This window comes from Bubalus bubalis, chromosome 5, assembly GCF_019923935.1.
Source record: "Bubalus bubalis isolate 160015118507 breed Murrah chromosome 5, NDDB_SH_1, whole genome shotgun sequence".
Lineage (NCBI taxonomy): Eukaryota > Metazoa > Chordata > Mammalia > Artiodactyla > Bovidae > Bubalus > Bubalus bubalis.
The window spans coordinates 131,701,744-131,770,599 of record NC_059161.1 but is presented as its reverse complement, the minus strand read 5'-3'; the positions used below and the strand labels follow the sequence as shown (position 1 = coordinate 131,770,599).

At 58.1% G+C, this 68,856-nt stretch overlaps 2 protein-coding genes and 1 long non-coding RNA gene across 5 annotated transcripts; 2 read left to right on the top strand and 1 right to left on the bottom strand.

The window, feature by feature from the left end:
* Positions 1-17,844: 17,844 nt before the first annotated feature.
* On the bottom strand, positions 17,845-20,243 carry LOC112585241. Its single transcript, XR_003109733.3, has 2 exons — positions 20,081-20,243; positions 17,845-18,263 (listed from the first exon to the last, which is right to left on the bottom strand). It is a non-coding gene; the product is annotated as an uncharacterized LOC112585241 (long non-coding RNA).
* An 8,223-nt stretch (positions 20,244-28,466) lies between these two features.
* On the top strand, positions 28,467-55,828 carry LOC102399715 (mucin-5AC). Of its 3 annotated transcripts, XM_045165880.1 has the most exons (51): positions 28,467-28,589; positions 29,621-29,695; positions 30,173-30,232; positions 30,410-30,671; positions 30,950-31,064; positions 31,558-31,648; positions 32,335-32,444; positions 32,550-32,763; positions 32,854-32,979; positions 33,180-33,297; positions 33,564-33,702; positions 33,820-33,930; positions 36,732-36,801; positions 36,881-37,018; positions 37,099-37,263; positions 37,426-37,520; positions 38,065-38,191; positions 38,350-38,605; positions 38,674-38,726; positions 38,839-38,939; positions 39,015-39,166; positions 39,276-39,414; positions 39,510-39,623; positions 39,761-39,934; positions 40,658-40,897; positions 41,082-41,238; positions 41,615-41,743; positions 41,961-42,123; positions 42,569-42,612; positions 42,701-42,889; positions 44,935-45,824; positions 45,899-47,454; positions 47,930-48,069; positions 48,319-48,527; positions 49,029-49,203; positions 49,558-49,808; positions 49,925-50,108; positions 50,555-50,783; positions 51,235-51,413; positions 51,724-51,811; positions 51,914-52,014; positions 52,197-52,228; positions 52,530-52,701; positions 52,938-53,039; positions 53,174-53,211; positions 53,543-53,665; positions 53,745-53,843; positions 54,121-54,240; positions 54,400-54,454; positions 54,543-54,657; positions 55,157-55,828. In XM_045165880.1, exons 1-51 carry the CDS (start codon positions 28,517-28,519, stop codon positions 55,419-55,421), a joined length of 9,123 nt encoding a protein of 3,040 aa, XP_045021815.1. In that variant the 5' UTR covers positions 28,467-28,516; the 3' UTR covers positions 55,422-55,828. The 3 variants fall into 3 exon arrangements, with proteins under 3 accessions (XP_045021815.1, XP_045021813.1, XP_045021814.1); XM_045165878.1 differs by having other exon boundaries at positions 44,935-48,069; XM_045165879.1 differs by lacking the exon at positions 29,621-29,695 and having other exon boundaries at positions 28,473-28,589; positions 44,935-48,069.
* Positions 42,905-44,926, top strand: LOC123465829. Its single transcript, XM_045165881.1, has one exon. It carries the CDS (start codon positions 43,469-43,471, stop codon positions 44,843-44,845), a length of 1,377 nt encoding a protein of 458 aa, XP_045021816.1. The 5' UTR covers positions 42,905-43,468; the 3' UTR covers positions 44,846-44,926.
* Positions 55,829-68,856: the final 13,028 nt, after the last annotated feature.

Genomic DNA, 68,856 nt, shown 5'->3' with positions numbered 1-68,856 from the left:
CCTCCTCTTGGCAACTGTAGGGCTGCTGTGAGCACAGGTGTGCAAGGGGCTGACGTTCTGTAACGAGTGGGCAGGTGAGATCTGAGGTCATGCAAAAAACATGGAGGCTCCCACACACCCCGCAGAGGTGTGGGCCCAAGCATGGGCCCAGCTGGAGCTGCATGGGGCTCAGTGTGCAGGGGCTGGACGGGTGTGGGAGCCCCCAGCCTCGCCATGTGCTCCATCTTGCTGGAAACCCCTCACCGGATGTCTTGTGGGTCTGGTGAGAAGCCCTGGGGACCCCGGCCCATGATGGCATTGCCAGTGGGCTCGGAGTGGGCAGCCAGGCAAGGCAGTCTCAACTTTAGAGTCCCTGAAAAGACCTAAGTCTGTTCTCAGGTCAAGGGTGGACCTCAGCCTGACCACGGGGCTGAAGGTGGCAGAGACCACCAGCCGGCCAACAGTCAAGGTCCGCCCGCAGCTGTCTATCCTCAGCGACACCCATGGCTGCCCCCGTGCCTGGCGGCGTTGAGCTGCTCTCTCTCCTACGAGGCCCAGTAGGCCCACCCCCACCCAGGAGCTCAGATTTCCCTCTAGACCTCTGCGACGATGTTCACATAAGAAGGCTTTCCTTGTTATTCTCTGGAACTCTGCATTCAGTTGGGCATATCTCTCCCTTTGGGCTTCCCCGATGGCTTAAATGGTAAGGAATCTTATCTGCAATGCAGGAGATGTGTGTTCGATTCCTGGGTCAGGAAGATCCCTTGGAGAAGGGAATGGCAACTCACTCCACTCTTCTGGCCTGGAGAATTCCATGGACGGAGGAGCCTGGCAGGCTACAGTCCATGGGGTCACAGAGAGTTGGACACAACTAAACGACTAACACTTTCATTTTCATCTTCCCCTTTCCCCTTTGCCTTTAGCTTCTCTTCTTTTCTCAACTATTTGTAAGGCCTCCTCAGACAATCACTTTGGCTTCTTGAATTTCTTTTTCTTTGGGATGATTTTGGTCTTGCCCCCTGTACAGTATTATGAATTTCTGTCCATAGTTCTTTAGGCACTCTGTCTACCAGACCTAATCCCTTGAATTTATTCACCATGTCCACTATATAATCATAAGGGATTTGACTTAAGTCATACCTGAATGGTGTAGTGGTTTTCCCTACTTTCTTCAATTTAAGCCTGAATTCTGCAATAAGGAGCTGATGATATGAGCTACTTCAACAGTACGTGAACCATGAACTTCCAGATGTTCAAGCTGGATTTAGAAAATGCAGAGGAACCAGAGATCAAGTTGCCAACATCCATTGGATCATACAAAAAGAAAGAGAGTTCTAGAAAAACACCTACTTCTGCTTTATTGACTATGCCAAAGCCTTTGACTGTGTGGATCACAATAAACTGTGGAAAATTCTTAAAGAGATGGGAATACCAGACCACCTGATCTACTTCTTGAGAAATCTGTATGCAGGTCAGGAAGCAACAGTTAGAACTGGACATGGAACAACAGACAGGTTCCAAATAGGAAAAGGTGTACGTCAAGGCTGTATATTGTCACCCTGTTTATTTAACTTATATGAAGAGTACATCATGAGAAATGCTGGGCTGGAAGAAGCACAAGCTGGAATCAAGATTGCCGGGAGAAATATCAATAACTTCAGATATGCAGATGACACCACCCTTATGGCAGAAAGTGAAGAGGAAGTAAAAAGCCCCTTGATGAAAGTGAAAGAGGAGAGTGAAAAAGTTGGCTTAAAGCTCAACATTCAGAAAACTAAGATCATGGCATCTGGTCCCATCACTTCATGGAAAATAGATGGGGAAACAGTGGAAACAGTAACAGATTTTATTTGGGGGCTCCAAAATCACTGCAAATGGTGACTGCAGCCATGAAATTAAAAGATGCTTGCTCCTTGGAAGGAAAGTTATGACCAACCTAGACAGCATATTAAAAAGCAAAGACGTTACTTTGCCAACAAAGATCCATCTAGTCAAAGCTATGGTTTTTCCAGTAGTCATGTATGGATGTGAGAGTTGGACTGTGAAGAAGGCTGAGCGCCAAAGAATTGATGCTTTTGAACTGTGGTGTTGGAGAAGACTCTTGAGAGTCCCTTGGCCTGCAAGGAGATCCAACCAGTCCATCCTAAAGGAAATCAGTTCTGAATATTCATTGGAAGGACTGATGCTGAAGCTGAAGCTCCAGTACTTTGGCCACATGACATGAAGAACTAACTCATTAGAAAAGACCCTGATGCTGGGAAAGATTGAAGACAGGAGGAAAAGGGGACGACAGAGGATGAGATGCTTGGATGGCATCACCGACTCAATGGATGTGAGTTTGAGTAAACCCCAGGAGTTAGTGATGGACAGGGAGGCTACAGTTCATGGGATTGCAGAGTCAGATAAGACTGAGCGATTGAACTGAACTGAACCAATCTGAGGCACAGTCAGCTTCAGGTCTTGTTTTTGCTGACTATATAGAGATTCTCCGTCTTCGTCTGCAAAGAAGAAGTCTATCTGATCTCAGTACTGACCACTGGTGATATCCACATGTGGAGGCATCTCTTGTGCTGTTGGAAGAGGGTGTTTTCTATGACCCGTGTGTTCTCTTGGTAAAACTCTGTTAGTTTTGCCCTGCTTCTCTTGGTAAAACTCTGTTAGTTTTGCCCTGCTTCATTTTGTACTCCAAGGCCAAACTTGCCTGTTACTCCAAGTATCTCTTGACTTCCTACTTTTGCATTCTAGTCCCCTATGATGAAAAGGACATCTTTTTTGATGTTAGTTCTAGAAGATCTTGTAGGTCATCATAGAACCATTCAAATTCAGCTTCTTTGGCATTAGTGGTTGGGGCATAGACTTGGATTACTGTGATACTGAATGATTTGCCCTGGAAACAAACAGAGATCATTCTGTCATTTTTGAGACTGTACCCAAGTACTGCATTTTGGGCCCTTTTGTTGACTATGAGGGCTACTCCATTTCTTTATAATAGAAATAGAAGAAAACAATAGAATGAGAAAGACTAGAGATCTCTTCAAGAAAATTAGAGATACCAAGGGAATGTTTTATGCAAAGATTGGCACAAGAGAGGAAAGAATCAGCAAGGGCCTAACAGATGCAAAATAGATTAAGAAAAGGAGGCAAGCATACACAGAAAAGCTATACAAAAAGGATCTTAATGACCCAGATAACCATGACGGTGTGATCACTCACCTAGAGCCAGACGTCCTGGAGTGTGAGGTCAAGTAGGTCTTAGGAAGCATTATTACGAACAAAGTTAGTGGAGCTGATAGGATTTCAGCTGAGCTATTTTAAAACCTAAAACTCCATACTGGTAAAGTGCTGCACTCAATATGCCAGCAAATTTGGAAAACTCAGCAGGGACCACAAGACTGGAAAAGTTGTTTTCATTCCAACCCCAGAGAAATGCAATGCCAAAGAATGTTCAAATTGTGCTCATTTCCCATGCGAGCAGGTTCATGCTCAAAATCTTTCAAGTTAGGCTTCAGTAGTACGTGAACCAAGAAAATCCAGATGTACAAGCTGGATTTAGAAAAGGCAGAGGAATCAGAGATCAAACTGCCAACATCCATTGGATCATAGAAAAAGCAAGGGAGTTCCAGAAAAATATCTACTTCTGCTTCATTGACTATGCTAGAGCCTTTGATTGTGTGGATCACAACAAACTGTGGAACATTCTTAAAGAGATGGAAATACCAGACCACTTGACCTGCCTCCTGAGAAACCTGTTTGCAGGTCAAGAAGCAACAGTTAGAACCAGACATGGGACAAATGGACTGGTTCAAAATTGGGAAAGGAGTTTGTCAAGACTGTACATTGTCACCCTGCTTAATTAACTTCTATGCATCATCCGAAATGCTGGGCGGGATGAAGCCCAAGCTGGAATCAAGATTGCCGGGAGAAATACCAATAACCTCAGACATGCAGATGTTACCACTCTAACGGCAGAAAGTGAAGAGGAACTGAGGAGCCTCTTGGTGAGGGTGAAAGAGGAGAGTGAAAAATCTGGCTTAAAACTCAACATTCAGAAAACGAAAATCATGGCATCTGGTCTCATTACGTCATGGCAAACTTGTTGCTGTTGTTGTTCAGTCGCTCAGTCGTGTCCGACCCTTTGTGACCCATGGACTGCAGCACGCCAGGCCTCCCTGTCCATCACCAACTCCTGGAGTTTACTCAGACTCATGTCCATTGAGTCAGTGATGCCATCCAACCATCTCATCCTCTGTCGTCCCCTTCTCCTCCTGCCCTCAATCTTTCCCAGCATCAGGGTCTTTTCTAAAGATTCAGCTCTTTGCATCAGGTGGCCAAAGTATTGGAGCTTCAGCATCAGCATCAGCCCTTCCAATGAATATTCAGGATTGAGTTCCTTTAGGATTGACTTGTTTGGTCTCCTTGCAGTCCAAGGGACTCTCAAGAATCTTCTCCGCACCACAGTTCAGAAGCATCAGCCCTTTGGCGCTCAGTCTTCTTTATGGTCTGACTCTAATATCCATACATGTCATGGCAAATAGATGGGGAAAAAATGGAAACAGTGACAGATTTTCTTTTCTTGGGCTTCAAAATCACTGTGGACTGTGACTGCAGCCATGAAATTAAGATGCTTTCCCCTTGGAAGGAAAGCTCTGACAAACCTAGATGGTGTATGGAAATGCAGAGACGTCACTTTGCCGACAAAGGTCTGAATAGTCAAAGCTACGGTCTTTCCAGTAGTCATGTATGGATGTGAGAGCTGGACCAGAATTTCTAAAATCGCTCAGCAGCAGCGCCCAGGGAGGGCAGAGGGGCCGACCCGGAGGCCCGCGGGGTCCCTGGTGCGGATGGTGATCTGGCCCCATTCCCTCCGGTTGCTGCGTCTGGCCGATCCTCACCGGGATGGGCTGGTGTTGTCCTCACAGCCTCCCAGAGGGCGGCAAGTACCCACCTGCCCCAGGGGCGGGAGACCCACTGCCCTGGCACAGGGGTGCAGTCACACCAGGACTCACCTACCCTGGGGGGTCCCAGCCTTGGAGGCCCAGATGCCGGTGTCCAAGTAGAGTCCCCTGCGCTCTGACCCAGTGGGGGTCTAGCACTTGGGATTGAGCCTCCCGCAGACTCTCTGGGGTCAGGGTCCCTGCTGCCCCCACATCTCCCCTCCCCCTGCTGCGTCGACACCCATGAACACTGTGTCCCCCAAACCTCAGGGGGGCTGAAGGGAGGGGCTCCATAAACAGTGGAATAAATGGGTCAGTGCAGGTGAGTCAGCTGCAGGCATGGCCCTGGCGTCCTGCAGAGCCTCCTGGATTGAGCTGGCCTGGCAGCCAAGGCAGGAGCATCTCCCAGCCGGATATGCCCACCCCATGTGCCCGCCTCCCCCCGCCCCCCGCCCTGGTGCTGACCTGTGGGGATGGGGGCAGTGGGCAGGGGGCCAGGGTCAACTGCCTTGCTGTGCAGCCACTCTGCCTGCGGCTGCTTAGCTCAGGGCCATGCCCTCCCAGCCTGAGCTCTTGGAGGTGCATGGTGATCTCAGCCACCACGACCAGCGACCCAGGCTGGAGAATATCACCCCAAGAACGTTGCTCCGACCAGGGGTCGGAGGTCAGGGAACTGGAGGCCTCGAGGATGTGGCTCTGGCCACTCGGTCAGCCCTGGGGGTGCCTGTGCGCTGGGCTCAGTGCAGCAGCCCTCCTGTGCCCACCCCGTCTCCAAGGCCGCGCCCCCTGTGGCTTGTGGCTCACCTCCCCCTCCCTGTCCACTCACCACGACCCTTGCCTTGGAGCTGGACCCAGCAGGGAACCAGGATGAAGGGCGCTCAAGGGCCTCCCCTTAGTTACAGCCGTGAAGACCTGTTTCCCAAATACACATACTCATAGCTTCTGGGGCTGGGGCGTGAATTGTGGGGGCCACCATTCACTAGCTTCACTTGCAGCCCAGACAGGGTGGTCCAGAGGGTGGGCAGGGCATCCCGCATGGCCGAGGGTCCGAGTCCCCGCAGGCCTGACTATGCCAGGCCCACATCTGCCCTGTGCTGTTCCCGCTTTCTGGAAATTCCCCAGGCCTCTCCCCTCGGGGACAAAGACCCTGGGCCTCAAGCTGACTGGTCACTAAGGTCCTTCAAGCGCTGGAGATGGAGCCATGTCACCTCCCCCGCCCCCGTACCCAAAGACTAAACCCACTGTGCCCCTTGCTCCCGAGAGAACAGCCACAGTCCCCAGAGACCCCAGAGCCTGTTCCTGGGCCCCACTGTTCGGCCCCCAGGCAGGCCCGGGGGCTGAGCATCCCTGGGACCCCTCACCATCTGGGGAGGACGCCGTCCAAGGCCCCCAGGCCCGCCGTCTCAGGCACAGCGGCACACAGCCGACCCGCCCACCCGGCCTGTGTCCTGGCCCTCACGCTGCCCGCCTGCCAGCCCTGCTGGGGGAGGGGCATCGGTGGGTACCAGCAGCCTGGCACCTGCCCTCAGAGCCCACATGCCTCCCAGAGGCCCTGTGTCCTCGCTTCTGAAACTACTGCCCTGCCCCGCACCCCCTGGCCAAGTTCTTCCTGGGGTTTATCGCTGGCCACCAGCATCAGAGCCACGACAGGGCGAGGGGGTGGTCTGTGCTGAGAGCAGCCCTCGGCTGGCGTCCCGACTGAAGGAAGCAGCAGCTCACTCACGTGCCGCCTCCCGCGTGCCCCCCCGGCTTCATCCTCGCAGCTGTTGCGGGGTGGAGAAGGGGAGGTCCTCACAATGCAGGAGGGTCCCCAGCCTGCAGCCCGAGCAGGGCTCCCTGGGGCAGCCCGAGATGGGAGTCAAGGCTGGCCTGGCGGCCGACCCGAGACCCGCGGCCCTGTGTCCTGCGGAAGCCTCAGTGGTGCTCCCGGCCTGGCCAACCAGAGCCCACGGAGCCCCCTTCTCGTGCGATGCAGGGGCTGCCTGCCGCCTCACTGCCTCTGCCAACCTCAGAAGCCTTCCTGGTGGAGGCGCCGCATTTCACGTCCATTGAAAACAAAAGCTGCCACCAAGCAGGGGCCCTGGGCTTTCTCACTCTTTGAGGCAGGACACGCTTGCTCCCTGAACCCCGGGACGTTGCCGTGAACGCACGTGAGGCTGGGATCCCGGAGGTGCGCCGGCACCTGAGGCCCTGCCCTGTGCTGCAGCTGGTCCCACTGCTGCTGGAGGGGCGCACGTGGGCTGGGGGGCTGCTGGGAGAGCCTGGGAGCCTGCTCTTCTCCAGCTGCCCTTTAGAGTCACTTCCTACCCACTGTCCTGCTGGGCCCCCTGGGGCATGCTGGCCCCCGGCCCCCCACCTCGTCCACAGGGCAGGCAGCTCTCACTCCCCTCCCCCAGGCGCCCAGCACCCACTCTGACCCCTGGCCCCAGGGAGAGGGGTGGCTCAGGGGCACCTGCCAGGCCGGGGCTCCCGGCGAGTGCCCCCCAGCTGGAGCTGCCCAGTGGGGACGGGCATAGGCCACGCTTGAGGACACCGTCCAGCGATGGGAGGGGGTTAGGACGGCCTGGGCCGAGGAGGCTCAGACACCACCGTGGAGCAGGTCCCTTCCCGGCCCAGGTGTCCTGCAGGTGGACATGGCTCCACGGTGACCCCTGCAGCCGTGGGGCACGGGGAAGCGGGCATGCCAGGTGCTCAGCTCCGGCCTTTGCTGACAAGCTAGCTGATCTGGGGCAGCAGGCATGCCTCCCTCCTATCAGGCCCGGGGGGGCTCCTCAGGGAGTGGCCTGGTGGGTCCCCACGTCAGCAGGTCAGGGCCATGAAATCAGCCTTATCGGCAGGGATGTTGTCTCAGGTGGAGCTGGGCTGCCAGGTCTGGAGGGCGTTCCCTGCCCCTCCCGCGGCCCAGGGGGAAAGGTGGCCGGTAGCCTGGGTCAGGGGCCTGGGAGGGCCAGGAGGGGCGGGCAGCAGGATGCCAACCGCTCGGCCTGGTCTCCAAGGGCTTGTCCTGCCCCTGGTCCTCCCAGAGCTTCTGCACTGGGGGCCGGGTGACGCTAGGGTATGGGGGGCCTGGCCTGCTCAGGGCCCCGCTGGGGAGGGGCTGCGGGCACCCTCCAGGCAGTGTCTGCAGTGACGTTGGGGGTGCCTGGGGTGCCTGAGAGCACCCACATGCCCTCTGCCTGGATTCTCAAGAGGGGACCCCCGCCCACAGTGAGGAAGAAGTCTCGGGGCCTTGTCTGCCTCGTGTGAAGTCACTGGCAGGTGGTTTGGACTGTCACGGTCAGAGCTCGCCTCATCCCGCAGGGCCGGGCACCTCGCAGAGACACGCAGCACAGGAAAATAAAGGCAGCTCCGTGGGAAAACAGGGAAAGCGAGGCGGCCCTAGACACGGGTAGGGCCAGGCCGGCAGCGGGCACTGCTCGGGTGGGCACTGCTCAGGTGGGCACTGCTCGGGCGGGCACTGCTCAGGCGGGCACTGTTCACTCATGGCGGGGGTGGCTCCAAGTCTTCCTGCCGCTGCTGCCTGGACACGGGAGGTGGGGCCACGGAGAGGGAGGGGGCCAGGGCTCCAGGGCCCTAGGGGCTTAGAGGAGGGAGGGGCAGAGGGCCCCTCTGAGGGGTGCAGACTCACAGCCGCTGGGGCCTCCGCATCCACCAGGCTGAGCCTCGTCTTCGGTCCCAGAACATCAGGTTCTGGGTCTGCCCCCAGGACCCCTGCCAGCTCCCAGCTCTGTGTCCACTTCGTGAAGGCCCAGCCCGCATCCGAGCCTCCCTGGACACCCCTGCACAATGCCCTTCCCTGCCCCCTGAGCCCGTCCTCACCCCACCTGCCCCTCAGCCACAGGTGGGCAGCAGGTCTGAGGTCAAGCTCCCGGGCTGGGCCCTCTGGCCGGCCCTGGACCTGCGTATGCATCCTGGGAGCTACAGCCCTGAGGCACTCTGGGCGGTGTCCTGGGCCCCCACTCTGGCCCAGAGCCAGGGGGCGTCTCCAGCTGGAGAGGAAGGCAAATACCCCTTTGTCTGCAGCTTTGGCCTCTGCTCGAGGGTCTCAGGGGACAAAAGCCAGGTGGGCCGAGGAGCCTGGAGGCTGTCTAGACTGCCCCGCCCGGAGGGGAGGACAGGGACGCACAGGTGTGGGGGACGGGAGCCTGCAGAGGGGCCGGAGCCTGCAGAGGGGCCGGAGCTGAGGCAGCCCTGGCCATGGTCCTGCCCTGCCGCCCTTCTCCCGCCCCCGCTTGACCCTCCGGGAAGTCACCTCCTCCAGGAAGCCAGCAGGATGTGGCTTCCCTCCTGTCTCCCCCCACTGGCCTCAGAGCCCCTCCAGTGGGCCTGTGATGGGGGAGCCGCCTTCGAGACTTGACCTAAGGGGCTGGCTGGGGGGTGGTGCCCTGCTGTGGTCCAGTGTTGCCTGGCCTCTGCCACTGGCCATCGAGACCCCCTGTCCTGGGAACTGGTGGGCTTCATGCCTGCTTCCGACCATTGCCCCTCACACCCCCCCACTTCCTCTCTGCATCCCAGCCCCTGGCAGCTCGTCACCAGCCTCCATCCTCAGCACGCAGCATCCTCCTGGCCCCACACAAGCGTTCCTCACCCAGGTGTGCGCGCCGTTGGAAATGCCCTGCGGCCTCCAGGCAGGCCCCCCTCCTTGGAGCACCGCTCCCCTGGCCTCCTGTCCGTCATCTCCAGACCTGCCGGAGACCCGGTCATCACCACCCCATTCTTACTCTATCGGCCCAGCCAGGATTTAACCCTTCAAGGCCATTTTCTCCTGGCACCCAGCCTTCTCATGTGCTCACAGCTCTCGCTTATTCAGGATTACTTTATTGCCCTGGGCAATAAAGATGCAGAAATAGGAACATCTCTAGCAATACTCTTGGCCCAGGGCTCTGTCCTCTGCCACAGCATGGGGCAATGCTCCAGGAGCCCAGGTCCTGCAGCAAGGGTGCCACACACGAGGCCCCAGCCAGTCCACAACGGATGTGCATGTTGCGTGGGTTAGAGCTTGGAGAGTTTGAACCTCAGACTTTTAACAAACTGATGGATACACTAACCAATCACTGAGCCCTGGCATGAGAAGAACGCACAATCCCCTCCACAAGAAAGTGCCACAGACCTGGAGAAATTACCTCATAGCAGGCAAACCACAAGCAAATAAAACCAACTGAAGCGGGGCCCTTGAAAAGAGGCATTTGCTAGTACGAAAGAAACATTTCTGCTGAGAGACAGAAGAGACATAATAGTTTTGCAAGAAAAAAAATTTAACAGGGAAGTAAAGTATACTTCAGAAAGTGTCTATTAATTCAAGGAACTATTGACTCTGAAACAAGAAGTGAAAGATGGAGAATGAAAGATGGCTGGTAAGTCCCCCCCAGGATCAAGTGGCCCACCAAAAAGTTAACTCCCTGCTGACCCAGACCAGAGCCTGCTCCTGAGGAAGAGAACAGGACCTAGAACCTGGGCATGCATCCTGCACAAAGTCCTGTGTGCAATAAAAGCCACTGGGGAGTAGAAAGGAGAAGGGGGCAGCCGAGGATGAGAAGGTTAGACAGCGCCGCCGACTCAATGGACCCGAATCTGAGCAAACTCCAGGAGGTAGTGGAGGACAGGGAAGCCTGGTGTGCTGCACTCCATGGGGTTAAAGAGGTGGACACGACTGAGCAACTAAGCTGCCGCCACCATCCCCACCGTAGGGCCACAGGGACCGTGAGAATAATGCCAGGCTATACAGCAAGTCTCAACAGACTTTTGAGAATTGATATCATCCAAGTATGTTCTCTCACTAAAATATAAATTCGCTAAAACCCAGTAACAATAGTTGGTAAGCACACCCTTAAGTGTTTGAAAGTCAAGCAGCATCATGAGTTCTAAATAACCTATGGATTGAAGGTGCCCCAATAAGAATGACAGCTAATTTCTCCTTGGAAATAACAGCGGCTAGAAGATGATAGAAGGGCATCCTTCTAGAGCAACAGCCATGTGCCAGTGGAGTTGAGATGGACAGGAGCAGAGCGCCAGAAGCAGCAATTAGAAAGGCAAACACAGATGAAAGAAATGTCGATTTTCTTAGTTTTTCTTAAGGAACTATTAACTGTTTAAAGCAAAAAAAGAAGGACTTGACTGGTGGTCCAATGGCTAAGAATCCTTCTGTCAAGGCCGAGGATGTGGGTCCCAGAAGATTCTACATGCTGTGGAGCAGCTAAGCCCGTGCACCCCAGCCGCAGAGCCCGTGCACCCCAGAGCCAGCGCTCTGCGACAAGAGGAGACAGTGCAGCGAGGAGCCCTCAGACCACGACGATGAGCGGCCCCTGCTCGCCACAACTAGAGCAAGCCTGTGCGGCGGTGAAGACCCAGAGCAGACAAAAGCAAGCAAATAAGGAAATAAAACAAAGCACCGACCATGAGAGCGAACGGCACATGTGGTAGTAACATATATAACACCAATAGCTCCAGCCATGGAGGAGAAATGAAATTAGAATGTTCTAAAGTCCTCACGCTTCAGTCATTTCCCAACAAAACCTTTGCTCAAGCCCTGAGAACCACAATATCAATTTCCAAAAGAAAATATTTGTTTCAACTGTAAGTTTCTAGGGCAGACACTGAAGCCAAAATTCACATTTTTTGTTTATGACACTCATCAGATCAATGTTCTCACACACAAAAGAAATAAAGTTCTTACACCTCACATTGAGCTATATGATGTTAATTCAAAACAGATTCTGATAAGTTAAGGATGCATACCATAATATTTTTAAAAGCCACGAGAAATGTAAAGGCAGACACACGAAAGACAACGTGTGCGCTCATTCGTGCCCAGCTCTGTGGCCCCACGGACTCCTGCCAGGCTCCTGCTATGGACCCCCTAGACTCCTGCCAGGCTCCTGCTATGGACCCCCTAGACTCCTGCCAGGCTCCTGCTATGGACCCCCTGGACTCCTGCCAGGCTCCTCTCTCCGTGGAATTTTCTAGGCATGAATTCTGGGCAGGGTTGACATTTTCTCCTCAAGGGGTTCTTCCCGACCCAGGGATTGAATCTGCGTCTTTTGCATCTCCTGCATTGGCAGGCAGATTCTTTACCACCACACCACCTGGGAAGCCCAAAAAGTCGATAGAGGTGTTCAAATTACATATTGAAAAATACTTAACCAACTATACCAATTGTTGGCAAGAATGTGGAATAAGTGTCCAACACTTTGCGACCCCATCTCCTCTGTTGATGGGATTCTCCAGACAGGAATTCCGGAGCGGGTTGCTCTGCCCTCCTCCAGGGGGTCTTCCCAACCCAGGGGCTGACTGCAGAGCGGCATAAACAACTCTTTCGGAGGTGGTGGAAATGTCATATCTCGATCGCAGTGGTGGTTTTGTGAGTGTAAACGTTTGTTAAAACTCATTGACTAAGAGCTTGAAACAAATTAATCTTACGGTGTGTGAATTATATCTCAATAAAGTTTACTTTAAAAGGAGAAAAAAAGATTAATTGAAAAGAAATCAGGAAAGAGGAACAAAGAACAGGTGCGTAAGACACAAAACAAACTGAGAAATAAGCCCGACTATGCCAACCACATAACAGAGCTGAAGATAAGGCAGGAGGAAACCTTTCAAGCTGAAGCAAGATGTGAGTTTTGCTCATTTATTTAGCTGTTTGAGAACCTGACCTGTCTTTTTTCATTGAGCAAAAGTCACAAGAACAGACAAAGTCTTTGCTCTCATGGGAAATAAAATACAGTGGGATCATCATTTTCTGGTTCTGCAGTCTCATTAATCAGTGTATAATTGGAAAAGAAACATAATTCTATGGGAACATTCTTCCCGGGAGGTGAGCCACCTGAAGCAGAGAACAGCCAGAGAAGGTGTCCCTAACCAGGTGATGGAGGCCCAGACACAGGTGTTCAGCTGGAGTGGGAGAGGACAGGGCCTCTGAACACTGCTCAGTCCAAGGATTATTATTTCTATTCTTTTTTTAAATGATTTTTTGATGTGGACCATTTTTAAAGTCTTCATTGAATTTTGCTACAATATTGTTTCTCTTTAATGTTTTAAAGGCATGAGGCATAGGGATCTCAGCTCCCTGACCAGGGGTTGAACCCATACCCCCTGCAACAGACGGCAACGTCTTAACCGCTTCAGGCTCTTAGACCACCAGGGAATCCCAAAGGATCAGAAAGAATAAATACTCCCCATGTACTGGAAACTAAAAGGACTCAAAGACATGCTTGGAGATGATACAGTCAAGAAACAATCTCTGTGGACGTCCCTGGAGGTCCATTGTTTGGGACTCTGCCCTCCCAGTGCCTGGGGCAAGGGTTCATCCCTTGGATGAGAAATAAGATCCTCAAGCCACATGGAGTGGCCTAAAACAAAATTCCTAATAAACTTTCAAATTCTGCTTAAAAAAAAAAATTGCAGCCTGAATAGGATGCTCAAGAATGAGGAAGCTGTGATCTAAGGAGGCCGGTGGGGGCCCTGGAGCACTCTGGCTTGGGCGTCACTCCAGGTGGCAACAGCTCTGAGAGCAAAGATGACAGATAGCTCTTGCAGCAGACACAAGGGGTGAAACTGTTATCACCATGCAGAATGAACATTCCAGAATAATGCCTGGGAGAACAGAAGGGTGGTGGTTTTTCTGCCATACACAGTGGTGAGTCAATATTGTTGGAAGTAAAAGATAGTCTCTATGGTGAGGTGAGGTTACACAGTGAGTGCCCACGGGGCAAAAAAGGCCAAGCAAACGTGAGCCGAGTGGCGAGAGAAGCACAGGCTGAAGAAAGAGGCAGAGATGCAGGCGACGCGGCCCGGAGCGCCCACTCTCACCTGTGATGCCAGAGGCGCGTCCAGCCTCTCCTGAGCACGAAGCTGCAAGTCAGGCTGAAAAGGCATGAAGTTCCCACAGGCTGACTGCACGCTCTGTGTAAGAGACACATCTAAAAGCCACACCACAGCACCCGGGTGTCCGCTGCAGCACTGTTGACAACATCCTTTTCGTGGAAACCACGTAAATGTCCATCAACAGAGAAATGGACAGAGAAGATGCGGTACATCTGCACGGTGGGATGTTACTGCACCATGAGACAGACTGAAACGATGCCATTTGCAGCAGGGTGGGTGAACCCAGGGATTATACTGATCGAAGCAACTCACACAGAGGAGAAACATCGTTTGCCACCCATTACATGTGAAATCTAAAAAGAAATGATGCAAATGAACTTAGAAAGCAAAAAAAGACTCACAGACTTAGAGAACCAACTTATGGTTGCTGGGGGTAAGGATGAGGGAACGGACAGTTAGGGAGTTTGGGATGGACATGTACACATGGCTGATTTAGAATGGATGATCGACAAGGACCTGCTGTCCAGCACTGGGAACTCTACTCAGTGCTATGTGGCAGCCTGGAGGCTAGGGGAGTTTGGGGGAGAATAGGTGCAAGTGTATGTGGGGCCGAGTCCCTGAGCTGTTCACCTAAACAGCCACAGCATTGTTAATCGGCTACACCCCAATATAAAAGACAAAGTTTAAATAAGTAAATAAAAACCCACGCCACAGAAAAGTCAAGAGGAGAAAGGCAACAAGAAGTTGACAGAGGCCAGAAGCAGAGTCAGCGACGGTATCAGTAAACCAAAGAGCAGGGTGAGAACAGGAAGTCCAATAGGACGAAGGGGAAGCTCTGGTTCAGCCGACTATCCTGAGTGTCCCTGATAGAACAGGAGACAGAGAGTCAACAGGATGCGGAAGAATCTAATACTGTCCACCAACAGGACTAATCGCCTTGTACAGAACGCTCCACCCAGCAGTAGCGGAACACGCGGTTTCAGGTGCCCACAGAAGATACACACCAAGACGGGCTGTATCCCGGGACACAAAACAAATTCAACAAACTTAATGTGACTGAAACCATGCAGAGTTTGTCCTCTGACCACATAGCCACAGAATCAGATTAGAAACCAGTAAGCGAAAGTTACTTACTGCAGATGGTGACTGCAGCCATGAAATTAAAAGACGCTTACTCCTTGGAAGGAAAGTTATGACCAACCTAGACAGCATATTCAAAAGCAGAGACATTACTTTGCCAACAAAGGTCCATCTAGTCAAGGCTATGGTTTTTCCAATGATCATGTATGGATGTGAGAGTTGGGCTGTGAAGAAAGCTGAGCACCGAAGAATTGATGCTTTTGAACTGTGGTGTTGGAGAAGACTCTTGAGAGTCCCTTGGACTGCAAGGAAATCCAACCAGTCCATTGTAAAGGAGAGCAGCCCTGGGTGTTCTTTGGAAGGACTGATGCTAAAGCTGAAACTCCAGTACTTTGGCCATCAGATGCGAAGAGTTGACTCATTGGAAAAGACTCTGATGCTGGGAGGGATTGGGGGCAGGAGGAGAAGGGGACGACAGAGGATGAGATGGCTGGATGGCATCATCAACTCAATGGACGTGAATCTGAATGAACTCCGGGAGTTGGTGATGGACAGGGAGGCCTGGCGTGCTGGGATTTGTGGGGTCACAAAGAGTCGGAGACGACTGAGCAACTGAACTGAACTGAACTGAAGTGAAAGTTAACAAGAAGACCTCCACATGCTCAGAACCGCATTTCTAAATAATTCATGGAGCAGCGAAGAAGTCTTGAGGGAAACACAAAGATGCATGCAACTGACTGAAATGAAAACTCAGCCCGTCAGAACTGATGGACAGAGATAAAGCAGCGCACATTCTAGGAAAGAGGGAGAGCCTCAGGTCAGGACACCGAGCTCCCACCTCAGAAGCTAGGAAGAGGAGAGAAAAAACAGACTCAGGTCAGAAGGGGGAATAAGCAAACACAACAGCAGATTTCAGTGAAATTGAAAATAGGAAAATGGGAACGAAATGAATTTTAATTCATTCAAATGAAAGAAAGAAAAGGAAAAATGTCAATAAAATTAACAAAACTCTAGAAAGTCTGCAAAGAAAAAAGAGAGAAGACCTAAGCTGCCAAAATCAGAAATTAAACAGAAGCTATCACTACAGACCCTACAGTCATAGAAAGGATAATGAGCAAGTGCTGGAAACATCACACAGAAATGACAACTTAGATGAAATATACCAGTTCTTCAAAAAGCAGAAGCTACACAACACAATTTAGACAGTTTGTGCAGCCTTACAACCATTAGGAAATTAGATTCATAATTTTAAACTCCAGAAAGGGAACCTGGGGTCAGACGGCTTCAGGGAAGAATTTTTTCAAAATTTTAAAGAATTAACACCAAGTCTGCACAATTTCTTCCAGAAAATAGAAGAGGAGGGACTTGTCCCAATTTATTTCACAAAGCTAGTGTTACCCAGATATGATAATCATAGAGACAGCACAAAGAAATTAAAAACCAACTTTCAAAAGTACAGATCAACATCTCTGATAAATATAGACACAAAAATGTTGAATAAAACAGCCGCACACAGAGTTCATTGGTTCATAAAGAGAATTATGCATTATGGCCAGGTGGGGGATGTAAGAGATGGAAGGCTGGTTCAACACCAAAAAATTAATGAAGTCAATTGTATTAACAGGCCAAAGAGGAAAAATCATGAGCTTATCAGTTGATGCAGAAAAAACTCTTGACAAAGTTCAACATCTGTTCATGATAAAAGCTCTCAGAGAAATAAGAATAAAGGGAGCTTCCTCAGCTGGATGGAGGCCATCTACAAAAAGCTGTATTTCTAACACTGAACTTTGCAGGGAGAGGTGAACACTGGGAACCAGAGAAGGACACCCATCTCATCACTCTTGTTCAACAGGCCTGGAAGTTCTGGTCCATGCAATAAGGTGAGGGAAGGAAGTGAGCATCCAGGTTGGGTGAAATGAAGCTGTCTGTATTTGCTAATAACACACACATCTACACATACATCTACTCCAAATAATCTATTAAAAGCCTGCAAGCACTAATAAGCCAATTCTGCAAGTTTCAAGGATACAAGATAAACATATAGCCATGAGTTGAGGTTCTCAGTTCAGTTCAGTCACTCAGTCGTGTCTGACTCTTCGAGACTCCATGAATCGCAGCACGCCAGGCCTCCCTGTCCAACACCAACTCCCGGAGTTCACTCAGACTCACGTCCATCGAGTCAGTGATGCCATCCAGCCATCTCATCCTCTGTTGTCCCCTTCTCCTTCTGCCCCCAATCCCTCCCAGCATCAGGGTCTTTTCCAATGAGTCAACTCTTCGCATGAGGTGGCCAAAGTACTGGAGTTTCAGCTTCAGCATCATTCCCTCCAAAGAAATCCCAGGGCTGATCTCCTTCCGAATGGACTGGTTGGATCTCCTTGCAGTCCAAGGGACTCTCAAGAGTCTTCTCCAACACCACAGTTCAAAAGCATCAATTCTTTGGCGCTCAGCCTTCTTCACAGTCCAACTCTCACATCCATACATGACCACATCTTAGCAATGGCCAGGTCGTCACTGACCACTGTATTAAGATCACAATATTGCGGGCTTCCCTGGTGGCTCAGTGGTGTAGAATCCACCTGCCAGTCAGGTTCAGTCCCTTATCCAGGAGGATCCCACATATTGTGGATCAGCTGAACTCATGCGCCACAACTATTGAATCTGTGTTCTAGAGCCTGGGAGCCTCCACTCCTGAGCCCACGGGCCCTGGAGCCTGCCCTCCACAACCAGAGAAGCCCCTGCAGTGAGAAGCCCATGCACCCACAACTAAAGAGAAACCTGTGCAGAAATGAAGACCCAGCACAGCCATAAATCAGTAAACAAAATGATAAAAAGAATGCAGCGCCATTTGCAATTGCTCAAATCGATTGAAAACGTTCGATGTAGATCTAACAAAGCATATGCAGGACTCGCGTGCTGAAACCTATAAACCACTGATGAAAGAAGTCAAAGAGGATCTGAGCAGCTGGGAATGTTCTTGAACTCAGCTGGCAGCTCACCAGCTGAAGGATCCAATGCCAAGAGACAGATGTTGGGTAAACGGAAAGGTAGCTTTACTGAGGAAGCGGGCAGCCCTGGAGAAAAGGGGAACTCATGTCCCAAAGAACCAGCTCCCCAGCTGCCAGTAAGAGGGCAGGCGATTTTCAGGGATTGTTCAGGATGCACAGGTAGGGCGAGGGGGCTGAAAGTGGAAGCAACTGAGTCAGTGCTGACCTCGTCGTGAAACTGGTCATGCAGTGGTCTCATGAGCGTCATCTTGATTGTTTTAATTTTAAGGTTAATCTTCAACTCCACGGTCATCTTTTTTTTCTTCCTGTTTCCTTGAGGCCAGTTCTCAGAATTGTGCAAGATGGAACAGCTTATGTAATGACTAACGTCTGATCATCATGCAGTTGGCTTTTTCCAGTTTCAGCATCTATGAAACAGCTCAGTGGATATTATCTACAGCCCCTGAGGAGGAACAAAAGATCCTTGACTTTGTTTTATGGCTAAACTATTATTTTGTCTTGCTTGACTGTTTCCCTTTGCTTTTGCATTTTCTCACTTCTCAGATTAAATCTGTCATTTGGAACTCAAGGAATGTCTAGGAGGCTAGTTTTTCTATAAACAAGAGGAAGATGAGGACGGGAGTGAGGTCTGTTCCGAGAAGGCCCCATAGCGTCCTGTTCTCTTAAAGACATCCCCTGTTCACACACTGGAGGACTTGGCATAGTAAAACTGTCAGTTCTATCCAAATTAACACACAAGTGCAATGCAATTCCTATCAAATCCCAGCAGGAATTTTTGTAGATATAGACAAGATTATTCTAAAATTCACGGGGAAAGATGAAGGAACGAGAGTAGTCAAAGCAACTTTGAAAAAGAACAATGAAGGAGGAATCACTGTACCTGATTCTAACATTTCCTATATAGTTGGATGACCAAAACTGCCTGATGGTGGTGGTTGTTCAGTCGCTCGGTCGTGTCTGACTCTCTGTGACCCCATAGACTGCAGCACGTCAGGCTTTCCTGTCTTTCACCATCTCCTGGAGCTTGCTCAAACTCATGTCCATTGAGTCGGTGATGCTGTCCAACCATCTCATTCTCTGTCATTCCCTTCTTCTCCTGCCTTCAATCTTTCCCAGCATCAGGGTCTTTTCCAATGATGGGCGTTTTGCATCAAATGGCCAAAGTATTGGAGCTTCAGCTTCAGCATCAGTCCTTCCAATGAATATTCAGGACTGATTTCCTTTAGGATGGACTGGTTTGATCTCCTTGCAGTCCAAGGGACTCTCAAGAGTCTTCTCCAATACCACAGTTCAAAAGCATCGATTCTTTGGCGCTCAATCTTCTTTATAGTTCAACTCTCACATCTATACGTGACTACTTGAAAAACCATAGCATTGACTATATGGACCTAGTCAGAAGAGTAATGTCTCTGCCTTTTAATACACTATCTAGGTTAGTCATAGCTTTTCTTCCAAGGAGCAAGCATCTTTTAATTTCATGGCTGCAGTCACCATCCACAGTGATTTTGGAGCCGAAGAAAATAAAGTCTCTCACTGTTTGCATGGTTTTCACATCTATTTGTCATGAAATGATGGGACCAGATGCCATGATCTTAGTTCTTGAAAGTGGTGATTCAAGCTTGAGCTTCATCCAACCCAGCATTTCACATGATATATTCTGCACAGAAGTTAAATAAGCAGAGTAACAATATACAGCCTTGACAAACTCCTTTCCCAAATTTGAACCAGTCCATCGTTCCATGTCTGGTTCTAACTGTTGCTTCTTGACCTGCATACAAGTTTCTCAGGAGGCAGGTAAGGTGGGCTGGTATTCCCACCTCTTGAAGAATTTTCCACAGTTTGCTGTGATCCGCAAAGTCAAAAGCTTTGGTGTAGTCAATGAAGCCGAAGTAGATGTTTTTCTGGAATTCCCTTGCTTTTTCTATGATCCAATGAATATTGGCAATTTGATCTGTGGTTCTGCTTTTTTTAAATCCAGCTTGAACATCTGGAAGTTTTTGGTTCATGTACTGTTGAAGCCTTGCATGGAGAATTTTGAGCATTACTTTGTTAGCATTTGAAATGAGTACAGTTGTGTGGTAGTTTGAACATTCTTTGTCATTGCCCTTCTTTGGGATTAGGATAAAAACTGACCTTTTCCAGTCCTGTGGCCTTTGCTGAGTTTTCCAAATTTACTGGCATATTGAGTGCTGCACGTTAACAGCATCATCTTTTAGGAGAAAGGAGCAGCGACCCCACAAAAGACTGAACCAAACTTACCTTTGAGTGTTTTGGAGTCTCCGGTGGAGGTGTGGGTCAGCGGCAGCCGGCAGTGGGCTCAGGGGCATTAACAGCAGCAGTCATGCCTAAGTTCTTTTGCAGAAGGTTGCCGTCGCCCCTACCCTAGTTTGGCCTCAAGCCAAACTACAGGGAGGGAACACAGCCCCACCTATCAGAAGAAAATCGGATTAAAGATTTAATGAGCATGACCTTGCCCACCAGAGCAAGACCCAGTCTTCCCAGCAGCCAGTCCCTCCCATCAGGAAGCTTGCACAAGCCTCTTATCCTCATCCACCAACGGGCGGACTGAATGAAAACTACGATCACAGAAACTAACCAAAATGATCACATGGATCACAGCCTTGTCTAACTCAATGAAACTATGAGCCATGCTGTCTGGGGCCACCCGAGACAGACGGGTCACGGTGGAGAGTTCTGACAAAACGTGGTCCCTGGAGAAGGGAATGGCAAACCACTTCAGCATTCTTGCCTTGAGAACCCCATGAACAGTATGACAAGGCACAAAGAAAGATCCTATACAAAGATACAAAGAGATATCCACTGGGAGGGCATATTTGCAAACCTCATATTCACCAAAGGATTAGTACCTCGAATATGGAACAAACACTCAAAATTCAACTTTAAAACCAAACAATCCAATCAGAAAATGGGGAAAAGATTTGAAGAACCACTTCTCTGAAGAGGACAAGAGGCAAATAAGCACATGAGACGATGCTCAGCATCATTAGCCTGGCTGCTGGTGCTCAGAGTCTCAGTCATGTCCGACTATGACCCCATGGACGGCAGACGCCAGGCTTCCCTGTCCTTCACTACACCCCAGAGTTTCCTCAAACTCATGTCCATTGAGTTGGTGATGCCGACCAACCATCTCATCCTCTGTTGCCCCCTTCTGCTCCTGCCTTTAGTCTTTCCCAGCATCAGGGTCTTTTCTAATGATGGGCTCTTGCCATCAAATGGCCAAAGTATTGGAGCTACAGCTTCAGCATCAGTCCTTCCAATGAATATTCAGGACTGATGTCCTTTAGGATTGACTGGTTTGATGTCCTTGCAGTCCAAGGGACTCTCGAGTCTTCTCCAACACCACAGTTCAAAAGCATCAATTGTTTGGTGCTCAGCTTTCTTTATGGTCAAAATTTCACATCCATACGTGACTACTGGAAACACCATAGCTTTGACTATTTGGATCTTTGTTGGCAAAGTGATGTCTCTGCTTTTTAATACACTGTGTAGGTTTGTCATAGCTTTTCTTCCAGAGGGAAATGCAAATTAAAACCATACTTGTCAGCCTGGCTAAGAAAACCATGACACCAGATGCTGGTGAAGATGTAGAGAAAGTGGCTCGCTCATTCATTGCTAGTGGGAATGAAAAATAATACAATTACTCTGATAAAACTTTGTTGCCAAGTTTTTAAAAATCTAAATATGTAACTGCTATTTAATGCAGAAATCGCACAGATATTTATTTATCCCAGAGAAATGAGAACAGATGTTCAAACCAAAGCCTATGTGCACGTCTTCACCACAGCTTCATTCTAACAGCCAAAACCTGGCCACGACCCAGATGTCCTTCAACAGGTGAATGGATGGACACGCTGTGGTCCAGCCACACCCCGGAATCTCACTCGGCACTGAAAATCAGGGAACACAGAACAGTCTGAGTGAATCTCCAGAGACTTACGCGGAGTGGAAAAAGCCAGTCCGCAAAGGCCGTGTGCCATCCTGGAAACAACAGGATTACAGAACTAGAGGACAGATTTGTGGTTGTCAGGGGTTAAGCAGGTGGTAAGCATGAGGGCAAGGGCAGGGGCAGGCTCCGGGAGGAGCTGGAGAGGCTGTGTGTCTCGGCCGAGTCCGCGGCGGACATGCTGTGAGACCTTACCCCTCAGGGAGCCTGGGAACAGTGCCTGGAATCTTCCTGGATTATTTCTTAGAGCTTTGTGAGAATCTACAGTTATCTCAAAATAAGAAGCTTAGTTGTAAACAAAAAACAATACCCCACAGGGCTTCCCTGGTAGCTCAGCGGTAAAGAATCTGCCCGCCAACGCAGGAGACACGGGTTTGATCCCTGATCCAGGAAGATCCCATGTGCTGTGGAGCAACTGAGCCTGTGCTCCACAGCTACTGAGCCTGTGTTCTGGAGTCCAGGACCCACAACTGCTGAGCTCACACACCTCAGCAACTGAAGCCCGTGCACCCTAGAGCCAGGGCTCTGCAGCGAGAGAAGCAGTGCAGGGAGAAGCCTTCTCACCACCACTAGAGAACAGCTCCTGCTGCAACTAGAGAGGCTTTATTTTCTCGGGCTCCAAAATCTTCCTTCAGGACTTGGAATAGCTCAGCTGGAATTCCATCACCTCCGCTAGCTTTGTTCGTAGCGATGCGAACACCATCCTGGTTTATCTGTGTCATTAAGATCTTTTTTTTTTTTTATATAGTTCTTCTGTGTATTCTTGCCACCTCTTCTGAATATCTTCTCTTCTGTTAGGTCCATACCATTTCTGTCCTTTATTGTGCCCATTTTTGAAAAGGCAAAAAGGTATGATACCAAATTATTTACCAGTATTTTCTCAAGGTGAGAGCGGTGACTTTTGCTCCATTTTCCCTCCCGGCTTGGCCTCTCCCTTGGGGTCGGCCCGCCCTCATGCCTTGCAGGTGAGAGCGGTGACTTTTGCTCCATTTTCTTTCCCGGCTTGGCCTCTCCCTTGGGGTCGGCCCGCCCTCATGCCTTGCAGGTGAGAGCGGTGACTTTTGCTCCATTTTCTTTCCCGGCTTGGCCTCTCCCTTGGGGTCGGCCGCCCTCACGCCTCAGGTGCCCTATTGTTTGTTTACGGAATAAAACTGTGAGCTGTTAGAAAAAAATTGTGTTACTATCTGTGTGACAAATGGCTTCCCAGGTGGTGCTAAAAAATCCACCTGCCAATGCAAGAGACATAAGAGACGCAAGTTTGATCCCCGGGTTGGGAAGATCTCCTGGAGGAGAGCATGGCAATCTACTCCAGCGCTCTTGCCTGGAGAATTCCATGGACAGAGGAGCCTGGTGGGCTGCAGTCCACGGGGTCAATAAGAGCCAGACATGACGGAAGCGACTTAGCACGCATGTGCACACATGTGTTTACCACGTTAACCACGTCTAAGTGTGCAGCTCAGACGCACAGAGCGCCAATGTGTGTCTTGCCCACCGTCCACCTGCAGAATCTCAACCTCCTGCTGAGCCCTCACTCCCCTCCCTCGCGGCCCCAGCCCCCGGCCCACTTCCTGTGTCTGTGGAGGCCACCCCTCCAGGGACCTCCCGTGGGGGAGTCAGACAGCATCCGTTCTCGGTGACTGGCTTATTTCCCCGAGCACCGTGTCCCGCAGGTTCCTCCTGTGCTGAATGCCCTTCCCGTCCGAGGCTGAGTGACAACGTCCACCGTGCAGATGGAGCCCTGTCTGCGTCCCCCTCATCCGTCCGTGGACCATGGACCCCTGGGCTGCCTCTCCCTCTGGGCGACTGTGAGGACCCGCTGTGAGCACGCGGCACGCGCATCTCGCTGAAATCCTGCTCTCACGTCTTCTGGGGACACGTCCAGAGGTGCCCTGGTTCACACTGTGAAAGACACCTTGAAAATGTGCTGAAGCATTCACCCCCACCCCCCGCTCCAATTGCTGACCCCTTCGTCCTGGGCTCAGCCGCTGAGCTGGACAGCTGACCCTCAGCAGGCCCCCGGGGTCATGGTCAGGGCCGTTTGGACGACCTTCACTTGGCCGTGTCCTCCTGTCTTCCTAGAGGCTGACGGGGCAGCGATGGGGACGCTTCTGTGTCCTGATGCAGGCAAGTGGCCTGGTAGCTCCCTGCCTGTGGATGGCGGTGCCCGGGGAGGGGCTGGCACAGAGCTCTGAGGGCAGAGGAGGGGCTTCTTCAAGGGTCAGCTGCTCCCTGGCCCCTGGCTGCTGAGGGAGGCAGGTGCTTCCTCGGAATGGTCTCAGCGGACCATCCCTCCCGGCCCTGGGAGGTGGGAGATGACTGCTGAGCGGGGCGGGGGCGCTGCAGAGGGAGGTGTCAGGAGGGGGCTGAGGTCTCTGGGCTTCCTGGGGCAGGTGGAGTGAGGAGGCGGCAGGGCTGAGAAGCTGGGCCCGGGGAGGTGAGCGACCCCAGGGCCGGCACTGCCCTACCAGGCCTGGACGGAGCGGGGCCCGGCCGCGGGGCGCGGAGGGGCAGGGGCAGCCTCGGGCAGTGCTGCCAGAGCTGCGGGTCGGGGCTCAGGGCTCCGGCTGCCCGGCCAGCTCTCGGGAGGAACTCTGTTTGCCCAGTGACTCAGGTGAACAAACACGTGCAGGAAGGTCCAAATCAGCGCAGCCCCGCCGCGAAACCAAATTTACTCTCCTCCCGCCCCGTGGGCATCTCTTGGTGTCTCTGCCTCCCGGGCCCCAGGGCCGGGCAGGAGGGTGAGGGCACCTTCCTCCTTATCAAGGAAGTCCCCGGGCTGGGAGAAACTTGGGGCCACCCTGCCCTTTCTGTCAACACTGAGATAATTCCTGTAAGCTATTGGATGTTCCCAGCGCCTCCTGCCAAGGTGGTGCCCACTTCCTCTTCGCGGGCTTGAGGGGTTCCGTCTGTCTTTGTCCTGGAGTCGTCCCCTGCCACACGGGAGAAGCGGCAACCTTTCCCCAGACTGCTGGTTCCCCACCTGTGACATCAGGGCCCAGAGCGGCCCGTCTGGTGCGTGGCTGGGGGGCCGCACCCTTGGCCCCACAGGGTCCCTGAGTCAGGCGCAGCCACGGGTCCCGGATGCTGAGAATCTGGGTCATGAACTCAGAGGCCGCAGGCGAGGAGGGCGTCGCCCTTTTCACTGTCAGAGCAGAATCGGGCCCGCGACGCTCCGGGACCCCAGACGTGTTAGAGCGCACACAAAGTCAGACGCCATGCAGCGTCAGGAAGTCTCCCGGGGGCCCATGATGGTGGTGGGGGCTCTTCTGGGGACCAGACGCAGCTCGGGAGACGCTCCCCTGAAGTCCATTCTGTCCTGGGGGCAGCCCATCCTGTGATCACTGATTTCCAGACGAGGCACAGAGAGGGTGATGTGCTTGCCAGGGACATACAGGTGATGGGTGTCGGGGCCAGGACAACACCTCCTCCCAGGGTCTGGAGCCCCTGGCCCTGGGTTCAGATCCTAGCCGGCCCCTCTGAGGCCAGGTGCTTCCCACCTGTGTCACCCAGAAGTGGGGACACCCACAGACCCTACTTCTCAGGAGTTGTTGGTGTCCTATGGACCGAATTACACGGTGAAGCCTCCGAGAAGCGCACCTGGCCCACCAGGGCCCCCGTGATCGTCGGAGCGGCTGGCCCTGCACTCAGGGCGTCCGAGATGGGGTTGGCAGAGTGTCTGCCGGGGAGACAGCCGTCCACTCCACCGTCTGGGCAGAAAACAGGAGCCGAAGCAGACTATCTGCTTTACCACCTGTGGCTGGTCCAGGCCTGTCCTTTTCCCCAAGGGACAGGGTTGGAGTGACCTGGCATTTGGGTGCAGGCGCCCACCTCCAGGTCAGAGGTGCGCCCCAGGTGTGAGGATGGAAGTCAGGTCTCCCCACTGCGGCCCCTTGAGGGCACCAGGCTTGCAGAGGGCGGCCTGGCTCCCAGCCGTCTGGCCACTCCGCTGTGCTCACCTCTTTGGCCTGGAGGGGCGGAGGCCAAACCCCGAGTCCCACACGGGAAGGGCCGTGAACTGCCCTCTTTTGCTTCCTCGAAGCTGTACCTGAGCCCCCAGACAGAGCACTCACCTTGGCAGGGAGTAGGGAGCGTCGGGCCTGAGGGCAGTGACAGGTCCCACAGCTACTGCAGAGCAAATCCCAGGTGCCTGTGCCGGGACCGCGGCCGCCCCCCAAATCTGGGAGGGGTCCCAGCGCTGGGCAGGTAGTGCTGAACCCGGTGTCCCCTGCCTTGGTCACTTTGGTCAGGAACAGCTGGGCTGGGCTGGGCCAGGCCAGGGTCGAGATCAGGGTCCGGGTCAGGCAGCCCTGGGTCCAGAGGGGTGGATGGGTGGGCTGCATGTCTGAGGAGAGAGCTGTGAGGACCGCGCTCCCCCCAGGTGCCCGGGGTGCCACCTGCCCCGGGAGGAAAGTGCTGGGCCGGCTCCCTGCCCCTGCTCCTGCTGGCTCCTTGCCCACCGTGGGGCCCAGTTCTCAGCGGATCCCGGCTGGCAGGCATTTCCCCATCATCTGGTCAGTCACTCGTACGCACAGGGGCTGTCTGACGCTCGCCTCCCGTCCCGAACTGGAGCTGCCAGAGCAAGTCTGGCCTGGCCTGCATCCTGCCCACGTCCCGCCACGGTCCTCTTGTCACCATGGCAACCCATGAGAGCTCCGGTCAGGGCCAGATCCCAGTCCTCTGTCCACACAGGCACTGCCCTGCTGGACCCCAGTCAACCCACAGTTCATCAGGTCCAGGTTGGGGCTGGCAACAGCCCAGGGGCAGCTGACCCTGAGGAAGCAAGGCCTCTGGGACCACCGCCCTGTGCCAGCCCCATCCCTGTACGTAGCACCCTACGTGAGCCCTGGACACGCGGCCCTGCTTCTGCCGTGGACTCCGTTTAGAGGGGGAAACTGAGGTGGCCAACACATCCCAGCTGGGCCCTTTCCCCCGTGCGGCCCCTCACTGAGCGTGCAGGCCCTGAGAGGAGGACGCTGGAGTTTAAGGGGTCCCTCTCCAGCCCTGACCCTTCCAGAGTCCCCACTGGGCGCGGGGGGAGGTCCCAGGGAATAAAGCCCCCGGTTCCCGGGCTGGGTCACTGGGCCACTCCAGCCCCAACGCCAGGCCCTCTCCCCGCGGGGTGCTTCTTACAGGGTTCCCCTGCAAGGCAGGCCCACCCTGGGTTGGGGCATACGCTGGTGGCTCAGATGGGGCAGGGGCGTGGGGGGCCCAGGCCCGTCCCCCCTGCCAGCGGCGTGGACGTCGGCTGCCCTGCTGCCTCCCTGCCTGCCTGGGGTCACGAGGAGGGTGGGCTCACGTCACCGCAGCCTTCAGCCTCCTCCCTCCCACTGACCCAAGCTCCGGCCCCCCGAGGCCGACCCTCAAACCTCCCCCAAGGCACGAGTTGCCCACATCCGATACCCCAACCACAAAAGCCACAGCGCTTTGGAGCCAGACGCGTCTCTTGGCCCGTCCTCTAGGGACCTCCCCTGCGCAGCACCAGGCTGCCTGTGGTCCAGCTCTAGAGCCGGGCAGCCACGCGGGGACGGTGGGGGCACGAGGTGGCAGCCGGTGTGCAGGCCTGCTCCCACTGCACCCCTCAGCCGGGCCTGTGCGAGCGGCCTCCAGCGCTCATCACTCACTCTCAGTCACTCATTCACACGCTCACTCATTCACTCACTCATTCATTCATTCACACACTCATTCATTCATTCACTTACTCATTCACTAATTCACACACTCATTCACTCACTCACTCACTCACTGACTCACTCACCATGCCCCACCCTCACACTCCTGTTCTGTGTGGGGTGTTCTTTCTACCAGATACCAGGGTAAATCGGGGGCATAAGGAGGGAAAGGCTCTGGGACGGAAAGCTAGGTGCCCAGAAGGAACTCAGGACAGGCCCAAAGCTCCGGTCAGCTCCACGGGGCCCCTGAGCCAGGCCTGCCTCGGCATCAGGGAGCCGGCCTGCTGCTCCGCCCCGGGGAGAGCCTCCTGGCCGGCCCCCTGTGGCGGTGGGGCCAGCAGCTGCGGCAGCTGCTGCGAGTGGCCCCCTGGACTGAAGTCCAGCCCCAGCGCCCAGCACCCTGACGGGCCCGGAGCCCACACACCCACGACCGGAGTGGGTGGCCATCACCAGCGTGCTTCCTCAGGCAGAGTCCATCATGGCCAAGACCACCAGGCCAGTTTCTGGGCTGGTTCACTCGGCATCGCCCCTGCCCCTCAAGGAAGACACAGGCCCACGTGGGATGAGCTAGCCTGGGGCTGCTCGCCGCCGCCGGGAGCACAGCCAGCCTCCCAGGCAGCACTGGTCCGGCGGCGGGGGGTGGTCCTGACGCCGGGAATGCCGCCCTTGAGCCCCTCTGCAGCAAGGGTGGGGCCGGCCCAGCAGCCCTGGCAGCAGGAAGGGTGGTGGTGGCCTCCAGGCACAGGAGCTCCAGGGTCGGCCTCGCAGAAGCCTGCCCAGCCGAGGTTCAGAGCTGGGGGCCCAGCGAGATGATGCCTGAGCCAGTGTTGAGGGGCCCCAGGAACCATGTCCCAGCTGCGGACACAGCCATGTCTGCTGTCTTCAGCCGCGGGCCATCCCAAAGCCAGTGGCCACTGTTTACCTGGGCGAGGGGACTCGCAGGCCTGGCCCCGCCCTCCCACGTGAGACTGGTGGGGCTGCAGTCAGCTCCAGGACTACAAAAGGCTCCTGCTGGCTCACAGCCGTCCTCAGAGGCTGCCCTGGGACTTTCTCCCACACGCCATGGGTGTTGGCCAAAGGAGGCTGGCCCCGCTCTGGGCCCTGGCCCTCACTCTGGCCTGTGCCCAGCACACAGGTAAGGTGCCCGCTGGCATCCCCAGGCCGGCCATGACCGGAGCCTGGAGCCCCTGCCACCCCTCAAGTCCTAGAGTGGCCCTGGTGCCAGGTGGGCAGCAAGCAGCTCAGAGGCCTTGCCCGGGGCCCTGAGAAGTTGAGGGTGTCTGTGGGCCGCTCTTCCTGCTCGGTCCCACTCCAGGAGATTGTGGGGTCGGGGAGGGGATTTTGGGGCTGCAGGGTCCAGGTGGGGGTCGGGGAGGGGTCAGCCAGGCATCTGTGAGCCCCTGGCTGCAGGGTGCTGTCCTCAGAGGCCTCTCCCACTGGGGCTGGCATCTCCCGCCTGCTTCCCAGGGCGCGGCCGGGCCCGGACTTGTGTAGGGGCTGCTCGGCCCCCAGCGCTTGGCAGCTCGGGGACCACGCCATGCGGCTGAGGTGCCCCTGCCCCAGGCGTCTCGCACGCCCTGGTGCCCAGCCTCCTGCGGCCAGCCGCCTGCAGTGCTGAGGCCGAGGCTGCCCCACCGGGGGCTCCCTGGACGTGCCTCAGAGGCAAGGCCAGGTTCTCGGGGCGGCCTCTGGGCCGACTCCACTGGTCCCCGGGTGCTGAGCCATGTGGCGGCGCTAAGCACCTCGTTTCAGGTGCAGCTCTGTCTGCGCTCTGGGTCCCAGATCCCCAGCTGGCTCTGGAGGGGCTGAGCCAGCTCATGGCCTCAGGGTCTGCCCCTCGGATGGGCTGCTGCCTGGCGGGTGCTCCCGCCTGTTCCCCTGCGTCCTGAGCAGGGAACCAGGGCCTGGTACCTGGTGGATGCTTGGTGGGCATGAATGAACTGTGTGTGAAGGAAGGGCCCCTGGAGAAGCTGGCTCAGGGCCGGGGGGCTCACCAGAGAGCATGGTTGAAGGAGCCGTGGCCCAGCGGAGGGCCTGGGGTGACTCAGAAGAGGCCCTCCCAGGCCCCCAGTCCGCGTGGAGAATCCCACCCTCCAGGCCTGCCCCCTTCCGTCTGTGCGTCCTTCGGGGCCAGCTCCAGCCCAGCGCCCACTCCCCTTCCTTCAGGCCAGGCCCGGAACAGCGCTGCAGAGCTCAGCTTTGAGCACCCAGACCTCCCTCCTGCCCCTCAGGGCCCTGGCGGTGAGTGGACCCCCCCACCTGTCGGAGCCCCTGCCCCGCTCCAGAGGCTCGGCTCAGGCTGCTCGCCGTCTCCTGGTCTCACAGCAAGGCCATCAGCCACAGAGCAAGGGCAGGCTTGGGGACAGGCCCCGCTGCCTCCGTCTGCTTGTCCCCTGACGGGGCTCCCTGGGAGGCACACCTGGGCCTGAGCTCAGCATGGAAGTGTGGTTCGCAGCCACGGGTGTTGATTCAGGCATTTTTGAGATTCCGGAGCCAGGAACTCCCAGATGCAAACAACATCAGGGCCACGTGGGCATGAGAGCTGACCTCTGCTGCTCGGCTGTGGGAATCTCTGCTCACGCAGCAGGGAGGTTCCACACATGGCAGAGTCCAGAACTCAGGAGCAGGCAGCCCTGCAGCTGCGGAAGCCTTCCTGGGGGTCAAGCTGGCGGTGGGCAGTGGGGGTGAGGGCTCTGAGCCACCTGCCCATTCCCTCAGGCACCGCCCTCCGTGGAGTGACCATCCACCCGCCTCTGAGGACCGCCCCCGTGGTGCGAGGTGAGACTGCGAGGCCAGGTGGGGGGCGGGCAGCTGTGTCCGTGGAGACCTGTCTCTCCAGAGCCGGAGGTGGCAGGAGGGTGCGCAGCTCCTTGCCGGGATGAGGGCCCGGCTTTCGGGAGCTCCGGGCCATGTCGTCGGTGTCCCTCGGAAACGCCCTGCTCTGTTTGACCGCAGCCCTGAACGCAGCCCACGGCGGGCGGGTGTGCAGCACGTGGGGCGACTTCCACTACAAGACCTTCGACGGTGATGTCTTCCGCTTCCCCGGGCTGTGCAACTACGTCTTCTCCGCGCACTGCGGCTCCGCCTACGAGGACTTCAACCTGCAGCTCCGCCGCGGCCCTGGGCCCAACAGCGCTGCACCCAGCAGGGTGACCATGAAGCTGGATGGCCTGGTCGTCAGGCTGACCAAGGGCTCCGTCCTGGTCAACGGCCGCCCGTGAGTCTGGGGCCCGGTGGCGCGTGTGCTCCCGGGACCACGCAGGGTGGCTACAGGCCCCAGGCCCCCACGCTCTGCCCCTGTCTCTCCTGGGGGCTCAGGCTCTGGCTCTGCCCCCAGACGCGGCCCCTCCCTTGTGCTGCTGATGCTCGAGCTCTGTGCTCTTGGGTCTTGGTGACCTCGTTGGGATGTGACCTGAGGGGCCTCCCCGCCTGTCCTGACCTCTGCTGCCTGGGCCCTTGGACCCCATGTGCCTCAGCCAGGCCCTCTCCCTGCAGAATTCAGCTGCCCTTCAGCCAGTCTGGGGTCCTCATTGAGCAGAGCAACAGCAATCTGAAGGTGGTGGCCAAGCTGGGCCTGGTCTTAATGTGGAACCAGGATGACAGCCTCCTGGTGAGGCCAGGGGCTGGAGGCCGGGAGTGGGGGCTGGGGGAGGGGGTGGGGAGCTGGGAGTGGGGGGCTGGGGGCTGGGGGTGAGGGGCTGGGGGCGGGGGTCCTGGCACATACCTCCAGCCCAAGAGCTCCTGGTGAGGCCGGGGCCAGGGAGCTGGGAGTGGGGAACGGGGGTGGGGGCTAAGGGCGGGGGGCCCAGCAGGTACCTCCAGCCGACAGCTCCCCCAGGAAGGGAAGAAAGTGCTCTGGGTGGAGGGTGGGAAGGCAGACCCCAGCCCACTGGGGGCCCAGGACCCACCCCGATGGGGACGCCATGTGTGGGGCAGGCATCTCCTCCAGGATGCACTCCTGCTCGGGGTCCCGGCTTGGAGGAATGAGTTGGGGGGGTCTCTGTGAGGAGCTGCAGCCCTGACCTCGTCGGGAGCCTGGTCCATCATTCTGGTCCTGGGGCATCCCTGGCACGGCTGGAGTCTGATGTGTCCCCTCCTTGCAGCTCGAGCTGGATGCCAAGTACACCAACCAGACTTGCGGACTTTGTGGAGACTTCAACGGTGTCCCCGTCTACAACGAGTTCTTCTCGCACAGTGAGTTCTCCCAGGCGCCTCCCCATTCCTCAACCCCCCGCCCGCTCCCGGCTCCTCAGTGCTCCCTGAAGCCTGCCTCCAGAATCCCAAGTCAGAGATCTCAGTCCGAACATGTGTGCACCGCCCACACGTGCACACAGACTCGTGCACTCGCACATGTCACACACGTGTGCAGATCCCGGCACGGCCCCGCACCGCCCCCACCGCAGAGCAGGCAGCCCCGCCACACCCTCCTGTGAAGCTGAAGACCTGCCTCTGTCCAGACCCTGTCTCTGCGTCTTAGTCCTGACCCTTTGCCACCAAGCCATGGCCTTTCATGTGACCCACGCCTGCCGCGGCCCTGAGCTTGGGGTCCCCTCTGCCAGGCCTGTGGAGCCCCACACAAAGCCCGTCCATGAGGGCTGCTTACCAGAGGCCAGCCTGGGGGGCCGGGGGCAGCCGGCAGGGGCTCGGGCTCACTTTCCAGCCCCCTGGGCTGTGAGCCGGCCCCAGGCCCACAGAGCATCAGGTAAAGGGCCGAGCTCACGGCCCTGTGGCCTCGAATACCCAGGGGTCCCTCACTTCATCTCCAAACGCCCTGAATGTCCTGCAGAGCTGCCACTTAACCACGCAGTGTGGGCAAGGGAGATAGGCATGGCCAGAGCACCCTGAGCGAGGGATGCGGGGGGTCCTTGTGCTTCCGGCAGATGTCAAACTGACCCCCACCGAGTTTGGGAACCTGCAGAAGATGGACGGCCCCATGGAGCAGTGTCAGGACCCTGTCCCTGAGGACGCTGGGACCTGCCAGAGCGACTCTGTAAGGCCCAGAGTGGACGGGGTGGGGGTCTTGCTCCCACAGCCCTGGGGCTGAGCCGGGGACACTCCAGACCCGACTAAGTGAGGGCTCCGGGCTCTGCCCCAGGGCATCTGCGAGGAGATGCTGAGCAGCGAGCCGTTCTCGGGCTGTGCCCGCCTGGTGAACACCAGCAGCTACCTGGAGGCCTGCCGGCATGACCTCTGCCACTGCAGCCTGGTCAACCTCACCAGCTGCCTCTGCCACACCCTCGCCGAGTACTCCCGCCAGTGTGCCCACGCCGGGGGGCTGCCCCTGGACTGGCGGGGCCCCCAGCTCTGCCGTGAGTGCCCGAGTGGCCCGGGCCCTGCTCGGCTGTCCCCCCAGGGCCGGGGGCAGGGCAGGGTGTGACACGGCCCGTCCTCCCCCGCAGCCCAGACGTGCCCCCTGAACATGCGGTACCACGAGTGCGGCTCACCCTGTGCGGGCACCTGCTCCAACCCCGAGCGCTCCCAGCTGTGCGAGGACCACTGCGTCGCCGGTTGCTTCTGCCCCGAGGGTGAGGAGGAGCCCCTCCCCGGCCCCCCGAGTCACACAGAGGCATCATGGGTCTCAGGACGGAGCCCCTGGGGCGTCCCTTGGCCCCTGGGTCCGAGGAGCCCTCTAGGGCAGGCCTGTGGTAGGCGGGGGCAGCGCACCTCCCCATGCCCTCTCAGCAGACAGTCCGGCAAGTGCCACACGACCGGCTTGCCTCTGCAGGGATGGTTCTGGACGACATCAGCCATGCGGGCTGCGTCCCCGTGTCCGGGTGCTCCTGCGTGTACAACGGGGCCACCTACGCTCCAGGGACCGGCTACTCCACAGGCTGCACGAACTGGTAGGACCCCAGGCCCTGCCCTCTGCTCCCCAGATCCGCCTGGGCCGGACGCTCCTGGGCGGCCCCCTGGGGGCTGTGGCCAGGTGCCACAGGTCTGCTTCCACCTGGGGCCCGGGGCAGAGGCCAGCAGCTCTCCGGGCAGGCACCAAGGGGCTCCAGTCTATGTGGGGAGGCAGGCGGGCCTGGGCGAGACTGCTGTCGGCCTGCCAGCTGGGTGGGGGCCGTGCCTGGGGCCCAGCATGCACGCGGGGCCTCCCTGCTCTCAGCACCTGCTCTGGAGGCCGCTGGACCTGCCAGGAGGCGCCATGTCCGGGGACCTGCTCGGTGCTGGGCGGCGCCCACATCTCCACGTTCGACGAGAAGCAGTACAGAGTGCATGGGGACTGCAACTACGTGCTGGCCAAGGTGCGGGCTGCCGGCGCCAAGACCTCCAGGAGACCACCCCGGCTTTGGGCGGGCGGAGCGGGGAGGCCGAGGCGGGCTGGGGGCCGATGAGCTCTGCGTGGGGGCCTGTGCTTTCAGCCTTGTGAAAGCAGCGCCTTCACCGTGCTGGCCGAGCTGCGCAGGTGCGGGCTGACCGACAGCGAGACCTGCCTGAAGAGCCTGACGCTGAGCCTGGGCGGCGGCCACACGGTGAGTGCGGGCCCGGGCGGGTGTCCTTCCTGGCAAACGCCCCCTGCCTGAGCCGTGACCCCACAGAGGCAGCGCCTGTGGACACCCCCACTGCGTCCCACCTGCGCCGCTTGTGGGTCTTCTGAGCAATGGTCCCCAAAAGACCAGCTCTGAGGCGGACTCGAGGGGCCCCTCACCTGTCCAGAGCGGCCCAGGAAGCTTCTCTGCTGAAACTGACTTAAAAAAAAAATAGTACATTTTAAACGACTTAGGCTTCCCCAGGCCTTGGCTGCGGCCTGTGGGGTCCTCTCGTGACAAGCGGTGCCTCGCTGCGGCGAGTGGGCTCCGAGTGCCGCCTCAGTGGTTGTGACCCACAAGCTTAGTGGTCCCGCAGCGTGTGGGGGTCTTAGTTTCCTGACCAGGGGTCAAAACCACATCACCTTCTTTGCAAGGTAGATTCCTAACCACTGGACCACCAGGGAAGTCCTTGAAGTCGACTTTTTTACTTTAGTAAATCTCTTTGCTCAGTTCAGTTCAGGTCAGTCACTCAGTCGTGTCTGACTCTTTGCGACCCCATGGATTGCAGCACACCAGGCTTCCCTGTCCATCACCAACTCCCGGAGTTCACCCAAACTCATGTCCATTGAGTCAGTGATGCCATCCAGCCATCACATCCTATGTCGCCCCCTTCTCCTCCTGCCCTCAATCTTTTCCAGCATCAGGGTCTTTTCAAATGAGTCAGCTCTTCCCATCAGGTGGCCAAAGTATTGGAGTTTCAGCTTCAGTATCAGTCCCTCCAAAGAACACCCAGGACTCATCTCCTTTAGGGTGGACTGGTTGGATCTCCTTGCAGTCCAAGGGACTCTCAAGACTCTTCTCCAACACCACAGTTCAAAAGCATCAATGCTTTGGCACTCAGCTTTCTCTATGGTCAAAATTTCACATCCATACATTTCCATACATGGAAAAAACATAGCTTTGACTAGATGGACCTTTGTTGGCAAAGTAATGTCTCTGCTTTTTAATATGCTGTCTAGGTTGATCATAGTTTTTCTTCTAAGGAGCAAGCGTCTTTTCATTTCATGGCTGCAGTCACCATCTGCAGTGATTTTGGAGCCCAAGAAAATAGTCTCTCACTGTTTCCATTATTTCCCTATCTATTTGCCCTGAAGTGATGGGACCAGATGCCATGCTATTAGTTTTTTGAATGCTGAGTTTTAAGCCAACTTTTTCACTCTCCTCTTTCACTTTCATCAAGAGGCTCTTTAGTTCCTTTTCACTTTCTGCCACAAGGGTGGTGTCATCTGTGTAGCTGAGGCTATTGATATTTCTCTCTTCAATCTTGATTCCAGCTTGTGCTTCATCCAGTCTGGCATTTCGCATGATGCATGTAAGGGGTTTTCCAAAATTTGCTGGCATATTAAGTGCAGCACTTTCATAGCATCATATTTTAGGATTTGAAATAGCTCAGCTGAAATTCCATCACCTCCACTAACTTTGTTTATAGCGATGCTTCCTAAGGCCCACTTGACTTCGAACTCCAGGATGTCTGGCTCTAGGTCAGTGATCACACCATTGTGATTATCTGGGTCATGAAGATCTTTTTTGTACAGTTCTTCTGTGTATTCTTGCCATCTCTCCTTAATATCTTCTGCTTCTGTTAGGTCCATACCATTTCTGTCCTTTATTGAGCCCATCTTTGCATGAAATGTTCCCTTGATATCTCTAATTTTCTTGACGAAATCTCTAATCTTTCCCATTCTGTTGTTTTCCTCTATTTCTTTTCATTGATCATTGAAGAAGGCTTTCTTATCTCTCCCTGCTATTCTCTGGAACTCTGCATTCAGATGCTTATATCTTTCCTTTTCTCCTTTGCTTTTCACTTCTATTCTTTTCTCAGCTATTTGTAAGGCCTCCTCAGACAATCAATTTGCCTTTTTGCATTTCTTTTTCTTAGGGATGGTCTTGATCCCTGTCTCCTGTACAATGTCATGAACCTCCGTCCATAGTTCATCAGGCACTCTGTCTATCAGATCTAGTCCCTTAAATCTATTTCTCACTTCTACTGTATAATCATAAGGGATTTGATTTAGGTCATACCTGAATGGCATAGTGGTTTTCCCTACTTTCTTCAATTTAAGCCTGAATTTGGCAATAAGGAGTTCATGATCTGAGCCACAGTCAGCTCCTGGTCTTGTTTTTGTTGACTGTATAGAGCTTCTCCATCTTTGGCTGTGAAGAATATAATCAGTCTGATTTCGGTGTTGACCATCTGGTGATGTCCATGTGTGGAGTCTTCTCTGTGTTGTTGGTAGAGGGTGTTTGCTATGACCAGTGCACTCTCTTGATAAAACTCTGTTAGCCTTTGCCCTGCTTCATTCTGTACTCCAAGGCCAAAGAAAGGCGCTGGGGTCTCTGAGGGGTCCCTGGGTCCTGGTGCGCACAAGATTTTGTTTGAGCTCCCTGAGCATCTCTGGCAGGTAAGGAGTTTGATTCTTAATGTGATTTCGCCCCTCCTACTCTCTTGTTGGGGCCTCTCATTTGCCCCTGGATGTGGGGTATCTTTGTTTGGTGGGATGCAACATTCTCCTGTCGATGGCTGTTCTGCGGCTAGTTGCAATTTTGGAGTGCTCACAGGAGAAGATGAGCACACATCCTTCTGCTCTGCCGTCTTGAACAACTTTCATGTCATCAAAAAAAAAAAAGTCCCATCCTTGTGGAAAGCTTAGCAAAGCAGGCTGAGCCTGATTGGGCAGGGGGTGGTCATCAGCCCTTCTCTGCCCTGTGGGGACTGTCACGACCCCTGCCGTGTGCTTCTCCAGGTCTTCGTGGTCAAGGCTAGTGGGGAGGTGTTTGTGAACCAGATCTACACCCAGCTGCCCGTCTCAGCAGGTGAGGGTGCCTGCCCTGTCCCCACTTCTGGCAGTCCCGCCTCTAGCACCCACTGAGACGCGGTCCCCTGTGTCCACAGCCAACGTCACGCTCTTCAGACCCTCCACCTTCTTCATCATTGCCCAGACCCAGCTGGGCCTGCAGCTGGACATCCAGCTGGTGCCCATCATGCAGGTGTTCGTGAGGTTGGGGCCGGAGACCCGAGGGCAGAGCTGCGGTAAGAGGGTCACCGCCCGGCACCCAAGCCCAGCCCCCGTGGCTGGGCGCTCAGGGGCCTCACACTGCCTTCCGCCCCAGGCCTGTGTGGGAACTTCAACCAGAACCAGGCCGACGACTTCCGGACCATCAGCGGCTTGGTGGAGGGCTCAGCCGCCGCCTTCGCCAACACCTGGAAGACCCAGGCCACCTGCCCCAACGTCAAGAACAGCTTCGAGGACCCCTGTTCCCTCAGCGTGGAGAACGGTGTGTGTCCAGCAGCCCCGGGGCCCGCCTGGTGCCTCGGCCGCTCATACCCGGCGCTGCTCCATACGGAGGAACTCGGGGTGAAAGAAAGCCGCTCACCTCGAGGGGGCTCCCGCTTGACGTGACGTCCAGCCCCACTGACCACCCCTCCTCTGTCCACAGAGAAGTACGCTCAGCGCTGGTGCTCCCAGCTGACCGACCCCCATGGCCCCTTCGCCCAGTGCCACTCTGCCGTGGACCCCAGCGCCTACTACTCGGTAATGCCACCTCCTGGCTCTGCCCTTGGGCCTGGGCCACCCTCAGGGTCCCAAGGGCCAGGGCAACAGCGTCTGGGCCCGGCCGGTCTCCCTGGCTCTGTCCCCTCGCCCACTCACTCACTCATTCACTCACTCATTCACTCACTCAGTCATTAATAACTCAGTCGTTCATTCGCTCACCCACCCACTGTGAGATTCTGAGTCCATCATGTCCTCCTGCCTTACATCCAGGCACTGGGGCAGGGGCTGCTACATGCAGTGAGTGAGTAGCCTGCTGGCCCTGGAGTCAGTGAGAAACTGGTGTCTGGGACTGACCACATGGGGCTGGACCGCTGGGTCACAGAGATGAGGACTGTGATCCTTCCGGCGGCCCCCCACCAGCCGAAGGACGTGACTGCAGGATGGTCTGTACACGTTCTGCTGAGGGAGGGGGAGCCCCCGTGAGCCTGGGGAGAGATCCTGGGGAGGCAGGGTCTCCGGCCGCGGCGTGAGGCATGATCGCCGTGTGTGACCTGGGGTCCCCGACGTCCCGGTGCACCCCCAGAACTGCCTGTTCGACACCTGCAACTGTGAGAAGAGTGAGGACTGCATGTGTGCGGCCCTGTCCTCCTACGTCCGGGCCTGCGCCGCCTGGGGCGTGCTGCTCAGCGGCTGGCGGGACGGCGTGTGCAGTGAGTGTCTGCGGTAGACGCGCCACAGGCCCCACCCGCCAGCCGGGCGCGGGGGTTGAGGGGCACCGTGCCCACGGCCCCGGGACCATGTTGGGGTCTGTGGGGGCCGGGGGTGCCCGCCAGCTCTGGCCTGAGTGCCGCCCTCCCTGCACCCACAGCAAAGCCCATGGCCACCTGCCCCAAGTCGCTCACCTACCGCTACAACATCAGCACGTGCCTGCCCACCTGCCGGGCCCGGAGCGACGAGGACGTCACCTGCAGCATCAGCTTCGTCCCCGTGGACGGCTGCACCTGCCCCGACGGCACCTTCCTGGACGACGCAGGTGCCTGTGTGCCGGCCACCAGCTGCCCCTGCTACTTCCAGGGCTCCGTGGTCCCCAACGGGGAGTCGCGGCACGAGCAGGGCATCGTCTGGTAGGAGCCCCTGCTGAGTGGGCGGGGCGGGGGAGGCTGGGGGCTCTCTGACCGCTCTCTCCTGGCAGCTCCTGCACCCAGGGCACGCTGACCTGCATCGGAGGCCACACCCCAGACCCAGGTGAGCTGAGCGGGGGGTGAGGGGGAGCCTGGTGATCTCTGCACGAAGCTTCTCGAGTACCTGCGGGGTGACCCGCCCGCAAGGCTGCCCTGAGCGCGCCCTCCCTCCCCAGTCTGCCTCCCGCCCATGGTCTACTTTGACTGTCGCAATGCCACGGCCGGGGCCAGCGGGGCCGGCTGTCAGAAGAGCTGCGACACCCTGGACATGGACTGCGTAAGTGTCCCCCGCGTCCCCGGGGTCCCTCTGCAGGCCCGGGTCATCCGCTAAGCGGGGTCTGTCCCCCCACAGTACAGCACCAAGTGCGAGCCCGGCTGTGTGTGTCCTGACGGGCTGGTGGCCAGCGGCGACGGCGGCTGCGTCCCCGTGTCCGCCTGCCCCTGTGTGCACAACGAGGCCAGCTACCAGCCAGGCCAGACCATCCGCGTGGGCTGCAATACCTGGTACGGCGGGGGCGGCTCCGGCAGCGGGCGAGGCCCGGCCCGGCCAGCGTGGGGCGGGCAGCTGGGGCCTCGGGCAGGGAGGTGCGGGCTGACGGGCACTGTCCCCCAGCACCTGTCAGAGTCGGGCGTGGCAGTGCACCGACCAGCCCTGCCTGGCCACCTGCGCGGTGTATGGGGACGGCCACTACCTCACCTTCGACGGGCGGCGCTACAGCTTCAGCGGGGACTGCGAGTACACGCTGCTCCAGGTACACGGCCACCGAGCTCCCCCGCCCACCCCCCCTGAGGCCTGCTCGCTGCCCCGGTGCATGCTCACCCCAGCGGGCCGCTCCTCTGCCCACAGGACCACTGCGGAGGGAACGGCAGCGCCCAGGACAGCTTCCGCGTCGTCACCGAGAATGTGCCCTGTGGCACCACGGGAACCACCTGCTCCAAGGCGATCAAGATCTTCCTGGGGGTGAGCAGGGGAGGGGGCCAGGCAGGAGCCCCCTCGAAGGCTGTGTTCCCACAACTAAGCCAGGACAGGGGTTGCCGAGCCGTGGACCCACCCAAGCGATGGCCAGTGTCCTCAGCCAGACCCTCATGTCCCTGCAGAGCTACGAGCTGAAGCTGAGTGACGGGAAACTGGAGGTGATCGAGACGGGCCCGCGGCCGCCCTACTCCATCCGCCAGATGGGCATCTACCTGGTGGTGGACACGGAAATGGGCCTTGTGCTGCTGTGGGACAAGGGCACCAGCATCTTCCTCAGACTCAGCCCCGAGTTCAAGGTGAGGCCTCGCCCCACACCAGGGGCAGCGGGTGATGCAGATGCAGGCAAGGGAGAGACAGAGACCCCGAAACAGACAGAGAGAGACAAGCAGAGGGACACAGGGAGAGACAGAGAGAGAGACAAGAAGCACAGGAGAGAGGCACCGAGAGATGGACAGACAGAGAGGGGGAGGGGCTGCCAGCACGAGGCCCTCGGCCACGTCTGGGTCCCGCAGCTGCTGGAAGGACAGCCCCAGACAGGGGGCCTCCTCCCCAAGGCTGGACGCCGAGCCACCGAGGTGCCCCGGGGCTGTGGGCCTCCCTCCCTCCTCCAGGCTCCATGGCCCCAGGAGCCCCTTCACCCCAGACCCTGGTCCCCACGTCCCCACACTGTCTTCGTTGCATGGACCCTCGTTCCATAAGGATGCAGCCACCAGATCAGCCACCTCACGCCAGGGAGCCCTTGTCCTGCAGAGACCTCACTCCCACTCTGGGCTGTGGGGGCGTCTGGGATGACGACCCGAGCCTGTCTTTGGGGGTGCCCCGTAGCTGCTACGCTGTGTCGCCTGTACCCTCTGCTCCAGGAGACGCCAGCGCCCAGCGGGCCGCACCCAGGGCCGCCCCCGCACTGACTGGGGCTGCTTCGGGGGCTGTCCTGGGGGAGGCGCGGGCTCGAGGGAGTGAGTGGGCCCTTCCTGCGCCCGCCCGCAGCTGCTGCCATCTGCATGTCCGTCTGCCTGCAGGGGAGGGTCTGCGGGCTGTGCGGGAACTTTGACGACAACGCCCTCAACGACCTCACCACGCGCAGCCAGTCTGTGGTGGGCGACGTGCTGGAGTTTGGCAACAGCTGGAAGTTCTCCCCGTCGTGCCCGGACGCTCTGGCCCCCAGGGACCCCTGCACCGCCAACCCGTTCCGCAGGTCGTGGGCCCAGAAGCAGTGCAGCATCATCAACAGCGCCACCTTCAGCGCCTGCCACACCCACGTACGCGGGCTCCTCCCGGCACCTGGGGCAGGAGGGACGGAAGTGGTCTGGGCTCCCCGCCACCCTCTGAGGCCAGCGGTGGCCGAACAGGACTCCGTGCTCCACGGCAAACCGGCCCAGGTGGACGCCAAGCCTCGTGGATGCCCAGGAGCCCCCCAGTGTGTGAAGCCTCTCTCTCCCACAGGTGGAGCCGAGCAGGTACTACGAGGCCTGCGTGAGCGACGTCTGCGCCTGCGACTCAGGGGGCGACTGCGAGTGCTTCTGCACGGCCGTGGCCGCCTACGCCCAGGCCTGCCACGATGCGGGCGTGTGTGTGTCCTGGCGGACCCCGGACGTCTGCCGTGAGTGTTCTGGGACCTGCCTCCCGGGTGGCGTGGGGGTGCAGGGGGTCACGAGAGCGGGGCTGAGAGTGGGAGGGGAGGCAGGGAATCAGCAGGGCCCCCTTCCCTCGCCCCGGGGCCTGGGCGCAGGGGGCGGGCATCCCCAAGAAGCCGGCTGCCTGCCCCCTCTCAGCCACGGGCCTTGTAGGCCCACACCCTCCGAGGCCAAGTCTGGGAGGCACAGAGGACAGCCGTGGCTTTAGAGCAGCTCTCAGGACTCGGTCAAGGATTGGGGTGCGGGGCTGGCCTGGGCTGTCCTTCCAGGGCAGGGCTCCGCCTGGGGCCCCCTGACTGGATGCCTGGCCCTGAGTGACCCTCGCTGACCCCTCGCCCACAGCTCTGTCCTGCGACCACTTCAGCCCCCAGGGCCGCTGCCAGTGGCATTACCAGCCCTGCGGGGCGCCCTGCCTACGGACCTGCCGGAACCCCCGCGGCCAGTGCAGGCACGACGCCCGCGGCTTGGAAGGTGGGCGCCCTGCTGGTCTGGGTCGGGGTGGGGTCTGTCCTGGCGATCCTGGGGCCGTTGACCAGGCTGGACTCCCCTGGGCCCCTCGAGGTGCCTTTGTGGCTGTCGCCTCGAGCTTCCCGCTGCCTGGGGGGTGAGGTCCAGGGCTGGGGCCTGAGGTAGGAGCGAGGCTGTGGGTGACCGGCCCGGCTGGGACTCACGTCCCTCTGGCTCGCAGGCTGCTACCCCAAGTGCCCAGCAGAAGCCCCCATCTTCGACGAGGACCAGATGCAATGTGTGGCTTCATGCCCGCCCCCATCCCCACAACCCCCCTGCCACGTTGGAGGCCAGTCCTTCTGGCCAAACTCCACGGTGCCCTCGGACAGGGACTGCTACTCCTGGTGAGTCTGGCAGGAGCTGCGAGGTCCTGGAGCATGTGGGGGATTCACCTGGCCACCTCCCTGCAGGGTCTCCTTCCTTCAGGGCCAGAGGGGCGCCCCATTCTGGGTCTCCCGTGGGGGTCCATAGGGAGCCTCCTCACTGCTGGATGAGGGTGGGGGGCCTGGGGGTGAAGGAAGGGGGCAGAAGGGAACCTGGGTCGTGACACCACCCGAGGAGCCCTCCCCAGGAAGAGGCCCTGCGGAGGAAGGGGCCTCCGGAAGGTCCTTGGGTCCAGAGGCTGTGCTGGAACCGCCTCCTCTGCTCATTGGCTGAAAGGCTCCCTGAGAGGGCGTGACCTCCGGCTGAGGCCTGGCCGCAGGGACCCAGCGGGGTGGCTCCTGCCTGCCCCCAGCACAGGCCAGGGGACGCCTGGCACCCCCAGACTCACCTTTCTTCTGTCACCAGCATCTGCACCAAGGGTGGCGTGCAGTGTGCCTACGACGCGAACGGTGAGCAGCGGACAGCCCTCCTCGCGCCCGGGGCCTGGGGCTCCTGCCCGTGTCCTGCCCCGTAACACTGGTGCTCTGCTCCCCACAGCCTGCATCTGCACCTACAACGGGAGGCGCTTCCATTTTGGCGACGTCATCTACCACACAACGGATGGCCTGGGGAGCTGCATCTCAGCCCGCTGCGGGGCCAACGGCACCATCGAGAGAGGGGTCCACACCTGCAGCCCCACCACGCCCACCCCTCAGACCACGTTCTCCTTCTCGACATCCCTGCCCGGTAAGGCAGACACAGGGGTACCACTCAGGGCTGTGCCCCACCCCCGCCCTGAGTCAGGAAGGAGCCGGGACCCAGCAGAGCGCATGTCCCTTGGCTGGTCACCCTGCAACCAGGAAGGGCCAGCCTTCTTGAGGCCCCTGGCAGGACCGATGCCCCTTTCATGCTTTCAGGGCTGAGGCTCCCAGTGAGGGGCAGGCACTGTGAGCGGAGGTGTCCCAGGCCGGTCCCCGGGAAGAGGACCACGGGAAGCCCAGCTAGAGCACCCCTGCCCAGACCTGCTGTCCTCGAGGCCCCTCTGAGTCCTCACTCTTCCAGGGGCACCTCAGGGCCTTATTAGAGCTTGCCCAAAGGGTGGCGAGCCCCTGGAACTCTGGCCTGAGGCTCCAGGAAGCAGGCTTCCTTACACAAGCTGGACTCACCTCTTGACTTTGAGCGGTGAGCCCCACACTGCCAGGTGAGGGTGCCCTGCCCCCCACGCTCCCGTCGGGGCAGACAGATGCGGTGGAGTGCCCCGGCAGCTGATGCCAACAGAGCGGCGGGGCGGGGTGTCCTCGAGGGCCGTGGGGAGCCCCGGCCCTGATGCCCGTCCTCGCTCTCCCGCCCTCAGGCGTGAGCTCGACGCTTCCACCCGGCACACGCCCCAGCCCTTCCGAGAGCACAGCACACACCCCAAGCATGGCCCCGGCCTCCACCCCAGGCACGGCCTCTGCCTTGCCCTCACCCCACTGCGGGGAGGACTGCCACTGGTCGCCATGGCTGGACGTTAGCCGTCCAGAACAGGGCATGGACAGTGGAGATTTTGACACACTGGAGAACCTCCGTGCCCATGGCTACCAGGTCTGCCGAGAGCCGAGGGCAGGAGAGTGCCAAGCTGAGGGTGTCCCCGGGGTGCCACTTGCCGCCCTGAGGCAGCACGTGGAGTGTAGCCCGACAGTGGGGCTGATCTGCTACAACAGGGACCAGCCTCTGGGCACTGTGACAACTACCAGATCAGGGTCCTGGGCTGTGTCCCCCCGGCCTGCCCCACTAGCGGACAGAGACCAGCTCTCCAACAACCTTCAGCACAGTTGGAACCGGGCCCACGTCAGGAACCAGCAGGAGCACATGGGTGCTGACAGAGAGCACAGCTTCCTCAACCCTGGTCACTGCAACTGGTCACACCACTGTCTCTATGACCAGCAAAACATCGGTCCCAGGACCCTCTACACCTGTCCCAGAATCCTCTGCACCTGTCCCAGGACCCTCTACACCTGTCCCAGAATCCTCTGCACCTGTCCCAGGAACCTCTACACCTGTCCCAGGAACCTCAACACCCATCCCAGGAACCACTACACCCGTCCCAGGAACCTCTGCACCTGTCCCAGGAACCACTACACCCGTCCCAGGATCCTCTACACCTATCCCAACAACCTCAACACCTTTCCCAGGAACCTCTACACCTGTCCCAGAATCCTTTACACCTGTCCCAGGAACCTCTACACCTGTCCCAGAATCCTCTACAGCCGTCCCAGGAACCACTACACCCGTCCAAGGAACCTCAACACCCATCCCAGGACCCTCTACACCTGTCCCAGGACCCTCTACACCTGTCCCAGGACCCTCTACACCTGTCCCAGGCACCTCTACACCTGTCCCAGGACCCTCTACACCTGTCCCAGGAACCACTACACCTGTCCCAGGCACCTCTACACCTGTCCCAGGACCCTCTACACCTGTCCCAGGACCCTCTACACCTGTCCCAGGAACCACTACACCTGTCCCAGGCACCTCTACACCTGTCCCAGGACCCTCAACACCTGTCCCAGGACCCTCTACACCTGTCCCAGCACCCTCTACACCTGTCCCAAGAACCTCAACACCCATCCCAGGAACCACTACACCCATCCCTGGACCCTCTACACCTGTCCCAGGAACCTCAACACCTGTCCCAGGCACCTCAACACCTGTCCCAGATAACTTGATTCCTGGGAAAACAACCCTCTTGACTCCCAGCCCAGTGCCAGTTTCAGCAACAATTTCAAGCACAACTTCTGTGTTGTCCACAGCTTCAAGGCCCTCAGAGCCGTCCTCACCTGAGCCCACCACGGTCACCTGTTTACAAGTGTTATGCAACTGGACTGAGTGGATAGATGGCAGCTACCCTGGGCCAGGGATAAACAGTGGAGATTTTGACACTATTTCGAATCTCAGAGCCGAAGGTTATAAATTCTGTGCAGAGCCCAAGAATGTGCAGTGCCGGGCAGAGAGCTTCCCCGACACCCCACTGCAGGAGCTGGGCCAGGACGTGATCTGTGACAAATCCGTGGGCCTGATTTGCCGGAACAAGGACCAGCTGCCCCCCATCTGCTACAACTACAACATCCGCTTCCTGTGCTGTGAGCTGGTGGACACTTGCAGGACAAACACCACTTCCCCTGCCACACCTGCGACCACACAGACAACCACAACTGAAGCCAGCGCTACCTGGACCACCGGAACCCTCTCCACTTCCACAAAACTCAGCACTGCCAGCTCACCTCACGTGACCCCACCAAGATGGGTCACGCCCAGCACACACGAGCAATCCTCTCCAGGGACCACCCCCTGCAAGCCAAAGTGCAGGTGGACCAAATGGTTTGACGGGGACTTCCCAATGCCCGGGCCCCACGGGGGAGACAATGAAACCTTCGGCAACATCATGAGGAATGGAGACACCATCTGCCACCGACCTGAATCCATCAGCAAAGTGGAGTGCCGAGCCGAGAACCACCCTGGGGTCAGCATCCACGAGCTGGGCCAGCTGGTACAGTGCCACCAGGACGTGGGCCTGCTGTGTCGGAACCAGGACCAGAAGGGCAAGACCAGGCTGTGCCTCAACTACCAGATCAGAGTGCTGTGCTGCGAGCCCCGAGAACACTGCCCTCCCCCCACCGTCACAGTAACCAGCACCTCCAGTGTGAGTGCACCTGTGCACACGGGCACCACCTTCCGTGAGGCCACATCCAGTGCAACCCCTGTGCACACAAGCAGCACAACCTCGGCTCCTACAAGTGCAACCTCTGTGCAGACAAGCAGCACAACCTCAGCTCCTACAACGAGCTCAACCCCTGTGCACACAAGCAGCGCAACCTCGGCTCCAACAACCAGTACAACCTCTGTGCACACAAGCAGCGCAACCTCGGCTCCTACAACCAGTACAACCTCTGTGCACACAAGCAGCGCAACCTCGGCTCCTACAACCAGTACAACCTCTGTGCACACAAGCAGCGCAACCTCGGCTCCTACAACCAGTACAACCTCTGTGCAGAGAACCAGCACCACCTCGGCTCCTACAACCAGTACAACCCCTGTGCAGAGAAGCAGCACCACCTCGGCTCCTACAACGAGCTCAACGCCTGTGCACACAAGCAGCGCAACCTCGGCTCCAACAACCAGTACAACCTCTGTGCACACAAGCAGCGCAACCTCGGCTCCTACAACGAGCTCAACCCCTGTGCACACAAGCAGCGCAACCTCGGCTCCAACAACCAGTACAACCTCTGTGCAGACAAGCAGCACCACCTCGGCTCCTACAACGAGCTCAACCCCTGTGCACACAAGCAGCGCAACCTTGGCTCCTACAATGAGCTCAACCTCTGTGCAGAGAAGCAGCACCACCTCGGCTCCTACAACCAGTACAACCCCTGTGCACACAAGAAGCACAACCTCGGCTCCAACAACCAGTACAACCTCTGTGCACACAAGCAGCGCAACCTCGGCTCCTACAACCAGTACAACCTCTGTGCAGACAAGCAGCGCAACCTCGGCTCCTACAACCAGTACAACCTCTGTGCAGACAAGCAGCGCAACCTCAGCTCCTACAACCAGTACAACCTCTGTGCAGACAAGCAGCGCAACCTCGGCTCCTACAACCAGTACAACCTCTGTGCAGACAAGCAGCGCAACCTCGGCTCCTACAACCAGTACAACCTCTGTGCAGACAAGCAGCACCACCTCGGCTCCTACAACCAGTACAACCTCTGTGCAGACAAGCAGCACCACCTCGGCTCCTACAACCAGTACAACCTCTGTGCACACAAGCAGCACCACCTCGGCTCCTACAACCAGTACAACCTCTGTGCACACAAGCAGCACCACCTCGGCTCCTACAACCAGTACAACCTCTGTGCAGACAAGCAGCGCAACCTCGGCTCCTACAACCAGTACAACCTCTGTGCAGACAAGCAGCGCAACCTCGGCTCCAACAACCAGTACAACCTCTGTGCACACAAGCAGCGCAACCTCGGCTCCAACAACCAGTACAACCCCTGTGCACACAAGCAGCACCACCTCGGCTCCTACAACCAGTACAACCTCTGTGCACACAAGCAGCGCAACCTCGGCTCCAACAACCAGTACAACCCCTGTGCAGACAAGCAGCGCAACCTCGGCTCCTACAATGAGCTCAACCCCTGTGCAGACAAGCAGCACAACCTCGGCTCCAACAACCAGTACAACCCCTGTGCACACAAGCAGCGCAACCTCGGCTCCTACAATGAGCTCAACCCCTGTGCAGACAAGCAGCACAACCTCGGCTCCAACAACCAGTACAACCCCTGTGCACACAAGCAGCGCAACCTCGGCTCCTACAACCAGTACAACCTCTGTGCACACAAGCAGCGCAACCTCGGCTCCTGCAATGAGCTCAACCTCTGTGCAGAGAAGCAGCACAACCTCGGCTCCTACAACCAGTACAACCTCTGTGCAGACAAGCAGCGCAACCTCGGCTCCTACAAGTGCAACCTCTGTGCAGACAAGCAGCGCAACCTCGGCTCCTGCAATGAGCTCAACCTCTGTGCAGAGAAGCAGCACAACCTCGGCTCCTACAACCAGTACAACCCCTGTGCAGACAAGCAGCGCAACCTCGGCTCCTACAAGTGCAACCTCTGTGCAGACAAGCAGCGCAACCTCGGCTCCAACAACCAGTACAACCCCTGTGCAGACAAGCAGCACCACCTCGGCTCCTACAACCAGTACAACCTCTGTGCAGAGAAGCAGCACAACCTCGGCTCCTACAACCAGTACAACCTCTGTGCAGAGAAGCAGCACAACCTCGGCTCCTACAACCAGTACAACCTCTGTTTCTACATCTGAGACTACCCCATCCCCACGTTCGACTGTACCCTGCTTCTGCAACGTGTCTGGCCAGTTGTACCCTGCAGGTATGTAGAGTCTCCCTGGGCATGTGCTGTGTGGCACCTCTGGTCCCTGGTGCCCTGTTCACAAAGCCTCCGTGTGCAGGAGACACAGGTGTGTCTTGTCTCTGTGACGGGCTGGGTCTGTGTCCAGGATCGCAGTAAGCTCTCCATGAAGATGCAGTCTAGACCTGGGCGGGAGGGCCGCAACCAGGCCAGCTCTTCTCTGGAGTTACTTCCTGGCCTACAGTGCCTGCCTCTGTCTTTGTCCTGCAGGATCCGTCATCTATCGAGTGACTGACCTATCGGGCTACTGCTATCATGCCTTTTGCAGCCCAGACTGCCAGGTGGTCAAGGAAACGGCCACCACCTGTCCCACCAGCATGCCACCTCCCACCCCGACCACGTCCCTACCAGAGTCCTCCACTCCTACCACCGTGTCGGTCACTCAACAAGGGTGCCCAAATGCAGCCCCCCCAAGAATGGTAACCTCGCCTCTCCTGCCCTTCTCAGGGACTCAGGGGGCCTGGGAAGGGACCCTCAGTGGTTTCCAACTAGAGGGTGTGGCATGAAGCCTGGGTGAAGGTCAGTGACTCCTGGGCTGATGCAGGCTGGCCATGACAAGTGGCCATCTGGTCTTCAGCTCTTCTGGATGGGGGTGCCAGGAGCACGGGGCCCAACGTTGGCCTGTAAAGGGGGCTGGAGAAGGCTGTTGTTTCTCGGGGGTGGGTGGAACAGCCAAGGACTGGAGACCAAAGAGTTGGAGGCAGGGGACAGGGTGGAAAGGGGGCCACCTTCACCAGCCAGAGCTCCCCCTACTCAGCCCTGTGCCTTCTGGGTGGGGCAGGGGAAGAGAGGCCTGGGGCAGGGCTGGCCCCTAGTCCCAGAAGGGTGGCTCTTCTCTCTGGGGAGACCCAGGCGAGCGCTGCCCTGTGGAGTGGGTGCCAGGTGGCGACAAGGCCCTGTAGCTTTCTCTGCTTCCACAGAAAGGTGAAACCTGGCCCATGCCCAACTGCTCCGAGGCCACCTGCCAGGGCAACGGGGTCATCACAGTGAGCCCACGCCACTGTCCGAAGGTGCAGAAGCCCACCTGTGCCAACGGCTACCCCGCCGTGCAGGTGACTGACCATGACGGCTGCTGCCCACACTACCAGTGCCAGTGTGAGTTCGCGGGCGGGGTGCAGTGGTTGCACGGGCCTGGGCTGGGCAGGGCAGGGGCAGAGGAGGCAGAACGGAACTGGGCTGGGCCCAGGGAGGACACCCCAGGATCAAGGCTCAGCCTCAACCGGGGTGCCGTGCGGCACCCTGCCTGGGCCCGGAGTCCCCGGGCCACGCAGGGGCGAGGAGGCGGAGGGAGTCTGGTCCACTTCAGGCGCCTGCTGGACAGAGTTCTGTGTGGTGCCAGTGCATGGGCCCTGGCAGCAAGGCGGTCACCTGCTCCCCTTGGTGTGGGGCCACGTGTCCCTGGGGCGGGGGGCGGCGGTGCGGCCCGTAAGGCGCTCACCCCCCATGCAGGCGTGTGCAGCGGCTGGGGGGACCCGCACTACATCACGTTTGATGGCACCTACTACACGTTCCTGGACAACTGCACGTACGTGCTGCTGCGGCAGATCGTGCCGGTGTTCGGCCACTTCCGCGTGCTGGTTGAGAACTACTTCTGCGACGCAAAGGACGGGCTGTCCTGCCCACAGTCCATCATCGTTGAGTACCATGACAACCGCGTCATGCTGACCCGCAAGCCCGTCCACGGGGTGATGACCAATGAGGTAGGCATGCGGCAGGGCGGCCCCCACAAGTGCCAGGCAGGCTGAGGGCGCCGGGCGCTGGCTGATCACCACCGTCCCCTTCCCCTCTCCATCTGTCCCTCACGGGTCACGTCCAGATCATCTTTAATGGCGAGGTGGTAAGGACCGGCTTCCAGAAAGGCGGCATTGCCGTCTTCCAGGTTGGCATCAAGATGTACGTGAGCATTCCCAAGCTCGGTGTCCAGGTCATGTTCAGTGGCCTCATCTTTTCCGTGGAAGTGCCCTTCAGCAAGTTCGCCAACAACACGGAAGGGCAGTGCGGTGAGTGCCCGGGCCCCACTCCCCACCCTCCTGGCTCCGGGCTACGTCCGTGGTCATTCAACGTGGCTGAGTGTGTCCGGTGTGAGAAGGGTTGGCCTTGGGTGTGTCCCCCCGGAGCCGCACTCTTGGCCCCGGGCTGAGGCCACTGCGTGGTGCTGGGCCTACAGGCACTTCTGCTTTCTGGCTGCGCCAAGAATGTGCGACCACAGGGCCCAGGGCCCGGCCACGCAGCCCACACCCGAGGCCCACCCCTGTTGTCCTCCCTGGGAACGGCCCCAGGGTCTGGTTTCTTGGAGGGAAAAGGAAGCACATGGAGGTGGAGGGGCAGGTTCGCACACTCCATTGAGGGCCGCCTGGAGATGCTGGGCCCGACCCTCGGCTTGGGGACACTGAGCCCCTGGTGGCGGCGCGCGGGAGGCCCCCTGACCACTGCCCCCACGCTGCAGGCACCTGCACGAATGACCAGAAGGACGAGTGCCGCCTGCCCGGGGGTGCGGTGGTGGCCTCCTGCTCCGACATGTCTGGCCACTGGAAGGTGACATACCCTGGCCAGCCGTCCTGCCACGGGCCTCCCCCGACATCAGGGGAGCCCGGCACCTCGCCCACCCCAGGGGAGCCTGGCACCTCGCCCACCCCGTGCCCACCTTCGCCGATCTGTCAGCTCATTCTGAGCAAGTGAGATTCTGGGGCAGGGCTGGGCCAAAGGCAGGGGTGTGAGTAGTCCTGCTGACCCCACGCTACCGGGCTGGCGGGAAGAGGTGGGCCTGCAAGGGGCTGCGAGGGAGAGGGGGTCACAGCTGCTGGGACGCTGGGTGCAGAGCCCCATGGAGGCTGGCTGTGGGGCGGCCTCAGGCTCTGCAGCAGCTCATGGGGGGTCCGGGTGCAAGTCCTCAGCCAGCAGGGGGCTGAGTGGGCAGGCCCTGGGGAACTCAGTGGAGAATTTGCAGAAAGAAAAACTGTTCAGCCAGACTCCCACCCTGCCGCATACAGATGGCCCCAGGGGCTGGGGTCCCTGGGCACGGGGGTCGGCCCAGTGACGTCTCTCCCTCAGGGCCCTTTCGGGGAAAGCCTGCAGCCAGGCAGCCCCTCCCTGGTGCCACCCACGACCCCCGTGTTTGTGCCACAGGCCCTTCGAGCTGTGCCACGTGCTGATCCCTCCCTGGCCGTACTACCAAGGCTGCACCTTTGACCAGTGCCACATGCCCGGCACGGACATGGTGTGCACTGCCCTGGAGCTCTATGCCGCCCTCTGTGCGTCCCTCGGCGTCTGCGTCGACTGGCGGGGCCATACCAACTCCGGGTGCCGTGCGTGTCTGCCCCCTCCCCCTCCCTCTGGGCAGTGGCATTCATGGGCATGGGCACAGTGGGCAATCAGTGGGGGGGAAGGGGGGCTTCTGGGAGGAGGAGGAGGGCTGGGCCCAGGATGGAGGGCATTTGTTTCCTGAGAGACAAGAGGGGCATCCAGGTGAGCGCGCCTGGGCCTGGGGTGCAGGGGTCAGGGCTCCACCAGCAGGTCCTGGCCCGAGAGCTCCCAGCCCCGCCTGCCAGTGAGGCCCAGGCCAGGGCCCAAGGCTGGTGCCCTGCAGCCTCAGGCGCGTCCTTGCCCTCCACACAGCCTTCACCTGCCCTGCTGGCATGGAGTACCAGCCCTGCGGCCCGCCCACCCCCTTCTACTGCTACACGAACAGCAGTGCCAGCCCCCTGTAAGCACCTGCCCTCTGCCTTGGGGACCCCTTCCCTGGCCCAGCCCGTGTTCCTGCCCTGGAGGGCGCGGCCTGCTCACCCTCTGTTCCCACCTCCCGCAGGGCCCTCCTAAAAGCCAGTCCCATCACGGAAGGCTGCTTCTGCCCGCAGGGCACAATGCTGTACAGCTCGAGCAAGGAGGTCTGCGTGCCCGACTGCAAGGGTAGGTTCCCGGGCTGGGGTCCCCGGGCTGGGCTCCGGGCTTCCAGGCACTGCCCCTGGCTTTTCAGTTGGACCCCAAGGCTTTCCGCCATGACCTGGGGTCCCCCGGCCCCAGACTGTGTCTGGCCGTGATGGGCTGGGGGCCAAGGTAGCCCAGCAGTGACCTCACCTCTCTTCTTCCAGTTTGCCTGGGGCCCAGTGGGGAGCCTGTGGAGGTGAGTGTGGCGCCCTCGGGGGCTGGGGGCTTCTCTCAGCCCTGGAGACTCACAGGATGGGCAGGAGGGGGGCTGGGGGTCCCCGGCAAGACTCAGGACCCCCACGCACAGCCCTGGGGCCGGCGTGCCCCGTCTTCCCCGGGACCCCTCCCGAGCCACGGCGTGCAGGACCGCGTCCTGCCTCCAGGCCCTCGTGGGCCTCAGCCGCACCCGCACCTCTGGAGAGCCCCGCAGGCCCCGAGCCGTGGGTTTCTGCCCCTCCGGCCGTGGCCATGGGCTCCCTTGTCCTCCCCCCCGACAGCCCGGCCGCACAGTCAGCGTGGACTGCTATGAGTGCACCTGTGAGGGCAGCACGCGGACCATGAGCTGCCGGCCCCGGGCCTGCCCCACGGCGCCCCCCTGCCCCGCGTCCGGCCAAGTGCCTGTGCCCGAGGCCATGCAGACTGGCCAGTGCTGCCCCCAGTACCGCTGCGGTGAGCCCTGGGGGGGGCGGGGGCGGGGGGCTCAGGGCTGGCCGGCAAAGGCTCCGAAGTGTGGGCTACTGTGAGGTCAGAGCTGACCAGAAGCCTCGTCCCTCGGGCAGCAGGCACCCCTCAGAGAGCCTACCCCCTACCAGAGTCCTCCCCCATTCAGGATTCCTGGAAACCCCCCATAGGGGTGGCGCTCAGGGCGGGGTGGGAGGCCCTGACGCCCGCTCTGTTCGCTGTAGCCTGTGACACCAGACACTGCCCTGAACCGGAGGCCTGCCCCAAAGGCTCGCATGCCGTCCAGACCTACAAGGAGGCGGCCTGCTGCCCAACCTACAACTGCAGTGAGTGCCCTGGCTCGGCGGCAGCCAGGCGGGGGAGCGGGGCTGTCACCTGGGACCTGACGCTGTGCCGAGGGGCGTGGCAGGTGCTCTAGGGCCAAGGGTGGGTCTGCAGCTTTGCTTTCTTCCCCGAGCAGGCTGGACTGTCTGCAACATCAACGGCACCCTGTACCAGGTGGGAACCAGCGAAGGTCAGGCCCCCCTGGTTCGCAGGGACCAGAGTCCCCGTCCTGCAAGCTTCTCCGTGGCCGAGGCTGCATCCCTGCAGGGCCTGGGGAAGAGGCACTTTGGAGCAGCAGTGGGCTCTCCTGGGACCACAGCTCTTGTCCGGAACTTGACAAGGTCCCCAGACAAGCTTTCCCCTGGCCAGGTCCTCCAGAGCATGTGACGCAGCCTTGGGACTCTCCCCAAGACCGGCAGGAGGCACTCCCGAGGGTTGCCCGGGGGGAGGAGTCCATTTGGCAGGGCCAGGCCTGTCCCGCTGACACTGCCCCTGTCTGCCGCAGCCCGGTGCCGTGGTCTCCTCCAGCCTGTGTGAAAAATGCCGGTGTGAGCTGCCTGGGGGAGCCCTGTCAGACACCTTTTTGATCAACTGTGAGACCCAGATCTGCAGCACCTCCTGCCCCCTGGTGAGTGCCCCTGCACCTGGCCTCCACACCCTCCTCCGCAGTGTTCAGAGGGGCTCAGGCCACGTCCTGCCTCCCTCAGGGCTTCAAGTACCAGGCTCGGGCCGAGCAGTGCTGTGGTGAGTGCGTGCAGGTGGCCTGCATCATCAACACCAGCAACAGCTCTGCCCACCTCTTCTACGTGAGTAGTGGCCGCGAGGCCTTGGGGTGTGTTCTCGGGGGGGCCACCCCAGCCCTGTACAGAGGGCAGAGTGCACAGCGACGGTGGGGGTGCAGGGTGGGTAGCATCCTGGTGCACTGGGGACCCTGGGGAGCTGTCAGGGCTAGGCGGCCTCTGGGCAGAACCGCGGAGCTCTGGAAGCCTGTGGGCTGGGGGCTGATGGACATACACAGTGCCCGCCCCAGCTGGAGAGGGCCCTGGGGAGGGCCGCTTACCGGCCGGCTGGGACTCCCTGCAGCCGGGTGAGTCCTGGTCAGACCCTGGAGACCACTGTGTGACGCACGAGTGTGAGCAGCACCGGGATGGGCTCGTGGTGGTGACCACGAAGAAGGCGTGTCCCCCGCTTACCTGTCCTGCGGTGAGTCCCAGCAGCCCACCCGCCCTTCCTGGGGGGCCCACAGTGGCCGTGGAGGACAGTCCCTGGACAGGAGTGGGCGGCCACGATCAACAGGTGGGGGGGGCATGGCTGCGCCCTCCTGGTACCCGCTCCCCGCTAATGGCACCGTGGTCCACGCAGGACAAGGCTCTGCCGAGCGAGGACGGCTGCTGCCTCTCCTGCCCCACCTACAACCGTGAGTGGGCGGCTCTGCCAAGGAGGGGGCGCGGCTTCCCGCCTGCCCCGGCCACGGCTGACCTCTGCACACCCCTGACCCTCCCCAGGGTCGACCTGTGCGGTGCACCACCAGCTTCAGGTCCTCCGGCAGCAGGGCTGCAGCTCCCCCGGGCCCGTGCGCCTCGCCTACTGCCGGGGCAACTGCGGGGACACCACCTCCGTGTACGTGAGCCCGCCCCCACCCCACCCCGCGGGGCCACCACCTCCCTGGGCGTGAGCCCCGCCCCCACCCCCCACCCCGCACAGAAGGCTCCTGCGGGGCAGTGCTCGGGAAGGTGCAACGGGGCCCGCCCGCGGGGAGCCGCGGGAAGCCCCCCCCCCCCGGGAATGGACTGGAGGGACCACGGGCCAGCAGGGGGCTGGGCTGGGGTCCAGGGACGGTGTCTCTTAGCCTGTTTGGAATCGAGCTCTTCTCCTTACTAAAAACCCCGCTTGGGTCCCGGGGGGGGGGTGGTCCGGAGCCTGGCGGGCTCCTCCCTGCGGAGGCGGGGCCTCGGGGGCGGGGGCCTCGGGGGCGGGCCTGGGCGGGGCCTCGGGGGCGGGGGCCTCGGGGGCGGGGCCTCGGGGGCGGGGCCTCGGGGGCGGGGCCTCGGGGGCGGGGCCTCGGGGGCGGGCCTGGGCGGGGCCTCACGGGGCAGTGCTGAGCGGGCCCCGCCCACAGGTTCTCCCCGGAGGCGAACGCGGTGGAGCGCCGGTGCAGCTGCTGCCGCGAGCTGCGCTTCTCTCTGAGGAACGTGACCCTGCACTGCAAGGACGGCTCCAGCCGCGCCCTCACCTACACGGAGGCGGAGGAGTGCGGCTGCGAGGGCCTGCATTGCGACTCCCCCGGCGGCCTCGGCCTCTCGGCGGTGGCGCTGGAGCCAAGCCCGGAGAGCGGGCTCAGGCGCCGCGTGAGAAGGGCCCCGCGGGCCCGGCCCGTGCAGTAGAGGCCACAGCCCCGGCCTGGGCCTGGCGGCCGCGCTCCTCAACAAGCCCACAGGAACGCTTCTATTTGCTGCCAACGGCCTCCAAGGCCGGTGGAACCTGAGCCCCGGGCCAGGGAAGCACCCCCACCCCTTTCGTCCCTCCCAGGGTCCAGCTGCCCCGGTGTGCAGTGGCCCCAGGGGCCTGCTCAGGAGGGGGTGGGGGATGCCCCAGGGGCCTGCTCAGGACCAGCCCCGCGGGCAGGGGGTCCAGCCTCCTGGCCCCAGGCCTCAGCATCACGCCGGTCCCTTAATGTGGCGACTGGGGCTGCTCGGCTGGCCGCTGGGAGGCGAGCCTCACCCCACTTTCCTGGCCCTGGGCCTCAGGAAAGGGCCAGGGGGTTTGTGAATACACTTGGAGCATTTTGCAATTCCTGGACTCCGTGTGATTTTTTAAGCTTGTCCATAATACCCAGGGGAGGGGCAGGGGACGCTCCTCTCTGCACTTGGATGGTCAGAGTGCGTAAACAAGGGGACAAGGGCAGGAGTCTCCTGTGTCCGCCCAGTTGGGCCGTCACACAGGAGGGGCTTCGTCTTCTCCCACAGACCTCTGGACTCTACCATCATGCCAGAGCCTAGCTCGGTGTGCGGTGCCTGTGTGTGTGTGTGGTGTGCGTGCAGGCCCAAGGGAAACCACTGCCCCAGGAGTCCTGTCACCTGCTCCCCCCACTCCACGGCACTGCAACCCCTGACCCCACAGAAGCACTGGGAGGGTGGGCAGGGGCCGTTGGATGTACGGAGGGGCCCCCTGCCTAGACAGGGCAGCAGAGTGGGGTGGAGACAGGGTCCAGCACAGGAATGCCCCTGGGGGGGTCCAGAGTCCCCCAGACCCCAGTGTTGGGAGGGGCCCCCAGAGCAGACAAGCTGACAGCACCCGAATCAGGCCCACTTCATCCACCTCAGGCTGCCTTGGTTGCAGGAAGCAGGCCCAGGCCGAGCTGGGTCTGGGGGCCGTGGTGAGGCGGGTGGGGCGGGAGCTGCGCTGGCGGCAGGATGTGGCTGCAGGGTCTGTGGCGGCCACCAGGGGGCAGCACAGCGCTCCTGGTGCCTCCCACAGGCCGGGGGCTCAGGAAGCAGTCGGGGGTCTCAGGGCCCAGGTCGGCGGCTTTTGTTCTCTGAGTCTGGGCCGCCTCCCAAGGCCAGCGGGGTCAGGAGGACCCCGAGTGAGGGCCAGGACCACCCTTTACAGTTATACACCCCCACTGGGCCGGCATTTCCCACTCGCACCCCGTCTGCTCCGTGCTGAGCCCCGTAGCCATGCGGGCAGTGGAGCTAACCTTGCAGCCTGACCCCTCCGGTCAGAGACCAGACAGGGGCTGAGGTTCTCCCGCAGCCATGACCTCATGATCTCTTGGGCCTGGGGGGGTGGGCGGGTAGGGGGTGGACGGGCGTGGCCAGGAGGTGGGGGCAGAGAGCTCACTGCCGACCCCAGGACACGCTCCCCTTGGGAGCAGGAAGCTCCTGGCCCTGGCGGCCTGGGAGCTGCTGCCCCAGTGACCGGCTGACCCCGCAGCCGCAGGCAGCACCCTAATCAGCGCCTCTGCCCCCCCCGAGGGGCTCAGGTGTCAGGAGCCGCCTCTTCCTCTCTGGCCGGGCTGGACGCCTCCTCAGGGACTAATCCCCACCCCCCACGGAGTGCACGCCGCCCCCACCCCCGGAACTGACCCAGCAGCAGGAGAAACCAGATAACGGCCCCTGCCCCACCCCAGGCCCCAGCCAGGCTGTGAGGAGGCGCTAAGGGGCTGGGCAGGGCCCACCCACCGCAGCTCCGCCTCCTCCAGGCTGTGCTCGGCCCCCCGCCCCCTGGGGGCTGGGAGGGAGCGCACTGCAGAAGAGGCTCTGGGGCCGGCACTGCTTGGGGCGGTTCACCACCCCACCTCCTGGGGCCCTCCTTGGAGTCCAGCCTTGGCAGGGCCGTCGCTTCAGGGGCTGGACGAGGAGTGGTTCAGGGTTCTGCCCCAGTCAGATGGGGGAGGGGCGTCCCCGCTCACGCGGGGATCAGGCTGGGTGCAGCTTCTGCCCAGATGAAGGGCTGAGGGGTCCTGGAGATGGGGGAGGAGGCGACTAGAGACACAAGACGCTGGCAGCCGCCTCCCACCCCCCGACCTCTGCCGCCAGCATACCCACCTCCCTCTGGGACGCCTGGACTCCCATCCTGGCCCCAACCTTCAGGAGAGGGCTGCTTGGTCTGAGGCCAGAGGCAGGGTGCCAGAGGCCAGCTTGGTCTTGGGGACTCATGGGCCACAGCTCTGTCCTCTTCAGACCTGAGCCCTGGGCAGCGGTTGGTGCTTCACAGCTGGCCCTGTGGGGACATGTGGGGCCCGGGACATCCCGCAGGTGTCTCTGTGAGTGCAGCTCAGACAGCTGCACAGCCTCATCTTCAGAGGAAGTGAGCAAACTGGCTGCAGGATCCGCGTGGACGTCAGAGTCCTTGGGTCTCCGGGGGTCAGCGGTGACAGAGCAGGGGTGCTGTCCGCCAGCGCGGGAAGGACCACGGTGACCTCAGCGCCAGAGCGGCCCCCGGCGCTGCGCTGCATGGCAGCCAGGACCCACCCAAGGCGAGCCAGGCTCAGGGCCCTGGCCTCTCAGGGAGCCGTGCCCAGTGTGAGCCTGGCGACGGCAGGCAGAGTGGACAGATCACCCAGAATGAGGCCACGTTTTGGTGCCACAGAAGCAAAGCAGAAACCTCCCATCTGCTGGGAAGTTGGGCTGGCATCCTGCTAAGAGACCAGCACAGGAGGGAGGGAGGGCGGGCAGAGGTGCCCCTGCAGGGTTTGGCAGGATTAGAGGTCAGAGCTGCGGGGACACAGGAGTGCCTGTTGTGGGTGGCGGAGGGGGCTGGAGGGCAGCCAGGCCAGACAGAGTGGGCCTCAGGGTCATCCAGGACCAGGCCTCCGCACTGAGGGAGGGGCACTGGGGGGCGGGCAGAGGTGGCAGAGCCCTGCCTTGTCCTTCAGACCCTCCCACTGGGTGAGGATGGACACACGGGCTGAGGAAGAAGCCGGCAGCCAGCTGGGAGATGGGCATTGGGCCAGAGGTGAAGGTGACAGGTTGGCAATGGGCCGGGTGTGGAGTGTGGGTGAATGGAATGGACTGGACCCCTCCATGTGGGAGGAGGATGAGGTGGCTGAGGAGGGGGGTGGGGTGTGTGGGAGCTCTGTTGGGTCACACTGTTTGACTTACTAGATGCCTGGTGGAGAGGTCAGGCAGGCAGCTGGACATGAGTGTCAGGGGCCAGAGCAGGAGCCTGCCTTTGATGGATGGTAAAGATGGGACCCCTCGTCCAAGGTAAGGAGCAATGGTTGCGCTTTGCTGGAGCAGCCGTGAAGACATACCCCACACCCAAGGTAAGAGAAACCCAAGTAAGACGGTATGTGTTGCAAGAGGGCATCAGAGGGCAAACACAGTGAAACCATATTCACAGAAAACTAGTCAATCTAATCACACTAGGACCATAGCCTTGTCTAACTCAATGAAACTAAGCCATGCCCGTGGGGCAACCCAAGACGGGCGGGTCATGGTGGAGAGATTTGACAGAATGTGGTCCACTGGAGAAGGGAATGGCAAACCACTTCAGTATTCTTGCCTTGAGAACCCCATGAACAGTATGAAAAGGCAAAATGATAGTATACTGAAAGAGAAACTCCCCAGGTCAGTAGGTGCCCAATATGCTACTGGAGATCAGTGGAGAAATAACTCCAGAAAGAATGAAGGGATGGAGCCAAAGCAAAAACAATACCCAGCTGTGGATGTGACTGGTGATAGAAGCAAGGTCCGATGTGTAAAGAGCAATATTGCATAGGAACCTGGAATGTCAGGTCCATCAAGGCAAATTGGAAGTGGTCAAACAAGATATGGCAAGAGTGAATGTCAACATTCTAGGAATCAGCGAACTGAAATGGACTGGAATGGGTGAATTTAACTCAGATGACCATTATATCTACTACTGCGGGCAGGAATCCCTCAGAAGAAATGGAGTGGCCATCATGGTCAACAAAAGAGTCCAAAATGCAGTACTTGGATGCAATCTCAAAAACGACAGAATGATCTCTGTTCGTTTCCAAGGCAAACCATTCAATATCATAGTAATCCAAGTCTATGCCCCAACCAGTAACTCTGAAGAAGCTGAAGTTGAACGGTTCTATGAAGACCTACAAGACCTTTTAGAACTAACACCCAAAAAAGATGTCCTTTTCATTATAGGTAACTGGAATGCAAAAGTAGGAAGTCAAGAAACACCTGGAGTAACAGGCAAATTTGGCCTTGGAATACGGAATGAAGCAGGGCAAAGACTAATAGAGTTTTGCCAAGAAAATGCACTGGTCATAACAAACACCCTCTTTCAACAACACAAGAGAAGACTCTCTACATGGACATCACCAGATGGTCAGCACTGAAATCAGATTGAGTATATTCTTTGCAGCCAAAGATGGAGAAACTATACAGTCAGCAAAAACAAGACCAGGAGCTGACTGTGGTTCAGACCATGAAATCCTTATTGCCAAATTCAGACTGAAATGGAAGAAAGTAGGGAAAACCACTAGACCATTCAGGTATGACCTAAATCAAATCCCTTATGATTATACAGTGGAAGTGAGAAATAGATTTAAGGGCCTAGATCTGATAGATAGAGTGCCTGATGAGCTATGGAATGAGGTTTGTGACATTGTACAGGAGACAGGGATCAAGACCGTTCCCATGGTAAAGAAATGCAAAAAAGCAAAATGGCTGTCTGGGGAGGCCTTACAAATAGCTGTGAAAAGAAGAGAAGCGAAAAGCAAAGGAGAAAAGGAAAGATATAAACATCTGAATGCAGAGTTCCAAAGAATAGCAAGAAGAGATAAGAAAGCCTTCTTCAGTGATCAATGCAAAGAAATAGAGGAAAACAACAGAATGGGAAAGACTAGGGATCTCTTCAAGAAAATCAGAGATACCAAAGGAACATTTCATGCAAAGATGAGCTCGATAAAGGACAGAAATGGTATGGACCTAACAGAAGCAGAAGATATTAAGAAGAGATGGCAAGAATACACAGAAGAACTGTACAAAAAAGATCTTCACGACCCAGATAATCACGATGGTGTGATCACTCACCTAGAGCCAGACATCCTGGAATGTGAAGTCAAGTGGGCCTTAGAAAGCATCACTACGAACAAAGCTAGTGGAGGCGATGGAATTCCAGTGGAGCTATTTCAAATCCTGAAAGATGATGCTGTGAAAGTGCTTCACTCAATATGCCAGCAAATTTGGAAAACTCAGCAGTGGCCACAGGACTGGAAAAGGTCAGTTTTCATTCCAATCCCAAAGAAAGGCAATGCCAAAGAATGCTCAAACTACCGCACAATTGTACTCATCTCACACGCTAGTAAAGTAATGCTCAAAATTCTCCAAGCCAGGCTTCAGCAATATGCAAACCATGAACTTCCTGATGTGCAAGCTGGTTTTAGAAAAGGCAGAGGAACCAGAGATCAAATTGCCAATATCCGCTGGATTATAGAAAAAGCAAGAGAGTTCCAGAAAAACATCTATTTCTGCTTTATTGACTATGCAAAGCCTTTGACTGTGTGGATCACAAGAAACTGTGGAAATTCTGAAAGAGATGGGAATACCAGACCACCTGATCTGCCTCTTGAGAAATTTGTATGCAGGTCAGGAAGCAACAGTTAGAACTGGACATGGAACCACAGACTGGTTCCAAATGGGAAAAGGAGTTCGTCAAGGCTGTATATTGTCACCCTGTTTATTTAACTTATATGCAGAGTATATCATGAGAAACGCTGGACTGGAAGAAACACAAACTGGAATCAAGATTGGCGGAAGAAATATCAATAACCTCAGATATGCAGATGACATCACCCTTATGGCAGAAAGTGAAGAGGAACTAAAAAGCCTCTTGATGAAAGTGAAAGTGGAGAGTGAAAAAGTTGGCTTAAAGCTCAACATTCAGAAAACGAAGATCATGGCATCCGGTCCCACCACTTCATGGGAAATAGATGGGGAAACAGTGGAAACAGTGTCAGACTTTATTTTTGGGCTCCAAAATCACTGCAGATGGTGACTGCAGCCATGAAATTAAAAGACGCTTACTCCTTGGAAGGAAAGTTATGCCCAACCTAGATAGCATATTCAAAAGCAGAGACATTACTTTGCCAACAAAGGTTCATCTAGTCAAGGCTATGGTTTTTCCTGTGGTCATGTATGGATGTGAGAGTTGGACTGTGAAGAAGGCTGAGCGCCGAAGAATTGATGCTTTTGAACTGTGGTGTTGGAGAAGACTCTTGAGAGTCCCTTGGACTGCAAGGAAATCCAACCAGTCCATTGTAAAGGAGAGCAGCCCTGGGTGTTCTTTGGAAGGAATGATGCTAAAGCTGAAACTCAAGTACTTTGGCCACCTCATGTGAAGAGTTGACTCATTGGAAAAGACTGTGATGCTGGGAGGGATTGGGGGCAGGAGGAGAAGGGGATCACAGAGGATGAGATGGCTGGATGGCATCACTGACTCGATGGACATGAGTCTCAGTGAACTCTGGGAGTTGGTGATGGACAGGGAGGCCTGGCGTGCTGTGATTCATGGGGTCGCAAAGAGTCGGACATGACTGAGCGACTGATCTGATCTGATCTAAAGATGGGAGGATCACAACAAACTGTGGACAATTCTTGTGTGCACCAGGACCCAGAGACTCCACAGAGACTGAGCCAGCACTGTGTGTGAGTGTCTCCTGAGGAGGTATGCGTCAGAAGTGGACTGCTGCAGGGGCAGGGCTCTGCGTGCAGCAGACCTGGGTATGGGATATGCCCTTTTGGAGGAGGTCACCATTAACCCCACCATAAAGCCAGCAGAACTTACACCAGACTGAGGAAACAGACTCTTGAAGGGCACAAACAAAGCCTTGTGGGCACCAGGACCCAGGAGAAAGGAGCAGTGACCCCACAAGAGACTGACCCAGACTTGCCCGGGAGTGCCCAGGGGTCTCTGGGGAGGCGTGGGTGGCGGGGGCGGGCTGCAGGGCGGGGGCACTGAGCGCAGCAGTGCATCATGGGACCTTCTGAAGGAGGCCGCATTATCCTCACCACCCCCACCGTAGTTTGGTCTCAGGTCAAACAGCAGGGAGGAAACACAGCCCCGCCCATCAACAGAAAATTGGGTTAAAGATTTACTGAGCACGGCCCCGCCCATCAGAACAAGACCCAGGTTCCCCCTCAGTCAGTCTCTCCTCAGGAAGCTTCCATAAGCCTCTTATCCTTCTCCATCAGAGGGCAACAGAATGAAAACCACAAGCACAGAAAACTAACCAATCTGACCTCATGGACCACAGCCTTGTCTAACTCTATGAGCCATGCCGTGTGGGGCCACCCTAGACGGACGGGTCATGGTGGAGAGTTCTGACAAAACGTGGTCCACTGGAGAAGCAGATGGCAAACCACTTCAGTGCTCTTTCCTTGAGAACCCCATGAACACTATGAAAAGGCAAAAAGATAGGACACTGAAAGATGAACTCCCTGCGTCGGTAGGTGCCCAATATGCTACTGGAAATCAGTGGAGAAATAACTCCAGAAAGAGTGAAGAAACGAGCCAAAGCAAAAATAACACCCAGTTGTGGATGTGCCTGGTGATGGAAGTAAAGTCCGATGCTGTAAAGAGTCATATCGCACAGGAACCTGGGATGTTAGGTCCATGAATCAAGGGAAATTGGAAGTAGTCACACAGGAGATGGCAAGAGTGAATGTCGACATTTTAGGAATCAATGAACTAAAATGGACTGGAATGGGTGAATTTAACTCAGATGACCATTATATCTACTACTGTGGGCAAGAATCCCTTAGAAGAAATGGAGTAGCCCTCATAGTCAACAAAAGAGTTTGAAATGTAGTACTTGGATGCACTCTCAAAAATGACAGAATGATCTCTGTTCATTTCCAAGGAAAACCATGCAATATCACAGTAATCCAAGTCTATGCCCCAACCAATAATGCTGAAGAAGCTGAAGTTGAATGGTTCTATGAAGACCTATAAGACCTTCTAGAACTAACACCTCAAAAGATGTCCTTTTCACCATAGGGGACTGGAATGCAAAAATAGGCAGTCAAGAGATACCTGGAGTAACAGGCAAATTTGCCCTTGCAGTACAGAATGAAGCAGGGCAAAGGCTAACAGAGCTTTGCCAAGAGAATGCACTGGTCATAGCAAACACCCTCTTCCAACAACATAAGAGGTGACTCTAAACATGGACATCACCAGATGGTCAATACCAAAATCAGTTCAGTTCAGTTCAGTTCATTTCAGTCTCTCAGTCATGTCTGACTCTTTGTGACCCCATGGACTGAAGCACGCCAGGCCTCCCAGTCCGTCACCAACTCCCGCAGTTTACTCAAACTCAAATCCATTGAGTCGGTGATGCCATCCAATTATCTCATCCTCTGTCGTCCCCTTCTACTCCCGCCTTCAACCTTTCCCAGCATCGGGGTCTTTTCAAATGAGTCAGTTCTTCGTATCAAGTGGCCAAAGTATTGGAGTTTCAGCTTCAGCATCAGTCCTTCCAATGAATAGTCAGGACTGATTTCCTTTAGGATGGACTGATTGGATCTCCTTGTAGTCCAAGGGACTCTCAAGAGTCTTCTCTGTCTTTAGAAAAGACAGAAGAACCAGAGATCAAATTGCCAACATCCGTCGGATCATCAAAAAAGCTAGAGAATATCAGAAAAACAACTACTTCTGCTTTATTGACTATGCCAAGGCATTTGACTTTGTGGATCTCAAAAAACTGTGGAAAATTCTTAAAGAGATGGGAATACCAGACCACCTGACCTGTCTCTTGAGAAATCTGTTTGCAGGTCAGGAAGCAACAGTTAGAATTGGACATGGAACAACAGAGTGGTTCCAAATAGGGAAGGGAGGACCCTCAAGGCTGTATATTGTCACCCTGCTTATTTAACTTATATTCAGAGTACATCATGAGAAACGCTGGGCTGGATGAATCACAAGCTGGAATCAAGATTGCCGGGAGAAATATCAATAACCTCAGATACGCAGATGACACCACCCTTATGACAGAAAGCGAAGAACTAAGGAGCCTCTTGATGAAAGTGAAAGAGGAGAGTGAAAAAGTTGGCTTAAAACTTAATATTCAGAAAACTAAGATCATGGCATCTGGTCCCATCACTTCATGGCAAATAGATGGGGAAAGAATGGAAACAGTGACAGACTTTATTTTGGGGGGCTCCAAAATCACTGCAGATTGTGATTGCAGCCAAGAAATTAAAAGATGCTTGTTTCTTGGAAGAAAAGCTATGATCAGCCTAGACAGCATATTAAAAAGCAGATACATTACTTTGCCAACAAACGTCTGTCTAGTCAAAGCTATGGTTTTTCCAGTAGTCATGTATGGATGTGAGAGTTGGACCATAAAGAAAGCTGAGCGCCAAAGAATTGATGCTTTTGAACTGTGGTGTTGGAGAAGACTCTTGAGAGTCCCTTGGACTACAAGGAGGTCAAACCAGTCCATCCTAAAGGAGATCAGTCCTGGATGTTCACTGGAAGAACTGGTGCTGAAGCTGAAACTCCAATACTTTGGCCACCTGATGTGAAAAAGGGACTGATTGGAAAAGACTCTGATGCTGGGAAAGATTGAAGGCAGGAGGAGTAGGGGACGACAGAGGATGAGATGGTTTGGATGGCATCACTGACTCTGTGGACATGAGTCTGGGTGAACTCCGGGAGTTGGTGATGAACAGGGAAGCCTGGCGTGCTGCGGTTCATGGGGTTGCAAAGAATCGGACACGACTGAGCGACTGAACTGAAAGATGGGTGGGGGTGGCGCAGAGAGAGATGCCCTTCACTCTGGACTCAGGAGACTCAGCATCACTCAGGTGAGGCCCCTGAGGCCACAGGGAGGCGGGAGGTGGGGAGTGAGTCTTCCAAGGGATGTAAAACACCAGATACACACCAGACATTGGCAACATCCCTGGGTTTTGACCACAGCAACTCCCTTCACTGTGGACAGAGTGACTGACCTGGATCACTGTCTGCCTTGGCGGCTTTCTCATGGCTCAGGGAACTCACCTCAAGGCGCCCACCGGGGTTTTATTTCCTTGCAGAATAGAATAAAAACAGGACGTCAGCATGTTACCATTGTAGGGCCCCTGTGTCCTGGCTTCTGGAGGAAAACGTGTCCATGGCTGAGGTTTCAAGGAGCATGGTTCCCAGGGCCATGTGAGGATGGACAGAGGGACCTGGGAGCCACCCAAGCTGCCAGCAGACCAGCCCAGAACTGCAACGCGGCAGGAGTGACTGGAGTGTTCTGGCCCGGAGCCTGGGGGCTCTGTGCGGTCAGCCTGGGGTCCAGGACCCCCCCCCCAGAGCCCACCCCCAGGGCCCCCGCTGCCCAGCAGGGGTCCGCCCGGGCACGGCAGGTGGGAGAGTGCCCAGGGCAGGTCAGAGCTGACTCGGCCGGACGTGGACTGCGGTAGCCTGGGTGTTGCCCCCACACCCTGCAGGGCCCGGGGACTCGATGCCCCACTCCCCAGGTGCCAGGCCCTGAGGGTGCCCAGCACCCACGGCGGGCTCAGGGCCACCCCGTCCTGCCATGCCACAGCCCCACCCCCACGCAGTGAGGAGCAGGGGGCACACTCGGGGGGCACGGCCGTCAGCAGGTGCCGCCCACTTCAGGAGACCCTTCTGCATGGGTATTTGGCCACTGGAGGCCGCAAGGGGCTAGAAGCCCCAGGGACATGAGGCAGCCCCTCCCCTGCCCCACCCTGGCCCCTCCCGCCCAGCTTTCTCCAGGGAAGCCAAGCCTGGGGGCACCAGCGTTCACAGAGCCGGCGGCCCCCGGCAGCCTGGGCATCTGGAGACTGTTCTTCAGGTGAGAGGGCTGGCCTGGGCCTCGTGGGCTCAGCCTCAGCCTCACAGACGCCATGCTGAGCCCTCGGTGGAGGGCCTTCCCATCCTGTCTCCAGACCTGCTCTTTCCTGGACCCCCTCCTGGCCCTTAGCCTCCAGGACCAGGAAGTGGGCCCCGGCTCCCTGCCTGGGGTGGGGTCTCTGCTTCCTGCTGGCTGTGTGCACGCCGTGTTCTCCGCCAACCCCCGATCTCCGTGGCTCCAGGAGGGGGCTGTTCAGTGTGTGTGAAGCTGGCAGGGACCCAGTCCTGCTGAAAGCAGTGGGCGCAGGGCTGCTGCCCTGGAGGACGCCATGCTCCACGGGGCTGTGCCCGGCCCAGGAAGCCCCCAGGAGCTCCCACCGGTGCCCCCTCCTGCCAGGGCTCCCACTAGGGCCCCTCCTGCCAGGGCTCTTACCCCCAGGTTTCCCACCCAGCCCCTCACCTCCCAGGGCCCCTGCAGACAGCTGGTCCGGGGCAGCTCTGGGCGTTGGGAAGGCTGTGTTTCCAGCCACGGCTGCAGGGCTGGCTCCTGTGTCTCTGCTCGGCGCACCCGGATGTGAGTGTCGCTCACACAGTCTCTGGCCTGATGTGCAGACGTGGACGACAGACCCAGGGGGTGGTGGGGGGACCCCAGAGCTCTGGGAGCCCAGGCAAGGGCTGCGCCGCTTGGCAGAAGACCCTCATCCAGAGGCCAGGCAGCCTCCCCAGGGAAGGGGTCCCGGCAGGGGCTGTGGGGGAAGGGCTCGGCCACTGCTGCCCCCTTGCTGGCCCCACCATTCTGCCAGCCAGGGAGGTCCATCCTGAGCGGCCCTGAGCTCGAGGGGGCCCGGCAGTGCTCAGCAGATCTGCTGGGCAGGCCTGGGGGCAGACGTGCGGAGGTGGTCCAGCAGGGTCCAGCTGGGGTGCCTGAGAGGCCTCCATCTGACACCCCGCTAGTCCAGCTCAACCCTCAGGGCCTTTCCTGGACACAGGACCCCCCTGCTGTGAGCCCCCTCCCGTTACAGGGCAGAGTTCCAGCTCACCAGCCTCTGGGGTGTCCCCCCATTTACTGCACTGGCCGCGTCGCGGGGGAGGGAGGGGTCCTGGCAGAACAGCAACACTGTACCCGGCTGGGACGGAGCCCCTCAGCCTCCCCAAGAAAGCTCAGCGGAGTGAAGTCGAGGGGCCTCCGGGGGCCACGGATGAGGCCCGGGCCTGTGACCCCCCAGGAGGGCGGGCCCCCAGGAGGACTGTGCCCTGCCGCCCGGCTCCCTCCACCCGGGGCCAAGCCCAGACCCAGGACAGCGGTGTGCCTCCTGGCCGCCCTCTCCAGTCACTGGGCACCGCTGGGCCCTGCGGCCAGGGGAGAGGGCAGCAGGTGGGGCTTGGGTGCGGATGGCTGGCCTGCGCGGCCTCGGGGGAGGCCAGGCGCCCCTGGCAGCGCCGGTGGGCGGGCAGGGGCGCTCCAGGCGGCGTGGGGCTGCGCCGGGGCTCCTCTGCCAGCCTGCGGCGCTGAGCCAACACTGCGCTTCCTGGAGGCAGGAGGCACGCTGCCCACTGACACCTGGTCGTCTCTGCTGGCGTCCAGGACACCCTTCCTGCCACTGTTTGTTCTCCCTCACGCTGCCTTAATCCTGAGCAAACGTGGGCCCAGGGCCTGACCTTTTCCGCCATCCACACCTGCTCCCTCGCCTGGCCTCTGCCCTTCAGGGGGACCCCACGTCCCTCCCCAAGACCCTGGCCTGTATGGGGTGCCGCTTCTCCGGGAGGCTTACAGGGCTGGGGAGAAGTGGGGGAGAGGGGAGTGGGGGGCCCTCCTGCACTTGCCTGGGGACCTGCCGTGCTACGGGCCCCTGCACAGGCCGGGTCTTCCCAGGCCTTCCCTCGCTCTCCCCCGTTTCTGCCCCCTGCTTCCCACCTCTCCCCCTGGTCCTCTCCTACCTCACCACCGTGTCCCCGCCATGTCCAGCTGCAGTCACGCCCCCAGTGGTCTCCTTATAGTCCATTCTCCAAACCACTGCCAGCATGGAGCTTTCTGGAGAACTCTGGGATATGATTTCCAGTTTATGGAGAAGCTGCCAAAATAGCATGAAGAGCTCCTGGCTGTCATTAGCCCAGATTCTCCCTCTGGTGAACTGTGTGCTCCTGGGCTGCGCTGTGCCTGCCCTCTCCTCTCTGTGTCTACACAGTTTTTTCTGCAACACTGGAGTTTGAGAAGCTTTGCTCTTTCACCCTAAAGAGACAGGTGTGTGTCTCCCAGAAGTAAGGCGGGGCCCGCCGTGGCGCAGCACCGCCGTCTCCCCTGGTCCGCGCTGCTGCACCTGACTCTCTCCCTGCTCTCGTGCCTTCCTCCCAGTCTGGGGTCTGACCAAGGGCCACGTGTCGCGTGAGCACAGCCTCCTTGGTCACCTCTAACCTGAAATCTGCCGCCAGCCTTTCTCTGGGCTTCTCGACCACACCCTTCCTGAGGAGTGGGGGCTGTTTACTGGGGAAGCATCCCCACGTCTGGGTCTGCCCTGGCCTTTCTGTGCTGAGGTTGGA

Bases quoted from the DNA above. Each gene is read 5' to 3' on its own strand.
- LOC102399715 (XM_045165878.1), top strand. From the start codon at position 28,517: ATGGGTGTTGGCCAAAGGAGGCTGGCCCCGCTCTGGGCCCTGGCCCTC. The intron at 40,898-41,081 runs GTACGCGGGCTC...TCTCTCCCACAG, and splicing joins TCAGCGCCTGCCACACCCAC to GTGGAGCCGAGCAGGTACTA. The intron at 53,212-53,542 runs GTGGGAACCAGC...TGTCTGCCGCAG, and splicing joins TCAACGGCACCCTGTACCAG to CCCGGTGCCGTGGTCTCCTC.
- LOC123465829 (XM_045165881.1), top strand. From the start codon at position 43,469: ATGCCCGTCCTCGCTCTCCCGCCCTCAGGCGTGAGCTCGACGCTTCCA.